Genomic DNA, 72,089 nt, shown 5'->3' with positions numbered 1-72,089 from the left:
CGTGAGACTTACAGAGTGACATTGTAGTAAATTCACTTATATTTAGTTATGCAAAGGATGGTCAGATGATTTCTGCTCGGATGTAATATGCACTGTATACTTAGCATATACTTGCAGACATTTCTTTCAGAAATAAAAGTCATATACAGCTGTTCATGAGAGAGACATTTTTCTCTCACCAAAAATATGCTATCACCCCACCACCCCACAAAAAAGAAATGCACTGACAAGGACAAAGTCCATGCTTAGTCAAATTCAACAAAAGAACTAATTGCAACTGCCTACAGATGGAAAGGCAGTATAAGTACAGTGTATAAATGAGTACCCGAGTATAATCCCCTGAAACTTGACTAAGAAATTTTAATCAGTGTTTGAGGTTTGGCTGCATATATGTACGCATTCACCAAAGGTTTTACATCATGACAATGTGCAATGCTCCACTGTATTTCATTTTAAGAATGGTTATATGATGTCTGTTCAGGACTGGAAATGCCATGTTTGTCCAAAATATAGTTGTACTGAATTGCAGTTATATCAGAAGTAAAGATCATACACATTTCTGCATTAAAATACTATAAAAAATCCCTGTAATGAATAGGCCAGAATGGCACATCAAACTTTACTATACAGCTTAATGTAATTTCTAAATAAGAATTTCCAGTGTAAGAACAATTTGTATAACAGTGATGACTCTTACCAGGGTACTAAGGGAATAAACGTGGTTTGGTAGATGCCCTTGTAGTGTTTCAGTTTCTGTTCATTATTTGTTGTTTTTAAGATGTTGAGTTGTAGAGCAACCACATTTAACCAGATTCCTAGAGTGTTAAGAGGCAATTCAGATAATATACAACACAGCATGGAGGAATTCAATAACAATGCCGACTTGGTAATGATTGTAATAATGGACATGCAGGTGTTTTGTTCGATTTTCTAAGCGAGTTCCATGAATTAAGAGAAGCATGTTATGATGATCTTTTTTCTTCCTTTGTGCCTTCTAAGAATGTTAACTTGTCACATGAACAAAATGTGCTATTTACAGAATTAGAGAAAAACTTAAATAAACTAAAATGCATTTTAATATAGCACCTTTAAGAAAATCTCTTGAACTTTATTTAACACCATGGTGATTGCATTCATTTAAATCTCCTTCAACCCCTTTTGGCCTGGTTATCCTGAATAGAAGAGGACATCACTTAGGTGAATAGTGATAGCTCAACAGTGTGCTTCTGAATCAATTCTTAATTTGATTCAGTGACACTCTATTAAGCAGGCTAAGACAGCGGTAAAAATAAGGACAGCTCATCCACAGCTTAAAGATAATCTATGTGTGGTTGAGTTTTCAAATACCATGCAATTGCTAAATTCTAAAATAAAGGATTTGAAGAAGAAACTGACAGAATAAAAGAAAAAAAAATCAGATTATGATTGGAAGGATTATTTGGATAATCACACCTTTTGTGGAAGATGGATATAGGAGCCAGTTGAAAGGGGAACAATATGCCAGGCAATTGATGACAGACTGGTTTCATCATCAATTACATTTTCCTCTTTCTGGGGCTCCTTATATAAGCTTAAGTCCACTACTAGTGTGCCGGTCTTAAACAACAATGAAGGAAATTATAATGGACAGAGACAGTGAGATTCTGGAAGAGGGCATGATAATTTTAATTTCATTGCAAAAGAAAAAGACGTGGTCAACAATGTAGGGATGACTACTACCAGCAAAATGCACTAAACCAGAGATAAGAGAGTTACATTCTCTGATGCTGACTTTGTTAAACTTCCCTTGGATTCAGATTTTTCTGACATTGATTATTCTAATAAAGCTAGAAATAATGTGGTGAACATTTCAGGTGTTGCTCCATAAGAATTGGAACTCTCAGTTTTAAATTTGGGACTTAAGTTTGTTCCAACTACTTTGCTTCAATATTATATCCTTAGAATGAATAATTTTAAATTATGTAGAAAATTGCATTTGTTATATTTTTTGCTAATAATGTTTGTAATATGGATGTCACTTTCAATGTTTTAGATTTTTCATTAGGTTCTTATGACAAGGATTCTTTTTATTCATGTTATGATGCTTCATTTGAGACTAATGCTTATAGTCCTTTTGATTTAAAAAAATAAAGTTTGCACTAATTTTATCTTTCCTTTCATAAATGATATATTAAAGTTTTTTTCTTATTCTCTAAATAGTGATGTTAAGTTAATTGTTGATGAAATTGATAAAATAGGGTGAAAGTTAATCTTAGTATCAATGGCTAGCCCTTAAAAGATTGTGTGCTAATAAGGATTTAATAGTAAAGAAGCTGATACGAAGAAAAAGGCGGTGGTGCTGAATGTTAAATAATATTATAAGATGTGTATGCATCATCTTAATAATATTACAACATATCAGTCTGAAGCATTAGCCAAATATAATTTAATGTTAGATGATTTTTCAGGACTTTTGGATAAAAGTGTGAAATTGGGTTATTTTAAACAAAGAGATATGGAAATAAAGTTGTTTAATAGATAGTCTAGGCTACTGTTATTTTACTGCTTGCACAAAGGTTTAAATAACACACCTGGTAGATACATGGTTTCTCGTGTTGGTACTGTATTTGAGATAGGTCAGATGATTATGCTCATTTGTATGATACTGTTATTAAAATGCCCTATTATATTAGGGATACTACAGATTGTCTGCAAAAAATTGGTGAAATTATGTGAGAAATTGATATGTACTATCTGACAGTATACCAGTATTGAACATACATTTGGTATACAGGCAGTCTTGTATGTTTAGAAAGATTCATCAAAGATGCATTTTCTTTGTTATTTAACACAAATTTTAAGTATTTTTTTTTTATAAAGTAAATCAAGCAGAAGACCGTACAACCAAAACTTAAAAAGAATAAACGGTCCAGGCAGCAGCAGGAAACAGCTGAATAAAATAGTTTAATATAAAAGTTGACACACAAGTGCTTTCACCCTGACACAATGCTGTGTCAGGGTGAAAGCGCTTGTGTGTCAACTTTTATATTAAACTATTTTATTCAGCCATTTCTTGCTGCTGCTGGACCGTTTTTTTTTTTTTTTATGTTTGATATGTTTTGTTTCGCCAGCTTAAAGAGACTGCAACAGAAATCGCTTTTTGCTCTTGCATATGCTTCTTTATTTATGGAGATTTTTAAAAATGAATATATTCATTCAAATGATTCTTTTTAACAGGTTATTTTTGTTATATTGATTTAACAATTATTTGTAAAGGCAATGTGTCAGATACTAAGGCATTTGTGGAAAATTTGGGGGAATAATAGATTTGGTTTAGTTTTCAAATCTTTATTTTAAATGTCAACAATAGATTATCTAGATGTTACCCTTTCTGACATTCCTGGCCAGCCGCTGTCTTCTAAGATACTTCATAAATCTGTTTCTTCTCTGAATTATTTATATGATTCTAGTTTTCATATGGAACACTTTATGTCTTCTTTGCCAAAAATAAATTTCTTAAGGTAGAATGTATTTGCTCTTATAGGAAAAACTTTATGATAGAAAGTTCTAAAAGTGTTAAAATGTTTTTATGAAATGATTATTCTAGTAGTGAGGTTTATAAGGCTTATTGGCAGGTTTCTACTATGGCACATTCTGAGTTGCTGTGAGGAGCTGATTGTACCAATCTTGGGTTCCTCAATGGAGAACCCTAATGCTGATAAGAGACAAGTTTATTTTTTCTCTTAGTTTAATTTATTACCAAATTGTTCATAGTGTTAAAAAGAACTGAAATATTTTGTTGAATGATTGCATTATGAACAAGTTATTATTTAAGGTCCCATAAGTTTCATTCACTAAAGGTAGAAATATTGGCACTTTTTGTGTCATGGTTATTTTAGACTTCCAAGGATGTCCATGGATGTTAGAATGGAGTACAGAGGCACTGTCCCTTGTGGCAACTGTACTATTTGCCCTTTTGTATAAAGTGATTTTGATAAGATAAATTTTAAAAGCTAGACATTATGGAATGTTTTACTTCTGCCAAAGAGGCTGTTATCTGTGCTATTAGATTCCATGTAATCTGTTTTGTATAGGTGAGATAAAGAGGTCTTTTTCAGTAAGAATAAAGGAACATATTAGAAATATTAAAAAATGCAGAAAAAAGTAATCCTTTACAGATGCATTTTATTAAAGACAAATGGGATGATAGTAAAGGTTTGATATCTTGTATTTTGGAGCTAGTTGAGTGGAACACTAGGTGGTGGGGTAGTTTAAAGCATCATTTACATCATAAGGAGAGCATTTTTATTTTAATAATAATTTAATAGTGATATTTTAATTTCTAATGGATTGAATAGTGGCTATAATTAGGAAATATTTTAAATGGTTAATTTTTTTTTTAATTTTACATTGTTATGACATAATTTCCTGTTGTATTTGTATTTAAACTGTGTTTGTATTTTTTAACCTCCATGGAAGGCTCTTGCCGAGGAGCTAGGGGAATAAACTTGGTTTTATGGATGCCCTTCTAGTTTTTCATTTTTTTTTCATTGTTTGTTGTTTTTTTTCTTAATTTCAGTCAGTGTTTGAAATGTGCTACATATATATATATATATATATATATATATATATATATATATATGCATTCAAATGGAGACCACCAAAGGCTTTACATGATATACAATTTGCAATGTACAAAGCTCTGCAGTATTTCTTTTTTTAAAGAATGGGTGTATGATGTTTGTTCAGGTCTTGAAATGCCATGTATGCCCAGAACATGGTTGTACAGAACTGCAGTTACATCAAAAGTAAAAAACATGTACATTTCTGTATAAAACTACTATAAAAATCCTTACAATGAAAAGGCCAAAATGATACATCAAACTTTAATATACAGCTTCATGCAACATCTTGAAGAATTTCTCATGTAAGAACAATATGTATCTTCATATTGCAGTCGAAGTTCTTGAAACTTTTACTAGGAAATGTCAAGAAATGATTGAGATAGTGCCTTAAATTTGTACTCACTGAATGCAGGCCTTAAAAGCTTATAGTGAGAAAAGAGCCAGCCTTACGCATAGGAGAACTAAGTAGATGTCTAGGACATGATAGTTGTAGCAGTGCTCTTTCCCTATTAATTAATTTATTTTTTTGAGGAATGTTTCTTTATTCTAAAAAATAAAATGAATTAAGTACCCCTGCTGAAAGAAAAAGCACCCATGGCAAAGCAGGCACTCCAGGGTGCAGTGATCCAGTTGACTTGACAATTGGGTCAACTCATATCACCTTAAGCTTAAACATTGCAAGACCATGGGAGTAGAATCCACACAAAATTCAAATGTTGGAGCAAAGCAGCCTAATGGTGTTTTTTTTTTTTTTGCCTGGTTTTAGTGACTGAATCTAATGGTAAGCTATTTACCAGAGAAAAATACAAGTGACAGAGATCAAAACTATGAGACAAAATCAGGGACAATCTGCAGAATTCTGAGCAGAAATGAGAAGAATGGCACAGTGCTGGTGAGACAATTGTTATTACTGTTTTTACAATAATGCTGGCAGTGACCAACCAGATGTTCCTTACAATAGCTGTGATTCGTGTGGAAAGCTGAGATGAGAGAAATGGTTCTGTGGGATATGTGTTACTACTATTTTTTCTCTGGCTTTGTGATTTCTGTGGAGCAACTTGGATTGCAATACTTTAATGTGTGGCAATTTGCTTGTGTGAGTTGTGGATGTGAAATAATATTGCATAGCCATCAGACATCATGGTTATAACTGCTGGTTGGAATTGGCTAGATAAAAGTAACTGACCCTCGTGTCTTCTGCTCAGTTTAAATGGTCATTATCTAGCACTGCAAGGTTAATGTGCATTTGTGAGAGGTAAGATGGAATACTTATCTGGACACCTAGAGTAGATATACTTGCTGTAGCTGTCTTCCGTGGAGGAAAATGACTATCTACCTGCTGCTGTCTGTTTATTATTTTGGGTTTGCAGGACTAATGTTATGTGAAGCAGCCAGCAGTATTTTAATGTGCAGCAACTGTTTGGAACAAAGGTGAAATACATTACAAGGTCATCATATTTTACAATCAGACATCTGAATTGACCATAGAGGTGGTGATAACTGCTTGGTGGGGGCTGACTGGATGAAAGCAACTGAATTTATTTTCACTTGCTCAGTTTAACAGTCACCTCTCAAAAAGAAATAAGGGATAAATGCATCACTAAATACTCATACCTTCAAAACATCTGGAGGCTGGTGGACCACACACACACACACACAGACACACACACACACACACACACACACACACACACACACACACACACACACACACACACACACACACACACACACACACACACACGCACGCACGCACATACACACACCAAGGCTGTATAAATGGATTTTGACATGGGCTTAGTTATAGCTTCTGCCATGGGTCCCACCTAGTCTAAAACCAGCCCTGCTCATAGATGTACACAGAAGGTCACTGTACTTATGTCGGGGGCTGGGGATAACATCTTTATTTCTTTAACTTTCCTCCAAAACCTCAGAGGTCACTATATATTGTGTTGGTCCAGGGACAGTGTAGTCATTATTTCTTTAACTTTCCTCACAAACGTCATAGAGGTGCAAGGAGGGTCACTATAGCGTGTACAGTCTCTAGAAGTACCAAGTTGGAAACATTATTGTAATCATTTTTTTTCATTTCCCTCACAATCAAACATCTGATGCATATGTAATTAGTTGTCTTTTGGGGAGAGTAAATATGCATGCTGTGTATCTATGTCTGGCAGCAAATATGTTAGGTTCTATTTGCTTTTTTTTTTAATTTTGTTCCACTCTAACATCAGAAGGCTATAGCTGTTGTTTGGAGATAGGGGTGAGGAGGCAAGCTGTATATAAATGTGACAGCAGGTTGAAATATGACTGTGGGCATTTGTGTCTTCATTTTAATCTCAATTTAACATCAGAGGGGGATTTACAGAAAGTAACTACCTATTTTGAGGGAGATAGGGAGGATATTCTATTCCCATTTATGATATATGTATCTTCACAAGCATTTATCTTCCCACTTTATTGTGAACTTGTATTTCATCAGCATTGAACTTTCAAACTTGGATACAACTTATTTCTTCAATGAAATTAAAAGTAAAATTGACTTTCTTTCTTTTCCATACACATGCTTTTTATTCAGGCCATTGTTGGATCAAAATGTTGGGAAAAAACTCTAAAATGTACCCCAGAGCATCTGTAACCCTATGTCTTCTGGGTGTCTAGCAGCCTCCTGACCCCCAGCTTAATTTATTTATTATTGGGCAGTCTTATTCAGTTAGGGCATGTTAAATGGATGCTGGATAAAGCAAAGTTAAAAACTAAGACTATTTGTATTTCCTTAATACTTTCATTCAGGCCATCATTGGATTAAAAGGTTGTTTAAAAAAACTCTAAAATGCATCTCAGAGCATCTAGAAGCTTTTTGGCTTCAGTGGGGTCTAGCGGGCCCCAGACTCCCTGGCCTTAATACAGTTATTTCCACTGCACTTATTACACGGTAGTCTTGGTCAGTTATGATGTGCTGAAATGACACAGAAAAAAACATAGTTGAAGGGAAAGACAAAAGTTCTTTCTTTGACCGTGGTTTCTGTTCCAGCAATCACTGGATGAAAAAAATTGTTAAAAAACCCTAAAATGCACCTCAGAAAATCTAGGACCCCATGGCTTCTGGGGGGCCTTGCTGCTGCCAGGCACCTAGCTTAATGCACTTGTTTCCTCCTCAATTATTAGTGTATAGCCCTGCTTAGATAGAGTCTGTTGAATGAACTGAATAACTGAAGAAAAAAACAAAGTGTAAAACAAACTGCAAGCTGCACCCCCCTACAAATAAAATATTTCTTTTCCAGAAAGGTACCATGGCCTCAAATTTGGATTTGTTGATTTTTATCCCAAGCACTTCATACACACACACACACACACACACACACACACACACACACACACACACACACACATATTAAATGTATGTCTCCATGAAAATTGCATTTTTGTTAGTTGAAAATATACCACAACCAAAAATCCCTGCACTGAGCCAACTTTATTGTAGACCTGCAGTGACAATCTAACAACAGTTTTTACCTCAGTATCCAAATATGAATCACCAAAAATAGACCATAAGCCATACACTCCCTCACCTCTTGCTCATTTACCTTTCTGAATTGTTCTTATTTACTGTATCTAGCAGAATATAATATTCTAAATAAATGAAATCAGATTCCTTTTAACAAAGTTTACTAATATGAAACAGAAGAATCAAAGTAAGGTTTGCTGAGACAGGAGTTTGATCTTTCAGTGTTAAATAATGGAATGGTATGAGATGCTTCCATATATGTTTATGTTTCTTGTAGCTCTTGACTGCTACTCTATGGAAAAAGAGAGTCATATAAAAATCCAAATGGTTCTTTTGTTCTGTAATCACCTGCTGTTCTTTGCCCTAAAGTCACACAGACACCTGGAAGTGCCTGTTTTTGTGTTTAAATGAGGCTTTTTGTACATGTTTAAATGAGGCGTTTTTTTTGTTTTTTTTGTTTTTTTTTACAAACTGCACAAACTATCTGGCATTTTGTGCTAAATGCAAAATATGAAGACTTGCATGAGTTCATTGAAGTTAGGAACCATTTGGTTCAACAAATCTGAAAGAAAATACAAACTAGTTTGTTACTGCTTCTATATTTGCAGTGCTCCACTGCCTCATATAAACGTTATGTCTATTAACAGATTACATTGCACAGCTCTAGCAAAAGATGCAGGAACCATCTGTTACAGCAGGAATACAAAGAATATTTGGAGATTTATTTGAACAAATTTATGTAAAATTTAATAGGTTTACATAAAACAACATTCATTACACAAGACTACTACACTCAGCCTAAAAATACAATAACCGTTTTACAAGAACCGTGTCACCGTATGGGATAACACTTGTACTAACAAAGATTCAGGTTTACTTTTAGACAACAGCACCATCTACTGACCCATATTTTGTAATTCTGGTTCTTTCATTCCAGGAAGAAGAAATTTCTGCTACCAATAATGTTTGTCATAATACCATTGCCTTTCACTCTGCTGTCTTGCTGTTTTTGCAATGCAGTCACTTTAAAATGATACATATGTTAACTAAAATACAAGTAGGATAATGCCATACTGTTATATTATTTGGTTTAGAAGATAATAACTGCAAAGAAATGCTTTCCCTTGCTTTCAGTTTTTAAATAGTAAAAGTTGTTTCTGCTAAAAATATATAGAAGATATTGTGCAGCTGCATCATCTAAAGTGAACAGCTTTGATTAGTGATTGAAAGTAGTTGCATTTTATTTTTTTGCATATTGTTACACGTTTCTTTAATGTTATATAGCCTCTTAATCCTGCTATGTTCCCCCTCGAAAAAAATTACACTTTACTCAGCTGTTCTTACTATAACTTACTTTGCTGTTCTGTGTGCTCTTATCTGTTCTGTTGCTCTTACTATGCACTTATTACTGCTTGTCAGTAGCCTCCTAATTTACTGCCTTATGTACTTGTCTTTAGTCATTTGTTAATTTAATTGCAAAAAAAAAAAACATTCTAAGCTTGTTTCCTGCCTTTCCTATAACTAGTTTAGACCAGATGCAGATTTGCTGTATCCAGAACTGTTTTTAAGCTTCTGAGACCCCTAAACCTTTCTGTGTTGGAGAGAAGCCTTCTAGCTTATCAGTGAGAGGGTTAAGCACTAGGTAGTCTATCTACCACAAGAGTGGTTTCTGGCCTAGAAATTGTAGTTTATTGGCCATTTGGGCAGTTTTTCCATCTCTTTCAACTTTCTGATTTAAAAGCCCACGTTTGCACCTGTTTCCTGCCTTTCCTGTAACTAGTCAAGTCCAGATACAGATTTGCTGTATCCAGGACTGTTTGTAAACTTCTAAGCCCCAAGCCTTTTTGTGTTGGAGGGAAGCCTTCTAGCTTATCAGTGGGAGTAGTAACCACTAGGTAGCCTGTCAGTGTTTTCTGGTCCAGAAATTGTAGTTAATTGGCCATTTGGGTAGTTTTTTCCATCTCTTTCAACTTTCTGATTTAAAAGCCCAAATTTGCACTTGTTTCCCACCTTTCCTACAGCTAGTCTAGTCCAGCTACAGATTTTCTGTATCCAGAACTGTTTATAAGCTTCTGAGCCCCCAAGCCTTTCTGTGTTGGAGGGAAGCCTTCTAGCTTGTCAGTGGGAGTGGTAAGCACTAGGTAGCCATCTATCACAAGAGGAGTGGTCTCTGGCCCAGAAATTGTAGTTTATTGGCCGTTTGAGCAGTTTTCCATCTCTTTCAACTTTCTGGTCTAAAAGCCCGCGTTTGCGCTTTTCCCGCCTTTCCTGTAATTAGTGTAGTCCAGTCCAGATACAGACTTCCTGTATCCAGGACTGTTTGTAAGCTTCTGAGTGGTGCTAAAGTCTGCTCTTCAATTTTTTTCCTTAGATCTGGTAGTTCTCTCCTCTCCTGCGCTTTTACTAGGTTATTAGTCTAGCACTTTACCAGACTTCTTATAGCAATTATTGTAGCACACAAAAGTGCTATCAGCACTAAATGTTCTACAAAGAATAGTTCCAGTACCTATTATTAATGCCCACCTCTCCAGGCATGTCTAAATATCAGTTCCCTGTGCTTTTTCCTATTAGCCTGGTAAACTTGGGCATCCTGAGTCAATGTAGCAACTGCCTCATGTACACCAACAACCCTCTCCTCTTACCTCTCAACACTCAGACTTGCGAGAGATGCATTTGTATATCCAAATTGGAAACCACGCACTCTCCAGCCAAGACCAGCTGGTCAAGAGGAGAAGGTCAACATTTTCACCACACCACATGGAACACATAGCCCTCCAGAACACACACCAGCACTGCCTTCACATAAAAACACAAACCACACACCCACTTTCATGGAGACTCTCAATAAAAATCTACCCAAACATCAGAGACCTCCATGGCAGAAATGCACTCGATCACCACAACACAACACTAATTACAAGACACATAACTCTCCTAAACAGTGTGCCACTCAACCAAAGCCCCTAAGGGAAAACAGCATGTTCAACACACTAGTCATAGGTGACTTGATAGTGAGGCACACTGATGTCCCACTCACTAGGCTGAATAAGGAGAAAGTAACAGTCAGCTGCCTATCAGGTGCCAGGATCCGCCACATAACGCACGCAATCAGGTTCCTCAACAACAGGTACAAATATGACTCATTGTACATGTGGGTGTGAATGACCTGAGATGTACCACCCTGGACTACATGTAAAGAGACAAGGAGGAGCTCTTGGATTATGTAACCCAGGTGGGTATGACCCTGGCCCTGAGCAGCCTCCTACCATCAACCAGAATGATACCACAGTACAAGCAGAAAATGATTGATTTCAACAATTGGCTAAGTTTCTGGTGTCACTCTAAGAGGATCCAGTATCTGTCTGCCTGGGATGACATGACTGACAGACCTCAACGCTTTGCCAGAGATGGCATGCATCGCACACCTGTTCTTCTGTTTACTGGCCACAGCTCTTGCCACCCCTATAGTGCCTTTTTTAGGTGATGTTCCAAAGACCAAATTACCACCATAACAGCTACAAACAAATGCAATCTGAGGGGCATGCTGCTCAACACTAAATGTCTAAATCTCAAAATGCATTCGCTCAAAGCACTCCTTAAAATGGAGAACATCAACATCTGTGCTGTAACAGAGTCCTGGTTCAAGGCAGCAGAAAGCACCTCTAGACTACCAGGCTATAACTGTTTCCGCACCTTTAGGCCCCAGAACTTGGACTGAAGCTCCAAAGGCGGTGGTGTTTCCATATTCATAAAGGATGCGTACACCTACAGACTGGTAGCCCAACATAATGCATCAGAGATACTTCAGGTGCAGCTAACACTGGGTAAGACAGAGATTCAGGTCGTAGGCCGCTATACATCCCCAACCATGTTGCAAGACTCACACGCCACGTTCCTAAGCACCCTGGAGAATATTAGGGTACAACCTAACACTCTCATACTAGGTGACCTCAACTACCCCTCCATTAACTGGGAAAACTACTCATGTACCAATACACTTGCCCAACACTTTCTGGAATTCATTAATTCCAATGCCCTGGACCAGCTTGTTCTTACCCCCACTAGAGGTAGCAACATCCTTGACCTAGTCATTACTAACAATGGCGATTGTTGCTCTACACCAATAGTCAGCTCCTCCCTGGTTAGATCCGACCACAAACTAATCACCTTTGAAATCCAGATCCATCCCACTCCACCCCCACCCCACAAAGATAACCACCATGAAAAACTTCTCCAAAGCTAACTTTGGGTTCCTAAAAACAGAAGTGGCTAACTTCACGGCACCCTTGCAAATTGGGAATAGTTGCATGACTGCCGAATCATACACCAATGCACTGTATGAACACTTACACAAATACATGGATCTTGCCATACTCAATCGAACCAAGACACTTTCCTCCAAAAAAGGAAGCCAATCTGGTGGTCCTCTGCCATAAACAAACTATACAACAGAAGGAGGAAACTAATGAGGAATAAGGTGAAATCCCAAGACTGGAAAAACTCCCTTATCAGCCTCAACAAAAAGTTGAGATGCCTCATCAAATCCTCTAATGCTAGCTATGAAAACAGAATTGCAGCAGACAGTAAAGACAACAACAAGGCCTTCTATAGTTATGTAAAGAATCTCCACAGCAATACCCAGATTTGCTCTGAGCTACTGCACAATGGTACCTCCTATACCGAGCCAACAGATATTGCCAATATACTGGCCGACAGATTCACTGCCAACTTTACTCCCCCCCCAAAGGATCAATCACAATACCAGTAGATTGCCAGGTACCCAGTATTACTGTTGCACAGGTTAAAACAGCACTGTCCAAGGCCAAGAATACAGCTTCTATGGGATTTGACAATATCCCTGGCTGTGTTCTACATGAACTACAGAGTGAACTGGCACCTCACCTGTGTGCCCTGTTCAATCACAGCCTCACCTCAGGCTTTGTCCCTACCGAATGGTGCACTCCTACAGTCATGCCTCTCCACAAAGGAGGTGCGACTACAGACCCTGAAAACTATTGCCCCATTAGCCTTATGAGTGTGATATGCAAAGCTATGGAATGCATCATCATGGACCTAATAAACAGGGATATAGGGAATCTCCAAACTCTGGATCCCACACAGTTTGTTTTTTTCTGAAGGGTAGATCATGCCTGCTCAACTCAGTCGACTTCTTTGAGTCGGTCACCAGAGCTGTGGATGAAGGCAAGGTGGTTCATACAGCCTACCTTGATCTGGCCAAGGCCTTTGAGACCATTCCACACTCAGGAATCATAGAAAAACTCACTAAGCTAGGCATAAACCCCTATATCACTAGGTGGGTTGTAAATTGGCTCACAGATAGAACCCACAGTGTGAAAGTAGCTGACTCCAAGTCAGAGTGCCGACTAGTCACGAGTGGAGTCCCACAGGGTTCGGTCATGGGACCTCTCCTGTTTGGTATCTACTTCTCCGAAGTCCAGGCCAACACGAAGGGACTCTGGCTGACAAAGTTCACAGGTGATTGCAAGTTGGGAGCTGTTATTAACTCCCCAAGTGATGTTGACATCCTACAGAATGGCCTCACTGAGACCAACGACTGGTGTTAAAACCATGGCCTTAAGCTCAATGCCAAAAAAATGTGTCGTTATCCCCTTTGGAAAAAACACGTTTCCCATGAATTACCACATTGATGGTAGTCCACTGAACACAGAAGGCATTATAAGAGATCTGGGAACACAGGCTGACAGCAACCTCTCTTTTGATCACCACATTGTCACTGCGGTCAGAAAGTCCTTCTATGTGGCACATCTCATTGCTAAGGGTTTTGCATCCAGGAAGAAAGAGGTCATTGTCTCCCTTTACTCTTCCCTCATTAGACCAATCATCGAGTACAATGCGTCATTTGGCATGTACCTCACTAGACACCTGCAACAACTGGAGAGGCTGCAAAAGTACCTCACAAAGAGGATCCTAGGCCTTAAATGCTTGTCCTATATGGACAGACTCAAAAAACTCCAACTATTCTCTGCCTCATATCACCTACTTAGGGGCGATCTCTGCTTGATTTACAAACCCATGTCTGACCCACTTCTGTTAGAAATGCTGTATCTAAAGAAATCCCAATCCCTCTGCACCACACTCTCCAGAGACCTCAACCTCATTACCACAAGCAACAGAACGTACTGGAGGAACAGGTTCATAACCCAGAGACTGCTCATGCTATGGAATAGACTTCCCAAACATATCAAGCAGAGTACCTCACTGACCCTCTTCAAGAGAAATCTTGATGAGTGGATGGGAAATAGAAAATTCACCCCGGAGATAACTCCAGTGGCTCTACTCGACAGAGGCACTGGGAACTAAGGTTGGGTGGCATGATGCCAGGGTAATCCTATGGCTAGGCTTGTAAAGACCCCAGGGCCATTAGCCTAGTACACACCTATAACCTATTAAGAATGAAAAACATTTCATACACTGATGGCAAGAAGTTTTCACACCTGTCATTCCAAATTGTAACATAAATTGTAGACAGAAGACTTTCAAAGTTATAGCCTAACAAACATAGTATAAAGGTGCAAGAAAAAATTACATACATACACATGTGCATGCACATACACACACACACACACACACATATAAATATACATACATAAATACAGTATATATATATATTTGGACTTGGGTAATTTGAGATGTAGTCAGAAATCCAAGCCTGTATGCTACAGGGACAGAGGTTTATGAGCATTCTCCTTACATTAATGTATGAGATGATTACTATTGCTGTGACTCTGTTATGTTTAATGGAAAAAGCAGTATGAAACTAGAAGTACAATTTAGAGTAAGTTTGAAAATGGCTAGGCATATTGTTATAAATGGAACTGCTTATTTTTCCTGCTTTTCTCTGGTCTTCAGCCTGACAGAGCTGTCCTGTTCCAGTAGGATACTGAAAAAGGTGAAAGCTCACTTACACCTTTTTGAAGGTTTCTTTTTAATGAGGTGCCATGTCAGAAATATGGACAGATAACAAATGTACATTCTTAGTTGTAAATGTATATAACTACTGCATGTTTTTCTTCTAAAGTAATTTCCATCCTTATGTTGGTTATCAAAGTCATTCATTTAATATTTTATTGTGTGGCACAAATGTTAGCTTAACAGAAAACATACCAATCTCGTCTGCTTCCTGCTACATTATCAGGAATCTGGGCACCTGAATAGTGACATCACAGCTGAATATTCAGAAAGCTACTGGGTGGCTGTGCCTAACTACAATGCTCACACACCTAGATCAGATGTGAGCACAACAGCATGTTGGAAGTACTTCATATCATAAACTGCGGTTGAAGTAGCTGTTGCTGAATTGATGTAATCTGATAGGAAAATGCATTTCAATCCATTTTACATCACATCAGGGAAACAATCGATATTAAATGTAAAGGAACAAAAAGTATTTTATATCCAACATATATTCTTTCTTATAAAATACAGCAGCTTTAAGAAGTACACTAACTAAAACAACCATGAACTGAACGTGTACACATTTTGATTTGTTTTTTCAGCTACACAAAGTATGTATGTTGGAAACTGTATGCAATATTCCAAAGCAGGCAAGGTATCACATCAAGGAATAATGTGCTGTCTTTTTGGACTGCATGTTAGAGATTGCCGTCCCTATCAGGGATTGATATCAGAGTGCAGGCAAAGAGAAAGAAATGGGCGAGGGCTCTAAATGAAAGACCAGCACTGGTACAGTTTTTAATAGAATCTAGAACAGAAGCTGCCATTAAAAAAGGAATAATTATTACAGCATATAAAATATTGCATGATAACTATAAGAATCAATCAGAGGAAGTCAGAAAGGATTGGGAAGAAACACTGGAAAAGCAATTCACAAAGAAACAATGGAAGGATATATGTATGTCTCCCAAATATGCAACAAAATCTAGAAGACTTAGGATTTTTGCTTGGAAATGTTTACATAGATATTTTTATACCCCAAGTAGACTCCACAGAATTTTTACTCCGGCAGATAGCAAATGTTGGAGGTGTGAAGAGGAAGAAAGAGGTAACTGGGAACATATTTTCTGGGAGTGTGATGAGTTGGCAACTTTAAGGATTCCCTGCGGGATGCACTGTTGGAGATGCTGGGTAGGCAGATTGGACTGACGAGGTAGATGATTTTTCTGAGCTATGATACAGAATCAGAATTGCCTAGACATAGTAAGGACTTGCTGTGTCTAATAATGGCAGCTGTCAAGAAAGCAATTACTAGAAAATGGAAATCAGCATCTAAACCAACCCTACTGGAAGTAGTGAATATAGTAACACCGATAAAACAACTGGAATTGAAATCTTTAGAAAAAGGTAGGAGCAAACTACATAAGTTAAAAATTGGAATTGTAGGAACAATACTTACAGGGGGGGAATGAGGTTTAGAAGAAGGCAGGACTTAAATGAGCTGTGTAATGCTTGACTGAAAATGATCAGGTAGATAGTAAGTGATGTATAATGTTTGCAACTGAGAATGTGTCAGTATGATTTGTCATGTAAAATACTTGCAACTAGAATTGTGTCTGTGTGGTTTGTTTTCATATATTGAAATGTATGATTACCTATGTAGTAAGTGATAGTTTACTAAAGCTGGAATTGAATAATTTATGCAATGTTGCTTAGGTTATATGATATATAGCATTATATGTGAAGTATAATATCTATTATGTTAATATAGTTTGATTAGTTTTATATGAATGGAAATTTGCCTGTGTCACAAGTGATAAGTCAATAAACGTGTTTGAAACAAACAAACGAATAAATGTGCTGCCTTGAGACAAACTAATATTCTGTGTAGCATGCAGACTCTATGCTGTCTGGCCTAACAAATTCTAAACAGTGTAACCAGCAACAGTTGGCCTTTAAAACAATTTCTATTCCAAGATGGCTGCCGACTAGATTAGTCCCTACTCTTTGAGCTCCTCACAGCTATTTAACTTTTGGTCTTTTTTACAACTTTGTACCAATCTTTTTCCTCAGTTTTTTTACAAAAAGATTTTATAAATCTTTTTCTACGCATTTGGATTATTTTTTTCTCTGGACTTCTTATCCTGGGATTTATTTTACCTCAGAACAATTTTGTTCTCTCAGCTGCTTGGGCACCTGCTGCTTCAGTCTATTCCTGGATCATGATATCTTGTCAGTTGCACTTCATCTCTGGGCATGGCTACAAAATCTAACTCCATGGAGACTCAGCCTACAAAGGCCAAATTTTCTTCAATGCTCTCTCCTGAAAAAGATTCCAGTTCAAAAAGATTAAGGACATCTAAACAATCTACTGAAACTTCCAAAGTAAGTAATAAAGACTTAAATTATTCAAATTTTCATTTAGACGAACTAAAAGTAGCATTAAAGCCTATCCAAAGTGCTATCCAAAATTTCTCAGAACAATTTGCTGACTTTAGTAAAACTTTAAAGCAAATAAATGATAGAATGGATATGATTGAAAATAGAAATTCAGCTTTAGAGATAAAAACTGATTCATTGGAAAGTGACCTTAAGTCTAAAGATAAGATTATTTCTGATATACAAGCTAAACTGTTGGATTTGGAAGCCAGGAGTCGAAGAAATAACATCATTATTCGTGGTTTGCCAGAATCTTATGACAATAAAAACTTGTTATCTGTGGCTAAGAACATATTTGAAACATTGTTAAACTGTGAAACATCCTCAAAATCTATAATTGTAGAGAGAGCACATAGAGCATTATGTGCAAGACAAGATTCTCCCTCACCAAGGATTATTTATACTAAGTTATTAAACTTTCAAGATACTTTCCAGATCCTGGAAGCAGCTAAAAGTAAAAAACAGTTTATATGGAAGTCTCATAAACTGTCATTCTCTCAAGATCTCCCTTCTCAAATAAAACTAAATAGAGAAAAACTTGCCCCCTATTGTGCTGACTTGATAAAAAGAGGGATAAGATTTCATATGTCTTATCCAAATACCTTGTCTTTTACAGTCAATGACAAAAGGTTTGTGTGCTCTGATCCCAGAGATGCTAAAGATATTTTTTTTAAACTTTTAAAAAGCTTCCTGACTCTGTATCATAATATGTTACTTTTTAATGGATTTCAAAAGTGATATTTTTCTGTCAATATTTATACTTTAGGATGTACATGTCTGTTATTGCCTAATCTTATTTTTTTTCTAATAGTTGTGTTGAATATATTCTTTATTTAGTTCTGGCAAAATTTAAATCTTATTGTGATATTATATGCTTTCCAGATTTCTAGTATTACTATCTGATTTTTAACAGGCATATAGCTATCTTTTTCGCGTTTTGCGAATGTAGTGTGTTAGTATTTTCTAGTTTTTAGATTACAGTCCCCTGTGCCAGTTGTATGGTTTATGGAGGGAGAAATTTCACCTCTCAAGACTATCCGAAGAGAAAATCTTCTGCTTGTAGCACCAGCTGCATCTTTACCTGGTCACGCACCTCTTACAGACTCTCGGAGACTGATGGTGACGTCATCACTCGCTGAGGAGGTCCGCTAGCTTCACATTCACAGTGGCGCTTCTCTTCAACACATATTAGACTTCAGGAGTGATTTTATAGCTTTTTATTCATTTACAGTGTGTCTGAGACTAAGCGATGGTCATTTTCAGTATTAAATAAGTTATCTTTCCACAGTAGCACCAGCGATTCTTCACATGACTTTCTCGCTTTAATGCGAGTATTTGACTTTGACTACTAAGGCGGAATTTGCTCTTATTTCAACAGAATAGGTTAGTCTCATTCATTCTAAATAACAAGAATGGGCAAATAAGAAAATACATTTTTCTTATGATAATGTTTCTTCCCGTATTTTGAACTATAACATAATGTTAAAATATTTATTTACTTACACTGTTTTCTTGTTCTTTTAAGAACTTCACGCAATTTACTATAAGCAATATGAGGGGATTATAATGTATGTTACGTTTGGCAAGCTAACACACAGATAAACTGTTGTAAAGTTTAGATAGGGTTATCTCTAAATATTATTAGGTATAGTATACATGTTTATGTTTAAGCTGCTTGACTTTTTCGGAATTTAGCTTACTTGTTTTGTTCTATTTGGATATTCTAAAGAGCGAGTGTACGAGTTCTGTGTGTTTTACATCCTGTTGCTATACTGCTTCTTTATACTCGAAAAGTGCATTATAACCTTACAACTAACAGAGCTACTGATACAAGCATTTTAAAAATTATTTTCTCAAATCATAAAATCTGCATACCATGAGTGCCCGGGCGGTGTGTGTGTGTGTATACCTCTCAACTGTCCCTGATTTTCAGGGACGTCCCTGATCTTGACTCAAATTTTAGCTTTGTCCCTCTTAATCCCTCCTAAAACTAGTGACTTTTGGAGGAAAGGTGGTGAATTACACTTAATGAATAATGACAATAATTAAGAGTTACAGACTTCTTTTACTTCAGAAAATGTGTATTAATTCATATGCTCGGAGTCTGTCAATGTTTCAAGTTAATAGCACTAATATTTTAAGTGTCCCTGGTTGTCCCTGATTTTTTCGTGACTTATCCCTGATTCAGTTGAAATTTGTCCCCGATTGGTTGAGAGGTAATACTTAAAGTGCTGTGTACCCATTTCTGACATCAAAACACTTCATTACAGAAACATAACAATACAGGTAAAGATCTAAAAACAAATGTTCATAGAAAGCGCTTAATCTACCAATTCACAAGTATATTGTGGGTCTTGTATAATAACAATTTACCCCCCCCCTCTGCACACACACACACACACACACACACACACACACACTTACATTTATTCTCCGCGTAGTTTGAAAGAACCATGGTAGGACAAACAACGAAGCCCCTACCTTACCATTGCTTATTGAAGCTGGTAAGTCATGTAGTACAGAGGTATGCCAGGCTTCCCCAGAAGGAAACAATCAAATTATTTTGGGTATACTGCCATTTACCAAGCATCTCAATCTGCAAGTTAGTTTTTAATAAGGCTGCTTGGAGTGCTGTGTTCCTAAATGACAGAAGAGTCTTGCCAGACTGGCATCTTTTTCACACTCTCCATTAAATTTTCCCACCCATTGCTCACCCTCTGCTTTCTTCCCTCCTCCTCCTTGTTGTCCTTAGCTCAACCTATCGTGTGCCCAGCTTTTCTTACCCACCCTGTTTTCAACGAATCCTTCAGTTACGTGAATTAGTCAAGATAACATCGCCGTTTAGTACAATTATAGCTTTGTTCACCTTTGCTAACGTACACACTTTCATAATGCCAGGTTTCTGTTTAGTGTTCCCTTGTGCCAAAAAATAACTTCAACCACCAACAAAGTGTATTGTACACAGAGCTGATGAATGACACAGCATGTTGTACCGGTATCTCCCAGACAAAGGCAAAGGTGTGTTAATATGCAACTTATCAGCAACCAAACAATATGGCTCAGGCAAATCAGATTAATATTCTATAATGTTGGCTTAATAAACAGGCTGGCGGCTGCCTAGACCTTTTATGAGTCCAAGTCAGATTATTCAGGGAGAAAAAGTGCACTCTGTTTAGGTTCAGGCTTTCTGTTTTGTATATCAGGGTTATGGAATAAAGCTGATACCGACCGGGGAAAAGTCAGTGGATTTCACACACACACACACACACACACACACACACACACACACACACACACACTCATAAGTGCTCACACACACACAAACACAGACACTCATATGCGCATGCACCCACACACACACACACACACACACACACACACACACACACACACACACACATGCGCACTCACCTGCCACACACACACACACACACACACAGACATAATTACAGCTGAAATCAGTGGAAGTTGCCAGTCCTTCTTCAGAAAAAAGTGACTTACACCAGTTAGGTTTTACTAGGTTTTGTGTGCAGTGGGTTGACAGCGAAGTAACTTTTCTCAAATGACACCCCCCAACACACACCGTGATCTGTTGTATCTTCAAATCGCTTATTTTTCTCAATTTCTGTTTGACTCTCCCTCAGCTCTGAGCATTCATATGTGTAGAGGAGTGCAACTCACTCATAGTATTGTTATTTTCCCGACTTATATTGTCACCTGCCTAGTATATTTGCACATTTTGAACACAAAGCTCTTTTCGTATCCAGCATGCTGCCTGCCATTGCCTAGGGTTTAGACTGAAAAGGTTCAGTTGGTTCAATCTGTACTGTTAAATAAAATATGCCCAGATGGCTTTTCATGGTGGGGAGGGTTTGAGGGGTAGAGTATAAAGGTATGACAGTTTATACTTGACGTTGATTAACTGCATTACACAACAATCTGATTTAGAAGCAGCGCTAGATTCACATTGACTTGACTGTCAAATGTTCTGTGATTTGCATAAATACATTTCCATCCCAAAAGGCTTAAATTTGAACAGGTAAACAAACCTTGAGCAGGACTAGATTTTTTTACATCATTTTTAATAAACACATTTCTCGCAAAGCTACTGACTGTGAGAGTCGCGAAATTGTTGATACAGCCTTAGAAAATGTGAACATTGTTTGGGTGAACCATGACCCCCCTCCTTTATTTCTAGGTTTGCTTTCTGTCAAAGGACTCCAGAATAACGTTATGCACATCTGTGACATTACGTGATTAACGTTTCTCCTACTTTTTGTGACAGATGTAAGGTTATTAAAGCCCACTCAATGTTGGATGGATAAGATTTGTCTGAGGGGTGCCACTGTGCTAGTCGAGTGACAGGACAACTGGGCAGGACTGATGTGTACAGACTGTGACCGCTAGTTTTTGAAACTAAGAAGATTAGAGCCTCACTTGTTGTTCGTGTCGCTCTTGTTACAAAAGTATAGAGTACGTAGTAGGGATCAACTTTTACCATCAATTACAAACTTCACTGTTCTCAGTGTTAACGTCATGAAATGGATAAGTCTACCCAGGGTTACACACACACACTTCAGTGGTACCATTCGCTCAATAAAACATCCATCTCCCCGAACATTTAGAGTCACAAACAGTCTATGTTCAATGCCATTCCAAATGAAGCTTTACAATAAAATGTGGATTACTCCATATTGAAAGGGTTTGTCACAGATTTCGTTATTAAGAACACTTTCAGAAATGACTATTGTAAATTATGCTGAATCATATTACATCATCAAAAGCACTTTTTGTAAGCATAGGGTAACATATTTAACCATACTGCAAGCTTCCTAGTTGAAGCTGTTAATAAATGTGCCACATTTGGAGTGTTTGTTTCACATTAGGAGAGGTAGGGTTCCACTCTTATGGCATGGAAGATCTCATATTAGCTACATTTTAGAAAAGGATGTCCTGTGTAGCAAGTACAGGCAGATGCTAGCTATGCTACTCTTGCAAACAGCTAAGCACCGTCCTGTTGCAGAAAATGCTGCGCTTTCAGACCCTGAAAAGAGAGATTCCTGGCTACAGCATATCTCAGTAGTAATAGCAAATTACTAACTGCAGCAGCTGTCAGTGACACAGAGGAACTTAAACTGAAGAAAAGGAGTCAGGCAATTAAAAACTTCATCTGCCCTTTCTGTATATGTCAACTATTTAGTCCCTAATTGTGTCTGGCTGAGCAGAAATTATCTACAACTCTGTTGCAGATCCCTCCAACACCACCACAAACGTTTATTTCCCTCAGTTTTAACTTTCCTTCCATTGCATACGCGAGACTCCCGTGAAATAGCAAAACAACCCACCATCTGTGTACATACAGTCATACAGCCACTGAAACGCAGGAGCAGCCCATTCTCCGGCAGACTTTGATTCTCATTCTGAAGGCACCCATCCAAGAACCGCCTTATGCTAAAGGTACCTTAGTAACCATCTGAAAATAACACGGTGCCAGCCACTACTGCTGTAACCGATAGCTGGGTAAACTAATAGTAATTACAGAGGTATAAAAATGCGCAGCTAACACATCGCAGGTGCCTACAAAACTAGTACCTTGATCAACAATGCTCTTATCACTATTCTGTCGAAGTAGCCTGCTGCAAAACTCTTTGCAAAGTCTTTACAAGTGGGGGTGGGGGGGGGCGCCATGAGGTTAGCTAAACTAATTTGCTCACAATCTAGTTCACATAAAAACACAATGCAAGTTTTATAAAAAATAGTCACTAGCACTACATTTCTCAGGCGGGTGGGGTGCCATGAGGTTAGTTAAACTAATTTGCTCACAATCTAGTTCGCATAAAAACACAATGCAAGTTTTATAAAAAATAGTCACCAGCACTACATTTCTCAGGTGAATTACACATTAAGCGCAGCTAAATCAACAACTAAACACCAGCTGAAATGCTTCACTATTAAAAACTAAAAGCACGTGCCACCCGTACAAACACTAACGCTACTAATGTACACTTTAAAAATAGAAATAAATATCAGGGAGCATGGACAGTAAAATTAACTTTTCTTACAGTAAATAATACACTTACCTTACCTAGGAATTAGCTTGCTGGTGAAGATGCAAGCTGTAGAAACTGATAGGAAGTCCTTCGCACGAAATGGAACCGACAGGATTCACCTTGACCGAAAAGATGTTCCACACATCAGCTAATGCTTTTTATTAGGGCAATAGTGGGCTTGGCAAGGCATAGATGACATCACAATGTGGGAGGATCACAGGGGCTACAATACAGCATTTAAATTAGGCAGTGTTGACGTCAATTTGGGGGAGGAACTGTCCCTGGATTTACAAGAAGAGCTATGGCAGATGTGACATCACTATTTAAGAGACGGATAGACTGTTTTCATTTTGGTTTGAAATAGGGAAGTGAAATAGTACGGAAAGTTAGGAAGCCTAAGCTCTGAAGCACTTTTGACGATTTTATTGTAAAGCTGCAGTTTTTTTTTTTTGGCTGTAGAACAGAATGGGGACTTAAGCAGACAGCAGGTAGAGCTTTTTAATTTGATATCCCGTTGTTTTCCTTTAAGGTATTGTCCAGTAGTTTTTTATTTGTATTCATCTTTTAACACTAGATGGCGCCAAAGTCTATTCAATATACAGTAAACTACTGAGAGCTGCTGCTATATAACAGCTATTTTGACAGTTAACATTCATTTATATGGGGTTGTTTATAGACTTTAAGTCTCTTGGGGGATAGACTTTGCTGTATTTGGACCATGTTTAAATGCTTATACTATAATTTTAGATATTTTTTGTCATAGTTATTCTCTATTTGATTATTGAGAAGTTTGTTGTGTTTTACTGTGCGATTACTTGATAATGCATAATCTTATCTTGTTTTGCAATATTTATAGCTATTTTCTTTATATATAATTAAAACATCATTTTATATATGATACAGTTATTACTAGTTTCTCATAGGATTATTTATATATATAGTAATGTTATTATATTTGTCTCTTAATATTTATATACGTTATTTTACATATGTTTGTTTTCATCATAATATTTGTTATGCTGTGTTGTTTTTGTTAATCATAAATCGTTTTTCTTTCTTTTTTTTTTTTTTTTTTTGAAATATTTGAGGAAATTCATTTTATTCTTATATATTTTTACTTAATAATAGGAGCTTGTAGTTTAATATATTAAGTAGGGATTGAGTATGTTGGACATCTTGAAATTAGTTAGTCTTGTATATAGGTTTAGTAGTATAATACTGGTTTTAATTTTTGTTAGGCTTTCATTGAGTATTTTTTATGTTAATCTGATGCTATTAATATCTAAAATTACAACTTCTACTTTATTCGCATCTGATCTTCCTTTATCAATAGGTGATTGGTGGGTAGGCACTAGGGTTAGGATGAAGGATATAAATAAATTTTATATTATTCTTGATATTATTTTTCTTCTACAAGGGATATTTTTTTGTTTTGATTGTATATTCAAATACTGTCCAGACTAAATCTGTTTTTTTTTTACCTCTCGGATGTACTGGTTTAAGTGCTGTTGGGATTTTACTCTGTGTTTTTTTTTACAGCATCAATACTGGTTGTCTGCTTTGAATATGCCAGTTAATATAATATTGGATTCTTGGAATGTTAGAGGTATTCAAAGCAAAGCAAAAAAGTCATTATTGTTTCATTTGATTTTTAAGTCACAGGCCAATATTTGTTTTATTCAAGAGTCCCATATTCCTCGACTTGATTGGAATAAAGAGAGGAATAAAAAATGGATCAAGAGGATTGTAGCTTCAGGGGACTCATCTAATTCCAGAGGAGTAGCCATAATCATTAAACAAAAATTCATGGGGAACATTATTGATGAGAAATTTGATATTGAGGGTAGATGGTGTTTGTTTACCGCTTCTATTCATGGTCTTGACAAACCTCTTTTAGTTTTAAACATATATGGCCCATGTAATCTACAGCATTTGTTCATTCTAAAAATCTATAATATTCTCACATCATATAAAGACCACTATATTATAGTAGGTGGTGATTGGAACGCAGTAATAAATCCAGAAATTGATCGTTCTCGTTCCACTGCTTCTTATAACTATCAATCTACTCTGGCTCTTAATGATTTGATGATGGAGTATAGTTTAATTGATCCACTACATACTGTTAAAATCTCAAATAGGAATGATATTTATACTTATTACTCTAAGTGTTATCGTTCATGGTCCAGATTGGATTTTTTTCTAATCTCTGATTCTATCTCAAAATATATTTTAGATTTTAATATTGAACCTAGATTTTTTTCGGACCATTCAAGAATCTTATTAAAATTAAACATAAATACTAATATTAAAAATAAAATCAATTTAAATAAATGGTCTTTAAATAATAATTTACTACTAAATGAAGAAATTTGTAAACAATGTTCTGAAATCTTACAGGAAATGGAAGGTAACCTAGGGTCATCAGATATCCCTTATGACATACAATGGGCTGCATGTAAAGCGAGATTAAGAGGATTATTTATCAGTAAAGCGGCCTATTTCAAAAAACATTACTTTAAGAAAGACGAGTTCTTAAAATCTAGAATTCTATCTCTGGAAAATCAACTTAGATTGAACCATGATTCTAATATAGAAAAGCAAATTCTTGAATGCCAGAAAGATTTAATTTTGCTTCATCAAAATAATCTCTCTTTAGCTGAACAAAAGTTACTTGCTTCATATTCAGAATGGGCCCAGGTTCCTTCTAAACTACTAGCTAGAATTATTAAAATTAATTTTGACAGACCAAAAATCTCATCTTTGTCTTATAAGAATAGATTGTATAACACAGATGAAGAGATTATTCAGCTCTTTACTTCTCTTTATACTGATTTATATTCAAATTCTTCTAATTTTGTTAATGATAATTACATAAAAACCTTTTTAAATTCTCTACATTTCCCTAAATTAAATGATAACCAACAAAGATTGCTTTCTGCTCCTATATCTTTACAAGAAATCTCGGATTCAATTGATAATCTTAAATCTGGTAAATCTCCTGGTCCAGAAGGTTTCACTCCAGAATTTTTCAAAACTTTTAAATTGGTAATTCTTCCCTTTCTTCTCAAAGTATATAATCATATAAGAGTTAATGATATCTCAGATATTCATTGGAATACATCTAAAACTATCTTAATTCTAAAAAATAATAAAGAAAAATCAGACCCAGTTAATTATAGACCCATTTCTTTAATAAATGTAGATATTAAGATTTTATCATCTATTTTGGCTAATAGATTGAAACGGATTTTACCCTCAATTATTTCTCAAGATCAATCTGGTTTTATGTCCCACAGACATGCTTGGGATAATACACTGTCCTTAGAGTCTATCATTCATCTTATTAAAAAAGATACAAACCCAATATATGCTCTGATCATTGATGCATCAAATGCTTTTGACAGAGTCTGTTGGAACTTTCTCTTTCAAACTATGTCTTGTTTCAATATTCCTTTATTCTTTATAAACTTTTTAAAAGTATTGTACAAAGATATGTTTACTAGACTTTACATTAATGGTCACTTTTCTTCTCCTATAAAGATTACCAGAGGAACAAGGCAAGGTTGTCCACTGTCTCCCTTTCTTTTTAACATTTATTTAGAACCTTTGTTGCTGTATATTATTCAGAATACTTTTCATAATGTCCCTAGAATTCTTAACACGAAAATTTATTTCTCAGCCTTTGCTGATGACCTAGTAATTTACTTTCAAACTCCACTATCTGACTATAGAAAAATAACAAATTCTATTGATTACTTCTCTTCTGTTTCGAACTATCTTTTAAATTCCTCTAAAACTTATATATTTCCTCTAAATCATTTAGTACATAAACCATTTCTGTTTTCAGATCATCGATTTCAGTTTACTTTTAGTATAAAATATTTAGGTATCAATTTAGAACACAATAATAAATCTTCTTTTCAAAATAACATAAATAAAGTTTGGAACTCAATATTATCTGATATAAACAGATGGGAACATCTAAATCTTTCACTTTTATCAAAGGCTGTCGTAATTAAAATGAACATTTTACCTAAATTCCTTTACCATTTCTCTTCGTCTGACCAGATAATTCCGAAATCTTTCTTTGAGTCTGTAAATAAAGTTTTGGCTAAATTTTTATGGTTCCCCAAATCGGTTAGAATTTCCTATTCCAGATTATCAATTTCTAAGGATAAAGGTGGTTTGGGTCTTCCTAATCTATATCTCTATTATTTGATTGTTTCATCTAATAAACTTTTCACCATATCTAATTTCAAGAATATTTCTCATATAAATCATTCATTATGGATAAAAATATGGTATAATTACATCATTTTAAAAAATATAAACCCAGAAGCTATTCCTTTTATCTCTTTGGACATCATATCTACTAAAAATCTGTCTATCTTCATTAAACAAAAGATTAAAGCTTTTCAAACTTTACTTAAACTATGCAATCTAGATAAGATTTCTCATTTTATCCAACCAATTCATCTAAACCCAAATATAATGATAGATAACAAACCTTTTAACTTAACAAAATATCCTCTAATAAAAAATTTAAAAGTTGGTGATATTTTGAAACATCTTGACTTATCTTTACCTGATTGGCGTAAGATTTTGAAAGTTAATTGGAATTATTCGCCAATTCTTCCAATTAAGAGTAATAATTAAAAATAAGTTTTTATGTATAGATCCTATAGAACATCAAATGAATAATCTCAACACGATTATCAGAATATTATCTTCATCAGATAAAATGCTTTCAAATTCCTATAAGTTGATAAAGAGCTTAATGATGGATCACAATTGTCTTTTGTCTAATGTCTGGTTAAATTATAATTCCCGGTTGTCTGAGTATCAGAAACTCTTGGCCATCAGATATACAAAGGAATTTATCCCTTTCAAAAAATTATTATACACACAATTAATGATTGATAATGATGCCTATTATACCCCGTATAAATTAAATAAATTCAACCCAAACAAATCCTCATCATGCTCATGTTGTTATCACCCCCAAGCAGATCTCCTCCACATTTTGTGGTATTGTCATTTTTCTCATAGATTATGGACCTCTTTGAAAGTCAGACTACAGAGAATGGGGTACCATAAGTCTACATTGTCCTGGGAATTTGCTATTCTTCATATTCCATTAATTCATCTTTCAAAATCAGATACTCATGTTATCATCTTTATTTGCTCCTTACTAAAACTTTACATAACACAAAATTGGCTTGATCGTACCAAACTAAATTGGGTTACTTTTCAGAAAATGGCTTATTCATATATTGATGCTCAAAGGAACATAGTTAGAAGTCCTAAAAAAAGCATTAAAAAAGTTAGTGTTAGAAAAATTTTAAATATTATCAATAGTTAATGCCTTTAATTCTTCTATTGTTTTATGCTGGTATTTTTTTTTTCTTCTCTCCTTCTCTTCTTTTAACTTCTGTTTTAATTTTCTCATATTATTCCCTTTATTGTATTTATAAATGCACAATACTCTTTCTTTTCACTTCAGGTTTTTTTTTTCTTTCTTCTTTCCTTTCTCTTTTCAGGATGCCTAACTTGTATATAGTGTATATATTTAGTAATGTTTTGTTATCATTATTATATGTGAATTCTCCTGAAAGATTGTTTTTTTAGAGTTGCAATATGTTTATTCAAACCTATTTTTCATGTACAAAACTCCTAAATGTCTTGTTTTATATACCTAATAAAAAATTTTTTGAGGAAAAAAAAAAACAATTTCTATTTGAATAGCATGTTTGCTTGATACCTGATCTAAATTTCAATGTCCCTCCGACCTTTAAAACTATATACCATTCTAGCAAAGACAGAACATTTGCCAAAATTACATATATGTATGCATATATGCATGTATATATGCATGTATATAATCTATACATGTATTTTATATATCTATATGGTTTACCTTTAAAACCGCATATTGCAGAAGGGTGAACAGAACATTTCTGAAAGGCAGTCTATAAGGTTTGCAAATGACGAAGGGAAAAAGGTTTGAATGTGCAATGAGCGAATGCACAGTGAGATTCGCTCATTGCACATTCGACATTCTGGGGTGGATTTCACTATAGTGGGGATTGGGAAATGGTTCCTTTCCCCACTGTAGTGCAATCTCAGAGTTAGAATAATAAAGTAGGGGGGGGTGAAGCAGTTTTTTTTTTTTTTTTTTTTCGACATTCATGTCTGAAAAACAGCAAATCTGCTGTTTGATTTGCTGTTTTTCGAACATGTAGGTCTGTCAACATTTTCAGTTTCGTGGTTTCGAGTCGCTCATATGAGCACTCAAACCATTGTGATTCGTGGTTTTAAAGGTAAACCTATATATATATATATATATATAGATATATATATATATATATATACATACATATATATAGGTCTACTTTGAAACATCTAAAACCCATAACATCTAATTTCATAACATTGAGACCAGAACATCTAAAACCTGTAACATCGAATTTCATAACATCTAACACTACAAATCACAAGAAAGAAAATAAACCCCCCTCCACATATAACAAAACCAAACTACCAAACACACTTTTTATTACGTTTATGCAGGGGGGCAAGCCCCCCACATCCCCCATAAATTAAATATACCAACTCCAACATCGCACTGCAGTGAGAAAAATTTTATTTCCTAACCCCACTGTATCAAGCCCCCCTCCAAAAATGTAGTAAAAAGTGTGTTTGGTAGTTTGGTGTCATTATATGTCATTACATCTGGAGGGAATGTTATTTTCATGTGATGTGTACTGTTAGATGTTATGAAATTCAATGTTATGGGTTTTAGAAATTTTGGTCTCAATGTTATGAAATTAGATGTTATGGGTTTTAGATGTTTTGAAGGGGCTATATATATATATATCTATATATCTATATATATATATATATATATATATATATATATATATATATATATATATATATATATATATATATATAGTTTATGGCTCTAACTCACTAAGTTGACACACTACAATGTTGGCAGCAAGAAAGTCGAGCACAAAAGGTCAACATCAGAAATACTGACACTGAACTACGTTTGCACGAGTAAAATCCTTGCACATGCAACCATCAAAAGACAATATAACATCACTTTTTTCCAGGGGGGACAATCCCCCCTGCATTCCCAATACCCCATGCTAATTAAATATACTAACTCTGAGATCATACAATCCCTAAGAAAAGGAATATTCCCCCCCACAGGGATTGTCAATCTCGCAAATTGTCAACCTTTAGGAAATGTCACCATTTAGTGGTCGACATTCTTGCTGTTGATATTCTAGTGTGTCGACCTATTGAGGGTTGAAATGTCAAAAAATCAACATAACAGATGGCAAGTGATGGACCACAAATGGTCAAACACTAACCGATTGAAAACACACAAAACGAATAAAGTGAAACCCCACACACACACCCGCTGCTAATTTTATATACCGAGTTCACACTATAGTGTGGAAAGGGTAAAATCCCCAATCCCCACTGCACTGCAATTGCACTAAGAAAAAAAAGCTGGTATGTGCATTTAGCTGATTTTTGATCACACAAACCAGCTTTTTTTTCTGTTTGACAAATGTTACATTCAAACAAATAAATGTAACCTCTATAGATAGATTGACAGGTTAATGATCTTTATATACCTATAGATCTAGATATATGTATATAAAAACCTGTGTGTATATATGTATGTGTGTATGTGAGTGTGTGTGTGTGTGTGTGTGTGTGTGTGTGTGTGTGTGTGTGTGTGTGTGTGTGTGTGTGTGTGTGTGTGTGTGTGTGTGTGTGTGTCTGTCTGTCTGCATGCATGCACAGGAAAGCTGTATGTATATATGCATGTATGAATACATAGATGTATGTCTGTGTGTCTACAGAGAGAGAGAGAGAGAGAGAGAGGAATACAGTTTATGTAATTACTAAATATATTCCCACAAAGCCATTCCCATAAAACTATTTTGGTCCAGTATATGGACAACATCATGAGATACAGATAGACAGATAGATAGATAGATAGATAGATAGATAGATAGATAGATAGATAGATAGATAGATAGATATTTACATTTGGAAACACTGCTAAATACAAGATTGGGCAGCCACTGAACTTTTTCATTTTCTGACAGCCTCATGTAATGCTATTTAATACTAAGCATATGCTGTGCTTGTTTCATTTTAGATGGCACACTTTAAACTAGGAGAATTCTATGGCTAAAGCAATGTTATCAGAGGTCTGGGCCAATCTGATTTACAGAGGAAAGGGAATCCTCAGTAGGCTCGTTGTAGGTAGTATACCACCAACAAAGAGGCGCCTGTCTTCTGCTTCTGGCCCATTTCACACACAGAGTTTACACACTGACCTCTGTGATATTCAGGTTGAAGTATTTACAGTATTCTGAAAAACACTATAGGCCTATTCTGAAGCTACTCAACTAGAAAGCCCATGTTGAATTTAAAACAATAGTTTCTTTTTCCACAGAGCATACACTGAATGTTTGGAAGGAAAATAAATCTCTGGCTGCAAATTTTATTTTCAAATGTATATGATCAACAAATTCTAAAGCTGAAATGGCAGTAAAACTATTTGTGAACTGGCCGTTAGGTAATTATTTTTTTCTGTACAGGAATATTATGAATAACTGCGGTGGTGGTGCTGCTGTAGCGTTGTCACCTCACAGTAAGACGTCCTGGTTTATTCTCAGCTAGAGCGTCTTCTGTGTGGAGACATGCGTGAATGGGCGTACCTTCGTTGAAGGTTGTGCATCAGGGCCAGCAACTCGGCACGTAAAAATCTACTGCCAATCATTAGCGGACCGGAGTTTTGCTGTGGTGACCCCTAACCGGGAAAAGCTGAAAGACACAACAACAACAGGAATATTATGAATTATTTTAGATTTAATGGTGTTGGTGTTAGAGGGTGAAAAGAGTGAAGCATAAACAGCATAGTGTAAAACTGACTGACACATCCTAGCTGGAAAGATGACAGAGGCCACAGGAAACTCAACAAAAAAAAAAAAAACTTTGGAGCTCATTTCTAGTTATATGCACGGACTCACCCTACATCCCAAATGTTTCTTGTTTGTCTTTCGGCTTTTTCCCAGTAAGGGGTCGCCAAAGCGGAACTCCGGTCCGCTAATGATTGGCAGTAGATTTTTACGAAACGCCGAGGTACCAGCTCAGCACCCTACATCCCAAATGTCTCTAATTGTTCAAAATCATCATATTCATCCCAAAAATATTTAATAATGCAAAGAAATGTTAGAAACTGGGCAGATGACTAAAATAAAGAGACTTACGCAGACATTTTCAGGTATCATAGCAGGCCTCTTACACATTAAAAAGTAGCAACATATAAGTTCACTGATGGTACTATTTCTGTCATGAAAATCATCAGCAGTCTAGAAATATGTGCTGGCCTAGGTTCAACAATCACTGAGAGACTAAGGAACCCACTTACCACTCATATTGATGATGGTACTTCATGGCTCATAAGGAAGAGTTAACAAAGAGAAACAGAAGATAAAAATTTGATGGGGAGAGATACAGGGAATGATGGCCTATGTTTTGTAACTATTCACTGTGTTTTAACAATTAAACAAGTAAAAACAGAGCGGGTTTAGTCTGCTACAATACAGTAGTTTCCTTCTAATAACCAGATCCTGAAAGCATAACAGTAGATAGAATAAATGAAAATGCTGAAATCTTAAAATATTTATTTGTTATGGCATGATATCATATATGCACTACCTTCCTTTTAAAGTATATAGAAACAGGTATCTTTATTCTTTGGACACCATGTCCTCGGCCAGTGAAGTGGATGTTGAATAGAGAGTACAAAAAGGTTTAGGAGGAATATTAAACTATGTATTTGATGTTTCTCGTATTTTTTTTTTTTTTAGATGTAAACAGAATCAACTTGTTTTGTGATCTGGCATTCTAAAGCAAATTTCTGATAACATTCTCAACTGACATGTTGCATAAGAGCACAGCTACTGAAACGTGACATACTGGTTAGTGTTTAATACAACAAGGAAAACCAAGCTGCTAATCTTCAAGATTTGTGCAAATTATAATTTTGACTGTGGGAGTTACAAGATAAAAAGGTATTACTGCATGAGATACACGTACATTACAATTATGTCCTTCAGAGTCAAATTCTCATGATGAAAATCATAGCATAAGTACTTCAAGACGACTAACACACACTAGGCTGGTATTCATGGTTGCGTGCAATGCACCTGTGCAGTGCTAAGTCCAAGGAGGTTTGCCATGCGAAGAAGTCAAAACCTAATTACAAATGTAACAGACAAGGAATAGCACCAGTCTACTGAGTGTAAAGCCAGATAACAAACCAGTTGAATGGCATTAATAGGTAATGCAGCATTACAGCAGGATAGGATGATCAGCACCCCCATATCATATGCAACCAACATTCAGGATATCAGAACTAAATCATTCCACTATAATTAAGTTATTTCATGTGGCACAGTGCAATGCTGTCTTCACCATCTGTAGACCACAGCACAGAACCACATGTAAGGCAGCTTAGCACAGTACAGTTGTATACATGAACAGCAATGTGGGTGCAAGCAAAGGGAAAAATACTAGGGTAAGCAATAAGGAACAGATGTTGTGTGGTAGGATGGGTATTTTATCTATTTTATTTTATATTATTTTATGTATTCATTTGTGAGATAGATCCCATTTTCATAATGAAAAGAGAAGACTAAAAATGAAAGACAAAGAGGAATGGCTCAGGTAGAATAGTGGGAAAATGGCATGTAGCAGGTGCAGATAGACAAACAGAGAGCAAAGGCACAGACTGACAAACGTGATGAACACACAAAGGGTGAGGTGGACAGTGAATGGACATAGTAATACAGAGGGTAGAAAACAGGTAACGGGGAAGGCTTGACAACAAACAAAGGATGAATAATGACAAAAACAGAAAGGTAACACCAGGATGGGTTATGGTGTGCTGCTGGCATGGATGACTGTCACACTGGCTCAGAGGGCAACAACTCCAGGCCTCACAGAACTGGGTGGCTGATGTCACAGACTGCTTGCTCCTCCTGTGGCCTGCCAGCCAGGAACTTCCAGGCAAGTAACTGATTAGCTGCTGCAGATTTCACTCATGCTGCTTATATAGGCATCCAGCTGCCAGTGCACCTCATCAGCCACCAGTCTTGGTAGCTGCTTCCTAGCCACCACAGGTGATGTCTCCTTTCCAGCTTCAGAACAGTCTTCATCTCCATCCAAAGAAGCTGAAACAGATGCACCATTCTCTGAGGTATGGTGATATCAGAGTATGTATATGTAAGTTCGGGCTATGGTGAGGGCTTGCTCTCCACATGGAAAAGTGAAAGGGGCGTGTCACCCTTCCTCCCCCCTGCAAAAAGAAGTTTTAAGGAGAACTGCTGTTTTCAAGATTCACTCTTGTTAGAGTTTGTGAATTGTGATTATAAGGTTGAAATTAATTCTGCTACAAATATATGAAAGATAAAGAATAAAATAGTTGCTTTAATGTAGGAATATAGCTTAACAATTTAAAAATGGCATTCATATTGTATGACAGCTCTGGCTGAAATAAGTGAAAAACAAAGAAGATCTATTAATGAACATAACATATTACCTGAGCAGTTTGTTTCCTTTCAGACTTCTGACAATGGACATGTTTTTTATAGTATGTGTTTTCCTCAAGATACATGTTTGTCACAGTATTAAGAAAAGCTTAACGTAATTCCTCATACATAAATGGACATGGCTTTTTATAGAATCATCAGAAAAAAGCATAGAAAAGCAATTTTGGAAAGCAAGTATTATATGCTTTTATCGTGTTTGCAGATCAGTTTACAAATATCCATTAACAGACAGGAACATCATTCTCAAATGTTTAAAAACGTCCATTCAGTTAAAGCAAGACATTTATCAGTACTACAGTAAAGTAGAGCATATCTCTGCCATCTTAGCATAGTCAAAAGGTAAACAAAACTGTTCTAGTGTATAAAAATTAAATAAAAATAGTTACGCGAAACAGTTCTAGTGCATAAAATTAAATAAAAACAGTTGAGTAAATATTTAAAGTCACAAGACTGACATGCTTAAAGATTTAAAGTCACGAGACTGACATGCATGTATTTTCTTTTCATCGAAAATACATCTGTTACAATACACAAGAATAACAGGCAGACAACAGCAAATATAAATAATGTAAATATAAACATATGTTAGTTAAGCTAATATCTACTTTGTTTTTTATAATTTTTTTTTATAATTGTAAAGTAACACCACACCAAACAGTTAAAGTTCTGAATTTTAAAAATAAATAAAATCACAGATGGTATTAGTCAAACAGTTTTTGTAAAATTAATGGCAGGGCAGTTAAATAAAAAAATACTGAAATCCATGTAAGCTAATTGTAAAATAATGTCTATTTATGTAGTATAAATGCATAGTTATGCAAATCACAAATACTTATTATATTTCTAAATGTTTTACAACTACATTCTAATTTCAAACTGTAAGTGTATTAACAGATAGTTTAAAGAACAATGCTAAAAAAGTTAACTATAGTTTATAGAGTATAAAATGTGAACTCAGACCTTCCCAGACTGGATAAATAGTTACAGGAAATGTTGTAAAAACAAGATCAAAAACAAGACTGATTGCCAGACAAGTGGCTTATATTTTTCTAAACTATTATTGTTATTAAAATATAATTGTTAAATGTTTACATGTAACACTATTTGGTATTTGTAATAAAATGTCACAATTGTGCAAACATGTTCTTAATAATCAGTTTGCAAGTAAAAAGTTACATCAAGTTCAGCCAGCAAATGGGCCATAATATACATACAGTTCAAATCAATTATGCAAAAAGGTATAAATACCTACTAGTGGTAATAAGCAGCAAAAGCTTTATAAAAATGATCAAATCAGACAAAGGTCCATTGTTTGTTCACCTAATAAAGCAAATAAATAATACTGCAATGCTGCAGGGGGAGGGGCACTTTCTCAGTTTTACACTGACTGTATAAGCAGTACTGCACAAGGGTCTGAAATAGAGCTATAGGAAGAAATAATATTTCATTCCTTCTTGACAATACTCTTTTAGGGGGAAGAAAAAAACAGGTATTAGTGCATAAGAAACACTGGTAAACAGATTAAATCTGAAAGTCCAAGATATTTTATGCTAGTTATTATTGCATTGTTTAGTATTAAATTGTATTTACAATCTGTTAAACTGTAAAGCTATACACAAGATGATTTAAAATTGCTTTATTACAGCTATATAAGAGAGAGTAAAGATATGTAAAAAACTGAACAAGACTGGTCACTATTTTAATATGTTTTTGGCAAAACAATGTTGGTATAAAAAAGCATGAATGTTTCTAATTGCTGAGTATGTAGTTTAAAATAACAGGACGTATGCCTTTGATGCCAATTCCACTAGATATTTCTAAAGAGACATAAACATTTTCCAAGATTTTGCTTAATATTAATGTTATTAAATTTGTAAGATTAGACTAAATGTACTTTACAGTCTTTGTATTTACAAATGCAGAAGAATTCAGTACAAATGATAGTCTTTGTATGTACAAATGCAGAAGAATTCAGTACAAATGAAATTAATGTCTAGTAATGAATATGTGTGAAAAACCATGTTTAAAAAAAATGGGTCCAGGATACCTACTAAATTGAAATGCATAAATAGCAAACAGTCTGTGTAAATACATACTGTACAGGATACATTGTAATAAACACAAAAAGTGGTCTTTGTGCTCAAACTGTCACTGATAACCAAAGGAAAGGCACAAGAAATCAGCAAGTAAAAGTTTAATGACACTCCACACGTAAAATCACCGCACAAGCAGAACCAAACAGAAAAAAAATGGGGTGGGTGTTTGTTTAATAGCATCAATATGTCTTAAAAAATCCCATGAGTCTTTCAAGATGTTGGGGTACTCCGTAATCAGTGGCTTCAGTTGAATGTCTATGTATTTGGCTAAAGGGGCTGTCAAAGAGCCCTCCGCTGACACAATAGGTCTAAAGGGTGGATCCACCCCATTTTTTTTTTTTTTTTCTGTTTGGTTCTGCTTGTGCGGTGATTTTACGAAAGAGTTAGAGGTCCAGCTTCAAAGGAAGGGACTGTATCCGGCTCTGGTAATAGAATGAACAGTAGGGGAGAGACTAGTCAGGGTTCCAGGACTAGTTTAGATGGTTTTCCAAATCTCTCTATATCCGGAAACACAGCGGCAGCTACTAGCGGCGACGCTAGGTTACAACCAAAACAACCTGTTATTCTACCACCAGCCGCTACAACTGTTACAAATAAAGGTACTGACATTAACTTTAAAGACCTGCTTGAGTTTAAATTTGATTTTAAAGAGCCGACTAGGCTGCAGGTTAACAGTAAACATGATTCTTATGCCAAGATGGTCACTAAAATTAACAGTTTATTTTTTAAATACAAATCTATGGAAATGGATAACATTTATTTGAAACATTGCATACATTCTAGTATAGTCCCAAAGGGGCTTCGTGTGTGCAAATATCCTAATAATGTAATGGAAGGTTCACAGTTTCACAAAGATTTGATTATGGCATTTGATAGATGTGGTTTGGATATCATGCGAGCTATTATTTCTAACAATGAAGTTGAAATGGAGAAGTTGTATGTGGCAATAGATGAAATAAATCAAAAAATTGTAAATGATTTACTGTTTGGTATTGAAATAGAGAGGTTTAAATACCATGACATGTTGAAAGATGTGGAGTCTAGATGTATGAAAGTTTATGATAGAAAAGTAAGAAAAATTGATAGAGATATGTTTGAATACAGTAACAACATACAATATCCTTTACCAAAAACAGTGGGGGTTAACAAAAATTTTTATGGAGGTGGAGGACATAATGACGTTTTTGTTAACAATGATTTGTGCAATGACCAAGGTGAATTTTATAAAGGAAGCGACCCTTTAGAATTTCCTTCTCCCAGGAGATCAGAGAGGTTGAAGAAGAAGGAAGCTATAAATTACAACAATCGGAACTTTTATCAGAAGGGAAGGAACAGACAGTGGAAACAATAAGCAGATGATATAACTACTAATGATTGTATTTATAGTTGCAGAGGTTTTAAAATATTCAACTACACTAATCTTCCTATTACAAAAACACATTTTAAATTGTTTTCCAAGGGATTTACTTTTATCCCCAGGGTCAAAGCAAACATGGTCAACTTATTGGTGGATGTGAAAATGTTTGTTAGACAAAAGAATTTTGAGCTACTTTTTAATGGGGCAGGAAAAAGAGAAGGTTTCAGTACTCTAAAGAAAAAGAGTACGTTTAACCCACCTTTGCACCCACAGCTCAGAAATTTTGAAACTCTTAGAGAAATGCCTTAGAGATGAGCTCAAATACAACAAAAGTGCATTCAAACCTTACACGGGATGAATTTAACGTACTAGAATCCTGTAAAACTAACAAAAATCTTAGAATTATGAAGCCAGACAAAGGGGGAGGTGTAGTTCTCATGGACCAAATAGACTATGAAGTTAAAATGTTCGAAATGCTGAATGACGAAAACACATATGAAAGTGTGTCCTTGAATGAGTTTAATACAGCTACAAGGAAAGTTTCAATATGTCTGAATGATTTATTTCTGGAGGGGCTTATTGACTTAGAAACCTATAATTACTTACATGTTGAAAAACCAAAAATTCCCTCCATTCTTGGTATACCTAAGGTCTACAAGAACCACTTGGATCCACCCCTTACACCTATTGTGTCAGCAGAGGGCTCTTTGACAGCCCCTTTAGCCAAATACATAGACGTTCACCTGAAGCCACTGACTACAGAGTACCCCAACATCTTGAAAGACTCATGGGATTTTTTAAAACATATTGATGCTATTAAACAAACACCCACCCCATTTTTTTCTGTTTGGTTCTGCTTGTGCGGTGATTTTACATGTGGAGTGTCATTAAACTTTTACTTGCTGATTTCTTTTGCCTTTCCTTTGGTTATACATTGTAATAAGTTCAAAAGTAATTTGTCAAGTTGTGATATTATCATTGGTTTTAAGTTGGAGTCTTATTATTGATTTTTAGACCATCATTTTATCAGTACTAGTATTGGTTACCCCAGTTAGAGGAAAATTATATTAAAATATTGTATTCATACAGCTAATGGACTAATATGTAAACAGCATTTTTCAGAGTATATTTCAATGTCAATTAAAGTTTATGGGCAGTTCAGAAATATAACCACAATGTTATGGTTAAAATGACATTGAAACTGTATATTTTCAGCAGTGTATAAATGCTTGCAGTAGCACATGGTTCTTGTCTCTTATAGTTAATTCAACAGTTGTAAAAAGTTAATGGAACAGTTCTAAGCATAAATTAAATTCTGTGATTGCAAAAAAATAATAAATAAATTGTTCAAGTTAAAAAATAAAATTAAAGCAGACACAGCTCATAACTAATAAAATATTTCCACAGAATGGTCTGCAAAAGAAAAAGTTGTCAGATACATTCAGTTTTGATAGTAATACTTTTATATCATTGTATTAACTATGTAAAATTGCATTTTGACTTGTATCAAAAAAAGACTAAATATTTTGTTTCCTAATGTGTTTCCTATAAAAAAAGAGGGAATTGTTAGAGTTTGTGAATTGTGAATATAAGGCTGAAATTAATTCTGATACAAATATATGAAAGATAAAGAATAAAATAAAAAGTTTGCTTTAATGTAGGAATATAGCTTAGCAACTTAAAAATGTCATTCATATTGTATGACATAGCTCCGGCTGAAATAAGTGAAAAACAAAGAAGATCTATTAATGAACACAATATATTTCTTGAGCAGTTTGTTTTCTTTCAGACTTCTGACAATGGACATGTTTTTATAGTATGTGTTTTCCTCAAGATACATGTTTGTCACACTATTAAGAAAAGCTTGACGTAATTCCTCATAGATAAATGGACATGGCTTTTTATAGAATCATCAGAAAAAAGCCTAGAAAAGCAATTTTGGAAAGCAAGTATTATATGCTTTTATCATGTTTGCAGAACAGTTTACAAATATCCAATAACAGACAGGAACAGCAGCAGAACAGCTTGTACAGATGTTTCCTTTCAGATTTCTGTTAATGGCATCCTCACATCAGCAAAAGTGCTTACAAGTAAATCACAAAAGGACAATAGAAAAGTCTACCAAGGGGAAAAAACTAAATCTATGTGCAAGACTAGAACTATATATAACTGCATTAATTCAGACATGTTAGAGGTATTTTGGTTGAAACACACTTGTTTTGAGGTATCGTATGGAGAAAGGAAAGTCATCATTCTATACTGTTTGTAAAGAAAAACATTGTAAATATATGCTACAAACTGACAGAAAGAGTATGTGTCATTTGTTATAAAAATAAGTTATCTGTAACTATACTTATAGTGAAATAGCTGCAAAATATATTTCTTTATCAGTGTGCAATTTGAAAGGCTTGGTCCTTTAAACAGACTACAGATGGAGTCATGCAAAGCTCTGTGTCTCTGATTCAGCAGTAAACAGCCAGCAATACTGTGTGTCTTAAGAAGTCTTTAAGTCTAGTCCAGCAAATTCCAGCACAGCATAGAAGCAGCGTACAAATTAAAATACATTTTTCAACTCTTCTCTGGGTTTTCTGCCTTTTTTCGTATTTTCGGCACTCAGCATTTCGAGTGTCAGCATTTCAATAGGGAGCTATTATTAATGGATAGGACAGGAGGAGATGAGATAAAAATGGTGATGTGTAACCCATCTTCAAAGAAGTCTCCAAGAACAATTTTGGAAATTTGGAAGCTAGGAGGGAAGAAAGTGATAAAGAACTAGAAGGTCTATCCAAAAGATGGTAAAGACTCATAAGATTCAGTTTCATGTATACCCATTTCAATTCTAAACCATGATTATAAACTGTTTATGTCTATAATAGCTAAAAGAATGGCAAAGGTGATGCCAAAATTGATAGATAGGGATCAATGTGGTTTTATGAATTGGAGGCAAACATTTGATAACATTAAAGGACAACTCCACCTTCTACAGTTTAACTCAACTCTTAGGCTGCATTTCTCCCTACAATATGCTTCTAGTACTGTGTGGGTAACAGAAATCTGCTTGTACTACATAAAACGTTCATTTCTTTGCCTTGGAAGCAAAGGAAGGGAAAGACTACCCACTTTTTTAAGCTTAACTTCTCACATAATTTAAAGAGGAATTTGTTACACCTGCATGACATACCACAGACACAGAGGAATCTGTAATCAGGTACTATTGACAATCTTATATGGGTAATTAGTCCTGCTGATGTCAGGTGATCAGCAGCTGCTGAAAACAGACAGAGGTGTGAAACTGTTTTCCACTGTTTTTATTGCAGAGAGGAATAGAACTTACACTGATTCGCAGCTGATTCCAATGTAGCCATGCCCTTAAAAGCAAAACATAGCAATTAAGATCAGTCAATGGGTCAAAGGCAGTTGTCACTTCTTTTGACAAATTTATATAAGCAGCATCACTGTACTGAAATGCTAAGCTTTAAGCTTTAAATGTTTGTTTATACTATTTTATATTTTAAGATGACAGACACTGTCTCATGATTTGCAGAATGAGTCAGCTTCTATCAGTATGGTTTCAGACTTAAATAACACAAATTCTTGTTTATAGTCTTCAGAAATTAGTGTAAATGATACAGCACATGTATTTCAAACACAGATAATCAGAATGTAATAAATTCTAGTTTATTGTTTTCAGAAGCCGGCGCACATATTTCACTTGGGGGGATAAGAGAGATCAGAGTGCAGATTTTGATCAGTTTCATAAAGTAAACACCAGCACAGATGATATACAGAGGTCAGGACAAAGTAAAGAATAAGAATGTTTCCCATTGGCCATTTTTTTTCAATTATAAAGGAATTCCCAATACTATTCTAGCATGTCCAAAGGTCAGTTGTCAATCTCCTCTCCGGTCCAGCTGGTGAATCTGGGAATCTTGAGGCAATGTTACAACTGTCTCATGTACACAGACAATCCTCTCCTCCTCCCAACAAATTCCAACACATGTGAGAGATGCAACCATATAGCCAAACTGGAGGCTAAGCTCTCTCAACTCAGTACTGGCAAAACCTGCCAGGAGGAGAAGGAAACCACACTCACTACAATTCCAGTCTCACATAGACCTACCACGACAGCAAACCAAATACATAAACACACAAAAACATACTCGGAGGGCCTAAATAAAAATCTGCCTAAGCAGCAGAGACCTCCAAAGCAGACACCCAAGCAACCGCTACCCCAAAACAAAACACGTGCAACACATAGCTCACAAAGCCAGTGTGCTGAACAGTCACATCCCTTAAGGCTAAACAACACACCTGATGCACTTGTAATAGGTGACTCTATCGTCAGGCACACTGATGTCCTGCTCACCAGGCTTAACAAGGAGTAGGTCACGGTGAGCTGCCTGTTGGGCGCTAGGTTCCTCCACATAACACAAGCACTCAGGTCACTCCAAGGCAAGTACAAATATGACTCAGTCATTGTCCATGCTGGTGTGAATGACCTGAGATGTACCTCCCTGGACTACATGAAAAGAGACATAGAGGAGCTCTCTGAGCATGTGGCACAGGCCGGTATGAGCCTGACCTTGAATAGCATCTTACCCTCACCAAGAATGATGCCACAATATGAAGACAAGATGATCAATTTCAACAATTGGCTTAAGTATTGGTGTCATTCAAAGGGGATCCAATGCCTGTCAGCCTGGGATGACATGCTCAACAGGCCACAATGCTTCGCTAGGGACGGCTTGCACCTGTCACCCCTGGGCTTTCGGATATTGGCAAAGGCTCTTGCTACCCCCATAGTGCCTTTTTTAGGCAAGGCTCAAAAGACAAACCCACATCCATAGGTATCAGAAGGGATAAGAAACTAAGAGTAATGCTACTCAATGCCAGAAGTCTAAACCTCAAGATGCATGCACTCAAAACTCTCCTTAGCATGGAGAACATCGATAACTGTGCAGTAACAGAAACCTGGTTCAAGGCTCCTGAGAGCACCCCAGCACTCCCAGGTTATACCGCATACCATGCTTTTCGGTCCCAAAACTTGGACCGAACCAGAAAAGGAGGGGGAGTATCAATATTCGTCAAAGATACCCACACCTCCAGGTTGGTGGCACAGCACAAAGCATCAGAGACTATCCATGTGCAACTAACAGTGGGTAAAACTGCCTTCCAGTTTATAGCCTGCTACAGACCACCCTCCCAATCCCAGGAACCCCACTTGGCCTTCCTGAGAACACTGGAAAATATGAAGGTCTCTCCAAACATCATTATATTGGGTGACTTCAACTACCCAAACATAGACTGGGAGCATTACTCTAGCTCCAACACCCTAGCTCAAAGGTTCCTAGAATTTATAAACTCAAATGCTATGGAACAACTTGTTTCCACTCCCAGAAGAGGGGAAAACATACTGGACCTGATCATCACCAACATGGGGACTCTATGCCCCAGACCAGAAGTGTATCCCTCAGTGGTAAGATCAGACCATAAACTAATCTCACTGGATATTTACATCCCGACCCCACCCCCTGCCCAGAAAACCACAGTGAAAAACTTCTCTAAAGCAAATTTCACACTCCTCAAAACCGAGGTGGAATCCTTCAAAGCTCCCGGGCCTGTGGAAAATAGGGCCCAGACCGCAGAATCCTTTATAAATGCATTCTATGAACACCTTCAGGAATGCATGGATCATGCAATCCCAAATAAAACCAAGACCCAATCCTCCAAAGGCAGACGTCCTGTCTGTTGGACCCCAGCCATAAACAAACTATACAATAGAAGGAGGAAGCTACTACATGATAGAGCAAAATCCCAAAAAGGGAAGGCATCTCTGATCAGTGTTAGCAAAAAACTACGGGCACTCATAAAATCATCTAAGGCCAGCTTTGAGAGAAAAATTGCACAGGACACTAAGGATAATCACAAGGCTTTCTTTAGTTATGTTAGGAACCTGGGTGGGAATTCCCAGATATGCTCAGAATTAGTCCAAAATGACAAAAAATACACCGAACCCACAGACATTGCCAACATCCTAGCTGACAGGTTCAGTGCAAACTTCTCCCCCCCTCCCCACCAAAAGGGCAAATATCTATCCCAGCAGAGTGCTGCCCCCCTGACATCTCAGATGCTCAGGTAAGAGCCGCCCTCTCCAAAGCAAAAAACACGGCATCAATGGGACCAGATGGTGTCCCGGGCTGTGTCCTACATAAACTCCAAGAAGAGCTAAACCCAAACATAAAACTACTGTTCAATCTCAGCTTTACCACAGGATATGTACCCAAAGAGTGGCGTACAGCAACAGCGGTCCCTCTCCACAAAGGTGGTGCCTCAACGGATCCTGGAAACTATCGCCCCATAAGTCTGACTAGCTTGGTCTGCAAAGCTAAGGAAAGGATCATCATGGACCTCATAAAAAAAGATATTGGGGACCTACAGACACGGGATCCTACCCAGTTCGGCTTTGTTAAGGGCAGATCCTGCCTCTTAAACCTGGTTGATTTCTTTGAAACAGTCACCAAGGCCATTGACGAGGGGAAGGTGGTCCACACAGCCTACCTGGACCTCTCAAAAGCCTTTGATACAATACCCCACTCGGGCATTATAGATAAGCTCACCAGCTTAAATATAAACCCCTATGTCACTAGATGGGTTGCAAACTGGCTCAAGGACAGAACCCACATGGTTAGAATTGCTGGAGCCATGTCAGACTCCAAACCAGTTACAAGTGGCGTCCCACAAGGCTCAGTCCTGGGACCTCTCCTGTTCAGTATATATTTCTCAGAGGTACAGGCCAACACGGAAGGACTGTGGCTGACCAAGTTCGCAGATGACTGCAAACTGGGCGCTATAATCGACTCTCCAGCCAACACAAGCATCCTCCAAAAGGGCCTCATAGAAACAGACAACTGGTGCCAGAGCCATGGCCTCAAGCTAAACGCCAAAAAGTGTATAGTCATCCCCTTTGACAAAAACAAGTGCCCACAAATTACCACATAGGTGGTAATCCATTAAGTACAGAAGAAGTAATTAGGGATCTGGGGACCCAAGATGATAGCAATCTCTCATTTGACAACCACGTGGCCAAAGTGGTTAGAAAAACATTTTATATAGCCCACCTAATCATGAAGGGATCCACATCTAGATCAGGGGAGGTCATCGTGCCTTTTTACTCATCCCTCATCAGGCCCATAATTGAGTACAATGCCCCTTTTGGGATGTACCTTTCCAGACACCTGCAGTAACTGGAAAGACCCCAAAAGTACCTCACCAAGAGGAACAAAGGGCTCAAACAGATGCCATATGCTGCCCGGTTAAAGAAACTCCAGCTCTACTCAGTGGCATACCGCCTGCTCAGAGGCGATCTGTGCCTGATGTATAAAGCCATGTCCAACCCGGAATTAATGGACATGCTACACCCCAGAAAATCCAAATCCCATCGAGCTACGCGCTCGAGAGACTTGAACCTCAGCACTGAAATAAATAGGACATGCTGGAGGGGCAGATTCATAACCCAGAGGCTCCCTTCACTCTGGAATAAAATCCCAGTCCAGGTTAGGCAGAGTCCCTCATTGACTCTCTTCAAGAGGAATCTTGATGAGTGGATGGGGGATCATAGGTTTACCCCGGGTATCACTTCTGTGTCACTGTTAGACAGAGGCACAGTATACTAACCTCGAAAAAGGGCATAGCAAAATTAATTTAAAATGGGTGGCAAAAGCCAAACACACACTGGCTAGGCTTATAAATGCCCTAGGGCAGATAGCCTAGTATGAACCTATGAACCTATAAACCTATAAATGTATACCTTAGCTCAAGTTAATGCTATTACTAGTGTTTCAGGGCAAAATAAAGACAAAACACATACCATAGCTCAAGTCAGGGTTGTTGTTAGTTCTATAAAAAAGGATTTTCAGCTTATCTATAAAAGGTGTGGCAGTCCAGCACCAAACCAGATTATTTATCTGTCATTGTTTAAGGTTGAAAGAAATGACAATATTTCATTGTTTACAGAAAGTAAATTATGGAATAATGTACTGATTAATACACACGCATCCATTTCAGTTACAAATAGACCTCTACTAGAAGACACAAGTGCAGTTTTGTCTGGGTTTAAAAGGTTAAAGATTACACCAGTGAACAGTTCTAAGTGTAACTGGTCCATACTAGGTATGGACATGTCATCAGAGTTACATCTTGTTTTAGACATCAGTAACAAGATTTTATGGAAAAATAAGAATGCTATAGTAGTGCACGCAGATGACACTTGTAAGAATATGCATGCAGTAGAGTGTGCAAATGTACAGAATTTAAAGAAATGGTTATGACAGGAACATGCAGATTTATGGGTTAAAGATAAAATACCACATTTTCAGAAACATTATCTTTTTTCTCAGCGAGACATACTGGGAGTGCTCAGTAAGAAAAAAAAGTAACAGTACGCATTTGCCATTCCAGAAGCACATGTCATGTAGGGTGTACCAGAAATGACAGTCAAGTTAACTCACTGAATAAAGCATTTACAGTTATAGATCTGGCAAATGATTTTTTTGTCTTATTGCTTTGTTTAGCAGACATTGTTAAGACCTCTGAATTATGGTAGTAAAGTATTGCAGTACATAAATAATATCTTGATACAGACAAAGACAAAAAGCATTCACAGATATTAAACAATGTTTTGCTAGTTTACAGAATTCAAAATTTAAAGTCAATGCTATATTTTAGAAGTGACAGTACAGGCAAACGTTCAGATCACATGTAAGAAAAGACTGCATCATAAATAGTATGTGTCATTAAAGCCACAGGTTCAACTCTAGTGATAAATGTGTATACTATATGAAGAAACTTTACATACTTGTATAAAGGACAAAGTTCCAGAATCAGATCAGTTCAACTTTAGCAATACATGTGTATATGTAAATGGTTCAAGATTGTATATATTTCATGCAGAAATTGCAGTTTACCAAACATACCAGAGGCACATACTTACTTAACTAAGTTATCAGATTACAGGCCAACCCAGCAAGCTGAATTAAAGACAGTAATGTATGCCATAAAACAGTATGGTAAAGATCAGCTTAATATTCTTAGTGACAGTTTATGCTTCTTACTATTTATCCAAGAAAATTGTAGACATTAATGATAAATCCATGCAGCATTCAGTAGTACTGGAAGAATTAATTGACAACAGCTAAGGAAATGTCTATGTTATGACCTGAGGGTCACAGAGTAAATATAGAAAGTTCAACAGTTAAGAAGGTGCAGAAATGCAAAAAAAAAAAAGTTAAAATGTTAATACAGTGTCAGATTACTACTTTAGTTTCATTGGAGATTATAGCAGGGAAAAATAATGCCACTGAGCTTTCTGTTTGATTTTATAATAAAGTTATAGCCTTTCCATTTCACTGCAGTACATTAGTAGTTCAGTTACAGATTTGCAAGAATGTATTTATTAGTAACATTGGTTTAGTTCACTATAATACATTATCAGTTTGCTTACAGATTTACAAGAGTGTATTAACAACATATGTTTATTACATGTAGCAAAAATGTAAATAGAGTCAGGGAACAAGCAATGCTATCGGTTTATAATTGTTAAAGCTGCAAATATTATTTTAAGGACTTGATACTGTTTTTTTTTTTGTGCTTTACAGATATTGATCCTGGCTGATTTTCTAGTTTTATTTTAAATACAGTCAATAAATATATTACATCAGCCATGCAGGCATGCAAAAGAAATGGAAAAAGAGAGCTTTATAAGGCCTAAGTGTATCCAGCATTCCAACAATCAAATGACTTTAGGGAGGCCATTACAATACCTCAGCAGTGACTGGGACAATGCAAAGTAAGGCCTAAACTTGGCAAGAACTGTGGTGCACAACTCAAGTACAGCAAATGTCATCAATGTTCATTTAAATGAGTCTCAATTATCAAAATTCTTTAAAGTTAAAATGTATATACAGCAAATGTGCATTTATGCAGATTAGAGTTAAACAGTCATATAACAGTACTAGTTTTCATTTTAAATGTGTTTCAGTTACCTAAATTATTTAAAGTTGAAATGTATACACAACATATGTGCATTATGCAGATTAAACAATTGTATAACAGTACTAGTTTGCAGTTTGAATATGTTTCAGTTAACTGAAATTTTAAAGTTAAAATAGCAGATTTGCATTTATGCAGATTAGAGTTAAATGAACAACATTAGTTTTCAGTTTATGCTTTAATCTGTGGTCAGATAATGCTGACAGAAAAATGGTACTCCTTTGCTAATAGTTTAGTCTCCAGAATATACCATTACCAGATTTCAGTTTATGTTTTTATCTGTGTTCAGATAACACTTGCAGAAAAGGTATTCCTTTAGTATCAGTTTAGTTAGTTTCCAGAATATGACATTTATACACAGCTATTTTAAATGTTCAGTATAAATATGTATCACTATAATGTAAATTTCAGTCAAGGTTCAGAATGATGTAAATTTCAGTCAAAGTTCATCAGAATATGATATTCATACTCATTTATGCTGTTCAGTATAGTACATTTCAGTCAGATTTCAGAATATAACATTAATACTCAATTATACACTTCTAATAACATTATGTAAATTTTTGTCAAGTTTCAGAATATGACATTCATACTCAGTTATGCATTCAGTATACTGCATTTCAGTCAAATTTCAGAATATAACATTCATACTCCATAATACATTTCTAACAGCACTACTACATTATACTTCATGTTATTCAGTCGTTACTGTTAAATGACAGAATTATTTGTAGCAGGCTTATTAAGATAAGTTATCTAAATAATAAGTAGTAATAGTTATTTAATACACTCACCGCATAACAGGCCAGGCTTACTTTGTTGATTAATTTATAAAATACAGAAAATACACATTACATAATAATTATTGTATCTGAAATACAAAAAGCATAGGTTTTAGTAAAAGTTATTCTATTATTACAGTACATAAATATTTACAGGATATTTAAGACAAAGGCAGGCATTTATTACAGCAGATGGAAACTAAAGAGGTAAATTGACTAGATTATTAGTAACAAATCTAGCTGCAACATTGCAGACACAAGTTAATACAGTATATGGTAATTATACTCAAGATACATATATTCTAGATGTAAAAAAAGAAGTTATGTACTTACCATAACGTTCCATGTGAGTTGTTCATCTCGCCTTCATTCTTACAGATGGTTTTGGAGCCGATCCTCCGCTCCAAGTCAGCCTACTACAAAGCTCGAGGTCTTCAGATAGCTCGAAGCCAAGTCCCTATCCCATGATGCACCTAGAGTTACCTCAGATCTTGTTTGCTGCATATAATAATACCATATGTCAGTCTATCACTCCATAAGAGAAAGCTATAGAAGGATTGAGCAGCCAGGAAGAATCCAGCATCTCAGTCTTCGAAAAGCCCAGGAGGGGGTAGGAGGGTGGGAAGTAAGAATGAAGGTGAGATGAACAACTCACATGGAATGTTATGGTAAGTACATAACTTCTTTATGTGAAGTTGTTCTATCTCGCTGTTTATTCTTACAGATGGGTAGTGTCCCAAGCACCATCTATCTCGGGTGGCTCATGGGAGTATGTTTTTCAGGACAGTGGATCCAAAGGAGGTCCTGTCCCTGGAGGCCCTGTCAACTTTCTAATGAGTGATAAAGGTATGAGGTCTTGACCAAGTGGCTGCTGCACAAATATTATCAATAGGAAGTCTGGCAGAAAAGGTAGAAGATGTAGATACTGCTCTGGTGGAGGGAGCCTTAATTTTATGTTGTAAGGGCAAATTAGCAGCTGAATAAGCAAATGTGATACAATCAGATAACCACTTAGACAGAGTTGTTTTGGCCACTGGCATACCTTTCCTGGAGTCTGAAAAGGAGATGAAAATCTGTTCAGATTTCCTAAAATCTTTTTTCTATCCAAATAAAATCTGAGCTGCCTGTGAACATCAAGTTTGTGCAGCATATATTCTAAATTGTTGGAGTGATTGAGGAAGAAAACTGGCAAATCAATAATTTGATTAAGATTAGCTTCAGTGCAAGCTTTAGACAAAAAAGAGGGGTTAGTTTGAAGTGAAACTCTGTCAGCATGGAGAATCAAAGGAGGCTTAATGGACAAGGCCTGAAGCTCTGACACTCTGCGGGCAGAAGTGATAGCTACTAAAAAGATAGTCTTCCATGACAAAAATTTGAGGTCAAATGAGGAGGCTGGTTTGAATGGAGGAAGGATAATGTGAGAAAGTATAAAATTTAGATTCCATGGGGTATAGGGAGATTTTACAGGTGGTCTGAGATGAAAAATCCCTTTAAGAAAGGCTTTGGATAGTTTGCGTGACACAATGTTCAGTCCTACAAATCCAAGGTGAAAATTAGAAATGGCAGCAAGTTGAACATGAGCTGTTGCTGCTGCAGCTCCTTTGTTAAAAATCATAGTCAGAAACTCTAAAATGGAGGCCATAGGGACTTGATAGGGATCAATGTTGTTTTGAGAGGCCCATATAGAAATTTTTTTCCACTTGCTAAGGTATAGCTTCCTCGTAGGGGATTTATGAGAGGATAAGAGAATTTGCTTCATCTCATTAGAAAGGTTATGGATCCTGGCTATGATGGGAATTGGAGCAGCCAAGCTGTCAACTTCAGGGACTGCAGAGAGGGATGAAGTTCTCCTGATGAGTGTGTCAGAAGATCTGGAACTGGGTCCAAAATCCAAGGGTCCTCCAAAAGATGAAGTCGAAGGAAAGGGAACCAAATCTGATGAGGCCAATGAGGGGCTATTAGAATGATGGTCTTTGCCAGGGCTTTTGCTTTCTGTAGTACTTTGGGTATCAATGGGATTGGTGAGAATGCATAGAGGAGACCCGGAGGCCAATTAGGAAAGAGTGCGTCCCTTGGGGCTTCTCCCAGAAGGGGAATCAGGGCAAAATAGCTTCTACATTTCGTGTTCATGTGACTGACAAAAAGGTCACAGCAAGGCTGGCACCACCTGCAGAATATCCTGCCTGCTATTTCCTTCTTGCGGGACCACTCATGGGGCAACAAAATTGCTCTGCTCAGCTTGTCTGCTATCATGTTGGATTTCCCGGTATGTGCATCGCTAACAGAAAGCACTGGGTGGATATAGCCCACTGCCATACTCTTAGGGCCTCCCGACAAAGGAGATATGACCTGGTTCCTCTTTGTTTGTTCAAGTACCAGACCACTGACATGTTGTCTGTCTGAATCACAATTGTACCCAGAGGGAGAGAGTCCTGGAAGTACTGCAATGCTAAAAGTACTGCTCTCATCTCTAGGACATTGATATGCAGGTGTGTCGCTTGATTGGTTCATGTGCCTTGGGCTGTTCTTCCCTGAAAATGCCCCCACCCTATCAGGGAAGCGTCCATGGTCACTGTGGCTGCTGGTGGGGTTAGAACAAAGGGGCAATCTATCATGACATGAAGTAAGGTCAACCACCACTGAAGATCCTTTTTTTCAAGAGTCCATGATCATTATAAGGTGAGACATTGGGAGCTCTTGGTAAGACCATTGGGTCAACAACAGCCATTGCAGAATCTGCATGTGCATGCAACCCAGTGGTATGGCCAGAATTGCAGCTGCCATCATGCCTAACAATTTTAGTACTTCTGATGCTGGAGCCTTGTTTTTGGATATCAGATTGTGGACCTGCTGATGGAGTAGTAAGACTCTTTCTACTGGATGTCTCAGCGTGGTGGTGGTGTCCAATTATACTCTGATAAAAATGGTATATTGCAATGGTGACAAGGCAAACATCCCTGAGTTTATTGTAATGCCCAGCTGGCTGCAGAGTGACAAAGTGGTGTCTCTGGCTTGAATGAGTTGATGCCTGGTGGTGGCAGTGAGGAGCCAATCGTCTAGGTACGGAAACACCTGGAATCCTAAACATCTCAGGTGAGCAGTAACCACTGCCAAACATTTGTTGAACACTCTGGGGGCTGTAGTGAGACCAAAGGGCAGGGCTCAAAACTGGTAATTATTGGCTCCCAGATGGAAGTACAGATGATCCATGGATGGTCTGGCCATTTTTATGTGATAGTACGCATCCTGTAGATCTATCAAGCACATCCAATTGTCTTTCCCTAAAAAGAGAAGTATCAACTGAAGCATAACCATCCAAAACTTCTCTTTCTTGACAGATTTGTTTAGTCTGCTGAGGTCCAATATAGGTCTCCAGTCCCCTGTCTTTTTTGGAACTAAAAAGAATCTACAGTAAGTTCCGGATCCTGTCTGGTCTGCTGGGACTGGTTGGATGACTCTTTTTCTTAGCAATGTTTGGACCTCTACTGTTGCCTGTTCCCTGTAACTGGGTGGAACATCCAGGATTTTTCTTGTCAGTGGAGGGGCTGTGGTGAAAGGAATGAAATATCCTCTGGAAATGATACTTTGTACCCAGATGTCATTTGTTATTTTGAGCCAGGCGTCTGGATACAAAGATAACTGACCCCCAACTGCCTTCAGAGTAGGACGGTTAGGCCTCCTTTCAGGAGCACTGGTAGGGCTTCCCAAAGAAGTGATCTCTGTCACCCTGGTTTTGTGCACCCCCTCTGCCACAAGGGCAGCATCTTCCATTATTGCCCCCTCCTCTGCCCCTGAAAGGGGGGTTCACCACGTGTGTCTTGAAAGGCTCCTTGGGCTTTTTGGAACCACATCTTTCCTCCCCTTTGACCTTTGGGGTAGGGTCTGGTAGGGGTGGAAAAATGGACTCTGACGGCAGACAGAGTCTTTCCTTCCAGCTCACACCTGGTCAAAGTTTCCTTAACTTTGGGCTCGAAAAGGGATGAGCCATCAAAAGGGGTATCTACAAAGGATGACTTGAAGGGCTCCACGAAGGAACACAAGCGCATCCAGGAGTGTCTCCTAAGAGAAATTCCTGTACCCACTGCCCTGCTCATTCCATCCACTGCATATGAAATGAGGCGCATGGATGAGTTGACTATGGAGTTGAGGGTAGCAAGCTGGGAGGCAACTTTATCTGAAGCTCCTGCAGCTACTGTACTGTGAAGAGTATCTCCCAGCTCTTTAAGGAGATCTCTTTGCAGTCTCATAAAATGGGTTAGATAGTTGAGAGAACACAGTGCAAAAGTCGCTGAACTGTAAGTGCACTTCCCATATCTATGCATGATCCTAGAATCTCTGTTAGAAGGATAGATAGAAGAGGAAGTTTCTGAAATTTTCTTTTTGGTAGCTGCTGCCATCACCATGGCTTCAACTGGCACACCCTTGGCCAGAATTTGTCTAGGGGAGCAGAGATAAATTTATTAGGCCTCCTAGGGACAGGCTCCATGGTGTCCGGAGACTCCCACACCCTTCATGAGACTAGCTGCATAAGCTCATCAAAGGGCAGAGACACCCAAGAGGTGGAGGGCTGAGACCCGAAAGACTTCATGAGAACCAACTCATCTTCAGTAGGGTTGGTGGACTGCCTAAGGATTTCTAGTATCTCAGCAAATGTGATATCCTCAGAGGGGGACCTTGGGGACCCTTCTGATTCATCCAAGTCAGTATCAGATGTCAGGGACTCCTGTGGGGAATCTAGATGCTTCCTCTTACAAACTCTCTCACTGGGAACCTCATCAGTGGGAGCTTCTGGTGAGGTCTCGGAAGAGCATGGGCCACCAAATGGGGCTTCCTGAGGCTATGGGTGTCTATGGTTGGCAAGGATCTGTGAAGCAGAAGCAAACACAGGGGCTTTAGGGGAGGAAGAAGCTGGACCTGAGGTCGAAGATGTCTTAGAAGACATAACTCTCCTCATGACTTCAAAGGCACCTCTGCTGCAATGCAAAGGGACCGATGGGTCTGAGGAAACCATCAATACCCCCGGCACTGGGACAGTGGGCTCCAAGCCAGAGGTAGGAGCCGAGCTCATCCAAGCCGAAGCCCCAAGAGGCATAGTCAGAACCGACAAGTCGGTCCGACTATCCTCCCCGGACCCGACCAGAGAGTGTCAGCTCCTAGATTCCTCGATCGGTGCCGAGGATGTCAGAGTAAATGGAGCCGAAGACACTGGAGCAGGCATCAGCTCCGAAGGCTCCACAATCAACAAGTCTGACTCCTCTGGCTCTGAAGGACCGATATGGCTTGGAGGAGGAAGAGTAGTAGCTGGCAAAGGGGTCTTCGGCTCCAAAGCCGCTAGGGTCGGGGCCAATAAAAATTTAGCAATGCCAGTGACTGTAAAAGATTCTGCACCACACAATCCACATCCAAATTGGAAAGGCTAATGGAAGACTGAGATGAATGGATCAAAGGTGGTACCGACTGTAAAAGTGGAGATTTTTGTACTTCGGATACCGGTTCCAAAACTGGGGACCAGCTCTGAAAAGATAAGACAGTTGCTCCGACGTCTCTGGAGCCAATGTCGAAGACTTTTTCGATTTTTTTGATTCAGTAGAAGTCTTGGAAGACTTTGAGGACTTACTGGATCCATCTTGGTTGCTCAAAGCCTCCTAGAAAGAAGGTTTCAGTAAACCCTTGTCAATCAGTTTCCTATTTCTCTCCTGGAGAACCCTAGAGGAAAAGGAATGGCATATGGAGCAACTTTCTTGGAGATGTAATGCTCCTAAACAGTAAATGTAATTTACATGACTGTTGGTGACAGACATTTTCTGCCCACGATTAGGGCATTTTTTAAAGCCTGACTTAGGGTGTTTGTCCTTATCATCAGCCATTTCTAACAAGCACAAAGTTATTAGGGTGTTGTAAAAAATAGACACGTCCAACAACAATCAAGAATAACAACAAGCCTTCCTAAAAATACAGGCTAAATGTAAATGGCACAAGCCCTTCAAAACTATGAGCTAAAAGGTCACACACAAACTATTTATTTAAGCAGAAGGTAGATAAAAATATCAAAGTTATGACAGAAAGTCACTATCTAAATGCAAATAATACTATATACTACTGTTTAACACACTAAATATAAACTTTAGCTCTAATTATTTTAAAGCTGTGACAAAAAGGTCACTATCTAAGCACACACACTTAAATCTAAACTAATGCTAAGGAAAACTGTGACAGAAAGGTCACTATTTAAACAATATTTAAACACTATAATCTAAACTAGGCCTATGAAAAAAACAAGGCCAAATAGTAATCTATGAAAGAGGCACACCAAGGGAAGGGAAACTACACAGTAAAGCTGTAAGAGCTTATCTAAGTATCTAAAAACTAATATTTTAGAAGAATTATCAATAAATTAAAAAATATTTGAAAAATAAGGTTTTTACTGGCCAGAGCTAGCGAGAACCTCTGATCTGTTGCAGTGGCAAACTAGATCTGAGGTAACTCTAGGTGCATCATGGGATAGAGACTTGGCGTCGAGCTATCTGAAGACCTCAAGCTTTGTAGTAGGCCGACTCGGAGCCGAGGATTGGCTCCGAACCTATCTGTAAGAATGAACGGCAAGATAGAACAACTTCACATCAAGAGTCTACCAGTCATAACACATTAAAAAATTGTCCATTTAGAATGAAATCATAAAGTTAAGATGCATCAGTCCAAACAAACCATAAATGCTCAAGTGGTCAAAATTAAAATTGCAAGTTTATTTCCAGATAAATTTATTTTATATTAGTTCTAGTGATCATATTAATAGATTTATAAAATAATTACAGAAGTAACTACAAAAAGAATAGTGTGTTCAGGTATGTCAGGAGGAGTTGTTAGAGCTGATATCATTTAAATGTACAAAAATACAGCATTCTCTGCATAAGTCTAGAAATGCAGTCATATTAAAACAAGCTTCACGGTTTACATATAGATTTAATAAATGCACTTTCAATCAGTGAAAATAAGCTTCAGCCAAGAATACTGATAAAAGCAAAATGTGCTGTACATTTGATTACAGACACATCTTGTTTGTATGTTACACAACTTGGGAACCAAGAATAAAGAGGTGTGTAGAACAGGGTTTTGGTATTATTAGGAAATACTTCAGATACAGTTAGTTGTTTGTTTTGAACTGATATGCAGAAAGTCATGGCAGTGCAGTCTTGAGAGAGCAGTACAGACACTAGGCTATGAGAGCAGAAGTCAGGTCAAATATCCAGCATTCCAGAATATTAATTATACTATTCAGGAGGAAAAGGGCAATTTTAGTTTATGAATATGAATGCAGAGGACTGTTTCAGTTTATCAGTTTATCAGCACTGTTATTGGAAACATTATTTGGATATTGTTGACATCTATCTTCACTGTACATAATAAAGCAAACTTAACCGAACGTATGTGCAGAGTTTATTCTGAAAAGTACAAGAAGATTTGGCCCATAAAGGAGAGACTGGCACCTGTTCAGTACAGTTATGGGTAATTAACAGATAAAGATATTCATTTTAATCTCATTCCAGTTTCTTCTAGTTGTTTCCAGCTCACTCCAGTATTATACAGTCTTATCAATTGTATCAATCTATATAAATAAATAAATGAATAAAAATAAAAAATCTTTCCACTGCTGGCACTGGGGAATAAACACTGCTGGTACTGGGGAATAAAATTACTTTCAAATCCTTTCCTTTTCAGTAGTAGCTATCAATTACACATGAAACTGTAAGGATCCCTCAGAGCAGTTTTGACACCTGAGGGAAAAGTGTGGGGAGAAGGGATGGTCAGTTCATCTTGGGCTGCAAAAAGATAACAGTCCTGTTACAAAAGGTATACAAGATGACAGTGACTGACACTAATCCCATTATATGTCAGTGGCATGGGAATGCACCCTCACTTCATTATGTCTAGCATGACTCATATAAAGCTGAACTGAAATGGTTTATGAGAAAGAGAAAGGCTTGAAGAAAAACAAGATCATGTTGATATGTCAAGTTCCATTGGCAGCCATTTTGCAGAAAACATTAAAATTCTATAAAACGCAGTCAGGGTGATTTTGAGATGTTAAAATAGCACAGAAAACAAGGATGGAGTGAACAAATAGATTGTTTTAGTTCTAATGTGGAATTTTCCTTTAATAGAACAATGATGATCCAGAGGAAGCAGAATGGAAGAAAATATCACTGTTGTTGGTGGTTCTTGATGCAGAGAAAGCCATTCAACAGAGTAAGATGGGGTTTTATGAGTATGGCAATTGAAGCATTTGCATTCTCTGACACAATAATAAGGTTCATTAGGAGGCTATATGAAGGATTGGAGGTGATATTAAAGTATAGTGTCCCTCCCTGATAAGTTCTGTTTAATCAGAGCAACTAGGTGGGGTTGTCCTCTTTACTCGTTGTTATTTGTATTACATTTAGCACCATTGGCAAAGAAAATAAAGGCTTCAGAAATTCAAGGGTATAATTGGTATGGTAATCAAGAAAAGTTGGCTTTGTTTGAAGCTGATATTATATTATATATTATTTATATTATATTATATATTATTTTTCTCATAAAACCAGAAAAGGACATATTGTTGTGGAACATTCTGAGACAGTGTCAAGTCTTTTCATGATACAAAACTAAAGAAGATAAAAACCAAGGCAATAGCTGTAAACTATGTACCCACACACAAAACTGTTTCAGCAATACCCAAATTTATGGAGACATGATAAACTGAGGAGTATGGGTTAAAAAGGATTCTGTTGTAGCAGCCAAGGATATGTGGGAAAAGACTAAACACAAGATAATACAAACACTGAGAAACTGGAAGCTCTGTTTTATGGATATGGATAGCAAGATACAAGCAGTGAAAATGTTTTTAGTCCCTTTAGTTTTATACACAGGTCAGGCATATGTTTATCAACCAAAGGAGAAGTTGTGGAGTGTAATTCATAAAGAGTTGAAGGATTTTATCTGGGAGGGGAAGAGGGCAAGAGTCAAGTGTGACAAGATGATCCTTCCAATAGAACAAGGTGGCTTTGGATTACCTGAATTGAAGCTACACAGTTAAGGCTCCTAAACACAAATAGAAAGATATAATTCAAAGTGCAAAGGGATGATGATGAAACAAGGAAATGCTCAGGAAATAAGGAGAGACTGGGAGTTTGGATTCAAATCTTTAAGGAGAATAACAATATCCATAGAGAATATTATATTCATAAAATAGCAGAATGTATTCTAAGAACTAAGCCAACATGGTGAATGTTGAAAGAAGATACTGCCGATAGGGTTGACTACATTTAGTGGTACACAGAATAGGCAAGAGAGGGCTGGAACTTACTTGAGAAAACTGGCAAAGTAAGCATGATATTATGAGCAAACAGAGAAGGAAAAGTAATAGAATGGGAAGAAGCCAAGAATGCATTATTACTGCAAGCTAGAGACTGCCTTCCCTATCAAGGATTGTTATCAGAGTATAGGCAAAGAGAAAGAAATAGGGTATCCTAAGTGAAAAAACAACACTGGCAGAGTTTTTAGAAGAATCTAAACCAGAAGCTGCTGTATAAAAAGAAACAATTAGTACAGAATATAAAATATTGCATGATAACTATAGGAATAAGAGGAGGTTAGAAAGGATAGGGAAGAGAGACTGGATAAGCAATTTACAAAGAAACAATGGGAGGATATATGTATGCCTCCCAAGTATGCAACAAAGTCTAGAAGATTTAAGATTTTTGCTTGGAAGTGTTTGGATTGGTATTTTTATACACCAAGCAGCTTCAAAGAATTTTTCCTGAGGTAAATTGCAAACACTGGAGGTATGATGCAAAAGAAAGAGGTAATTTTACTTTATTTACCTTAATTAACCTTAATTTACTTTATTTTACCTTAATTAACCCATATTTTTGGGTAGTGTAATAAGTTGGTAGACTTTAAAAATTCTCTGCAGACTAGTCTGTCAGAAATACTGGGTGAGCAAATTGGTGTAACTAAGGAAATGATTTTTTCAGCTATGGTATAGAATCAGAATTATCTAGACATAGTAAGGATTTGCTCAGTTTAATTCTGGTGGCTGCCAAAAAGGTAATTACTAGAAATGGAAGTGGGATCTTTAGAAATGGTAGGACCAAATTACACAGAAAAATGGGAATCGGAAAAATACATACAAAATAATGTTTTGGAGAGGAATGAGGTTTAAGGAAAGGCAGGAATTGAATGATCAATGTAATGTTTGATTGACAATGACTGTATAGAAGATTATATGTGATGTATAATGTTTGCAGCTGAAAATATGTCAATATGGTTTGTTTTCATTTATATAAATGTATGATTGTCTATATCATAAGTGATAATTCAATAAAGATGTTTTTTGTTTATAAAAACGCACTATGAATATTTAACAATTCCTTTGTTGCATTGACAACATAGTTTAATACTATTCCATTACTGTCCCACCTGGTTCCACATTAACTATGACACCTTTTACTCAGACACAAGTAGGTCCTATAAGTATTGGTATATGCTGTAAATAACTCTCATAAGTACTGCCCCCTGAATCCACAGCAACCCTTCCTTATTTTTTCTGACTCTAACTCCTCCATTTCCACAATACCCAAACCTCCTTTTCTCCCCAGAATTAACCAACCAAAAACACATTAGTCATAACACCTGCAATTCATACTGTTTGTGCCATGTTAACTGAATATCTCACTGTTGTAAATACAAGCTCCATATTTTAAGTCCTAATATATTTACTGCACTATACATATTGTTCTCTTTGATTATATGTATACTTTGTCATTGTTTGTATTATAATTTTAATAAACATTGTACGCCTTTTGCCCCAGGTCATGCCTGGAAAGGGTCCTTAGAGCTGTTTATTTATTTTTTTGTTTTACTTAGTTTACATTTAATAAACAGATAACTACACTGGTTGGAAGACCCTTATCAAGAATGACATAGGCCAAGCAGGTGAGACAGACTCATTTAAAATGCATGCATGACATTACACATTATAACAGACACAGTATACATCACATGTATAGTATTAAAAATCATGACAGGCTCAACACATTACATACATAGTAGTAAACATCATAACAAACTGAATACATCATTCTAGTAAATTAATTATGTAACAGAGTTAAAATATCTAATCAGCAGCAATAAAGTATAAAGACTATGGAAAAATATGAAATACTGCATTGTGGTAGTGTGTAGTGTAAAAATATTATAAGAAATAATAAGCAATGAGTAGATGGTAGGTGTAATGTATGACAAATGTGAAGACTTGAAAAAGCTAACAGCAAATGGGAAGTTGTAAAAATGTAAAAATATAAATAAACATAAAATAAATATATGACTCATTGGAATGATATAAAGCATCCTTGCCGTCTTGTGCAATACCACTCTGACACATAGGAACAGGACTTACTGGAATAAGTATGATTCTGCTGTGGATGAGGACAATTACACAGTTAAAAAAGGAGACCTTGGCTGTTAATGCAGCATTTGCACCGCTGCAATGCCTGTGTTGCCTCTCATGGTAATGGAAAGACTGTGGCTAGGTTGTGTATCTTACACATATGCAAGGGTGTCCACATATGGGTAATCCATGACAGATATGTCACAGACAGACATAACACCACAGCATTACCTCATGGAAGGTGAGTAGATGCTGAGGCAACCAGATGCCCACGCATGTTGCATGCAGAACCACAAGACGGCCATATGGCATAGTTATTTATGCTTCTGGGGGTATGCAGTGGCTGCAGAACATTGCATGGTACAACATGGCATGTATAGGGTGGGTGGACACAGTAGTTCTAGGATACTGCATGGTATACCATGGTATATATAGGCTGGGAGGATGCAGTGGCCATAGGATGTTGCATAGGATACTGTGGTATATAAACACTGTAGGAATGTAATGCCTATAACATAGTCTATGGGATACCATGGCACATACAGAATAGAGGAATGCAGTGGGCATAGGATATTGCATGGAAGAGCATGGCATATATAATGTTAGGCATGCAGTGGTCATAGGATATTGTATGGGATACAGTGGCATACACAGGGTGTGTGGCGGACACTGTGCTATACACCTGCATGATACAGTACCATATATGGGGAGCAAACCTGGTAACTGCAGGTGATACCTAGGTGGATATAGTAGGAAAAGGCCATGAAGTAGCACATACATTATATAGCTAAGCCACTACAGTCACTTGTTTTGTCTGCAGGTGTACAGGTACAGGTATAGTTACCCAGGAAGGCAATGCCTGTAGAAGTTTACAAGCAAGAAGAATGCTGTGCTGTTGCAGGCCCTCTGCATGCATGGCATATGGCTACTGATAAAAGTAGTGCAACTAACATATGAGGGACCATATCTGGTAAGGGAATGTCCAGGATGTGAATGTTATGGCAAGCCACAACAGTTTCCTAAGAGTATAAATGAATGTTACTGATATGCTGTCTCATGCAAAGCAGAAGGTTCAGGATATCACAGGGGATAGGACCACCACAGGGGGTGGCCCATCAACACTGAAGTGCCTGACTAAAGTTGAAGAGTTTTTGGTGTTGCTCAGTGGGCAGGTAGACTGTTCCCTCATATGAAGTGGTAGGTTGGATGTGTGTGCAAGCCTGACACCTAGTACCCATGTGTCTGCAGGTTATGCTCCCGATTAGTATTGCTTATACTACTTTAGTATGATGCATGTGTATTTATCGTACAACTGTGGTATGATAAATACACATGCACACCGTGGAATGGATATGACTGTTGCCAACCTCCACTTCTGTTCTGTAAGAATCTCTGATCTACAAAGGCAACATCCTGCCAAACAAGGTATGTGTTACAACATATTATAGAACAAGTATCCCAACATGCATGTCACATAGACATACAATAAAAAGGTTGTGTGTCCGCACTGTTGCAATACATTACATGTATTCAATGCTCCACTAATGGAGGGTCCAGTACAGTTGGGCAACAGAGAACTGATGTCAACATGGCTGCTTCGGCTGCTGCTAATGATGATGATGATGGTGATATGCTGACAGCATGACCTAATGAAATAGTGTCACTATCTCTGACATTCTAGAAAAAGGAAACATCTGCATTCATAGGTACAGAGGGATCTGTGAAGTCATTAATGAGCACATGGTCTCACTGAAGTCTGACCTACCACCTGTAGGTAAGAGTACCACATGGATTCCTGCACCCCCCACCAGATGCAGATCTTGATATGGTCACCACCTGTGATGTGGGCATAACCACCACAGGTGAGTAATGAAGGGAGATTTGACTTCTATACTTTCCCTGATATACAGCAGATGTGCAGATTGGTGATCAAGGTGGAAACAGCTGCTTCTCACACAGCACTGTGGGGTTCGTAAGGGTGCTCTGATCGGTTTCATGTCAGGAAATATGCCCTAACTGCACAGTCACCTTGGAATATCAGCATAATGAAGGAATAATGCTACTGACTTCACTAAAGTCAAATGTTGCCTTCATATGTTCATCAGTGCAACATATTTTGACTGCCCTCCAGTTCAGGTCTGCTGGCCATCGTAGGGGCTCTACACAGGTGTACATGCAAAGGTTGTCTTACATCCACACCCACCCACATGACTAACAGTAGGCCAGGCTGATTCAGTGTGTTGATAGCCTTTAGCAGGGCCATCATTTCTTTGAGGTTCTTGTGTTTGTATCTCAGATGAGGCTCTAACATACCTTGGTCTTTGATACCTTGACAAACTTCCCGCCATGCAGAATTTGAGGTGTCTGTTGTAACTGACAGAGTAGGAATTGGGGAAGAAAGAGTGAGACCTGGATTCTGTTGGACTTAATTGGCCCAGCAGAGGAGTTCCTTTTTCACGAATTCTAGGATTACAACAAGGAAAGATAGGAGGTGGTTGAGGACACTTCTCAGTTTCTCTGCATGGGACTCTTTCTGACAGTTGCCCCACATGATCCCATAGTTCAACCTCATCACTGCCACAAAACAGTTACAGCCCTGACAGGGGTTGCTGGCATGTTGCACACTGCCAATGTTCACATAGTGACACTGCCTCCACAATACTCAATGACATGATCCCTGACATGCCACCATATCCTAGAGTACTTCAGTTACCATGATCCTACACCACAATGCAGTGCTGCAGTCAGCTGTTACTATGTCCCCACAACCCATGCAAGTGATGATGATTGTGCCCTGCCTACCCCAAATCTTTTGCAGGTTTGTTAATGTCTTATGCACAGTGTGGCTAGAATATACACTGCCATGGATAGCCTGAGTGCTACAGAAAACATTCAGTGTTGCCTGTTCAAGGCCCATAGCTGTGGACTAAGAGGTGCCGGCTTTGCCAGTATTGGGCCTGACTCTGTCTCAGCTGTTGCTCTGGTCCTCTATTGTCCTCCTGTATCTTTTTCCTATCCTGCTACTGCTACTGTTTCAGATGTGGACAGCCCTGGCATGCTGCTGTCTGCTTGCTCTATCTGTTAAAGCAGAACCATGTTGTATAGCATGGAACACACTACAATTGCTCTATCCCCCCAGTCTGTATTGCAATGAGTCACTGGAGAGGTCTATACATAGACTTGACCCATTAGTAGCCCAAAGACTCTTTTCATGATGCATGGTATATGTTATGTGACATTTCTGCCATTGCCTGCGCATTATGAATGGAGGTTCTCATCCTGGGCTCAAGGGTATGCAAATCATTGTCTGCAATACACAAGATGCAGCATTATATGAGGCATGCATATTAGCCATATACACAGACCATTCTGTCTGTGTGTATTTACCAATAAGGTGACCATGCAGGAGACTCCCTCACAGGAAGCATATTTTCTTTATCCTTTTGCCTACGAGCCTACTGACCATCAATCCTTCCCAATGGCACACTGGTCATAGTTCTCTGGCCATGGGAACTTACTGTCCTTTTAGATCCACCCAGAGGGAGTTTGTTCTGGAAACCACTATCACCTGCACTAGCATCAGAGGCAGTTTGTGCTTTCACTTACATCCTGGCCAGGAGAGCATTTATGCATATTTATTTTAACCCTACCCTTGGTGGTGAAGCACCAACCTGCTCCCATCATTTCTAGGCATGCGAGATTCTTTGCATGCAAAGACAGGAGCTACAATCCCTAGTTTGGACATCCACAGAGCAAGCTGTTCTTGATTGACTGCTACTTTTTGGTGCTATGTGTGACTTTACCCACACTACATCAGAGTGGCAGAAACGGTCAGCTGAGATCCATACACTCTCCTTCAGGATACACACCACCCATTCTCTCTTGCCTTCCCATCAGTCACCCAAGCTGCAAATCAAACCTGGGTTGCCTTGGTCATAGACAGGGTTTTATCCTTGTATGCCAATGGGATGCTCCCCTCACAAGAAATACTAGTATAATTTGTATATGTTTCACATATGTGAATCATGTATATGATCAGTGACACATAGACACATTACAGACAATGTCCTGGTCATTACAGAACATCTGGCAGTTCAAGAAGTAGTAGCCCTTTCTATTTATTTAGTTCTGCTCCTCTGGATCAGGTAGGGTTTTCATAGTACCACAGGTGCAATATATGGCACTCAGGACCTCATAGAAATGTGCTGTTTTATATGATACACATGTGGTGTTGGTACTGTCCTCTGGTGTCATTGGGAACCAGATATGCTCTTCCCAAGTAGCAGCATGATGTCAAAGAACTGGTCAAGTACTCATAAGGTGGATGCCTGCGATATATGTAACATATCCCTCCAGTTTGCTAAAAGTTTCTTGTGAAGGAATAGGCATACCATCCACACACTTTAATTCTGCTCTTGACAGACGTAGGTTAACTTGGTTCCATAGTGTCTTTGTCAGCTGCTACAGTCTATGATATACAAATAGCACTGCAGAGCTTCAATTCCGACTAGTAATGCAATACCAGCATTTCTGAATGCTAATAATGCACTGAAGACATGTACGCAACGAGACATGGAGTGCTGCAGTGCTTCAGTTCTGACCACAAATCCAAATTAATTTTGCTAATACACTGATCAGGATCTGCTGAGTGTGTCCCCCATACCTGTCAACTGTACAGATTTTTGCAGAATGTCCAGATTTTGGCCTCATATTTTTGGTCCATTTTACATAAAATTGTGTTTTTCTGGCAAATTAGTGGTAAATTGTTAAAGTTTGAAGTTCAAAAATAATGTCAGACATATGAGTTTCAGACTTCATGTCCCTCAGAAAATACAATGCTAATGCAAACATATTATTATATCAACTTTCTAAGTTTTTTAGAGCAATATTTAAAAACTGTCTCTATTTCTGGGCCTTTGTCCCACTTTTATTTATTGTTTGGTCCAGATTTCATGCTCTAAGAGGTTGAGAGGTATGGTGTCCCCTAACACTTTGCACCAGGGGTGGCTGCCCCCTTCACCCCATCCGATCTACTCCTCTGACTGTGGTATTGTTTGTTATGACTAACAGTGTGCCAGGTTGATTCACTGTGTTGATAGTCGTTAGCAAGGCCATCACTTCTTTGAGGTTTGTGTGTTTATGTCTCAAATGAGGCTCTGACATGCCTTGAACTTTAATACCTTGGTAAACTGCCCCCACCCCCATGAAAAATTTGAGGCGTCTTTTGTAAATGACTGACTGAGAATAGAGGGAGAAAGAGTGAGACCTGGATACTATTAGACTTGATTGGCCCAGCAGTAGATTCCCTTTTTCATGAATTCTAGGACTCCAATAGGGAAGGATAGGAGATGCTGGTGTTGGATCTGGACAGAATTAAGAAAGCTTTCAATTTTCCTCACGTGGAATCTGGCTAAAGGAATCCTGAGGATGACTGAAGCCATATACCCTAGAATTCTGAGGTGAGCTGGAATTAGGAACTGATGATGGTGGACGGAAACTTTCTTTGGAGGGAGGAAAGCTACCATCAGGAAGGTGTCTAGAAGGCATCCTAAAAAGACTAACTGATGAGAAGGAACAAGGGAAGACTTTTCCAGATTAAACCTCTAATCATAGGCTGCGGAAGACATTCATGGAGAAGTGAAGGGATATCATAGTGCTTTGGGGGTAATAGCCAGAATAAGGCAATCATTCAAGTAGGGGTCATTGTGAATTCCCTGAAGTATACAGAAGGCAATGACTGGATGCAAATATTTTGTGAATACATTTGGAGCAATAGAAAGACCAAATTACAAAGATGTGAAATGAAGGTCCAACTCCAAAGCAAAGAATTTTAAATCGTATCAGTTGTCTTAGCGAAACTGAATATGAAGATAAGCATCTTTAAGGTCCAGAATGGCTAAATAAGCACATGGGGGTAAGAAGAGGAAATAGAGTCTGCAAGTTTAACTTTTTGAACTTTCAAATTAGGAGACTGTATTTAAAACTGAAAGGTCTAGAATTGATCTCCAGATGCCTTTCTTCTTGGGTACTTAAAAGTTCCTTAAATAAAAGCCTTTGAACTATTGGAAAGGGAAAAAAGGCTCTATTACTCCTTGTGATAACACATCTGACAGCATCCCGGGAAACAAGTGAGTTTAATTCTTTGAGGATAGAGGGATCCCTGACTGAAGAGGGAGGGACATCCATAGAAGCTCATAGCTGTGTTGAATTGTTTTCATTTCCAAGTATCTGATGTTATCTGTATCCAGACATGTAAAGAGTGAAAAAGATTGCCTGTCAGTTTAGAATGATGACAGGGATGGAGAGGGTACTATGGGACTGAGGTTCAAAAGCAGTCAGGCATTTTTCTTATGGTAGGAGCATCCTTGAGATCTATTTCCTTTCTTTTTTTGACCATCCCTACCATTTTTTTCTTAAACTGCTACTTTGTGGATTTCTCTTGAGAAGGTTTAAATGGTTTCCTGTAAGAAAGGTTCAGGGTTGGAAGAATAATTTCTTTGGTACCAAGGGGTATCGGATAGAAAGAGTTGTTTCACCACCTACATTCATTTTCCTCTTTTCTCTAACTTCTTAAGTACCTCAGCTGAGGAATTTCCAAAAAAATTATCTTTCTCCAGAGGAGGAAAATCTGGCCCTTATCATCCTCAGGAAATTCTGCAGTTTGAACCAGGCATTCCTGTGCATCACTGTCATCATGGCTGCAATTCTGCATACAACATCCACTGCATCATACGCACATTATATTGAGTGTTTTATAACCTGAGAGGCAGAAATTACCATATTTAACAAACTGTTTTTTTTTTTGTGTGTGTCAAAATCAGGAAGGCTAGCAATAGATTGCTGCATCTCAGCAAAAATGGAAAGTAAATTTTTGTCATGTGTGACTGGCAGTTAATTGCTCTTAAATCTAAGATAGAAGAAATATACACATTCTTCCCATACCTGTCAATGTCCCTGTTGCCTTTTAAATTAGGAACAGTGTTGCATGAAACAAAAGGCTTTGAACTACTGTCCCTGTCCAGAGAAAAATGGGTTTTCTGAAGAGAAATTTATGAAAATCTGACATCTTTTAAAGTCTGAGTGGTTTTCTTGCTGCAAGGGGTAGGTAAATCAGGAGAAGAAGAAGCAACATTAAAAGCATCTTTCAAAGCACCCAGAACTGCAGAAACAACTAAGGGAATTGGGGGATCCATACTGAGCAAGTTATAGTATCCTTTTTTGTCTTAGAACCTTCCCTCACACTTAAAGAACTTTTTCATCCTAGAGATGGTGTCACAGAAGGAAATGTTTTCATTAGGAGAATCTGAGGACAGGGTGCCCCCAGATTCAGATTTGGAGAATAGGAGAAGAAAGCTGTAAAGCATAGTTAATTTGTTCTTCTTCAGATTCAGAGACTAACAACTACTCATAGAAAGAAGGTAATATCTTCCTTGTTGACTGGGTAGACACTGAATGGTGGACTGAAAAGTAGTATCAGTCTTCCTGGGATTCTGTTTGGGAGGAATATGCAGAAAAAGGGAATAAATGCTTAGTCTTCTGAAATTTGTTCTTAAGGGGTCTGCAGTCTGATTGTTTTAGAGGAAGAATCATATATCCAGACCTCTATCAACAAGCTGGTGATGTCCTACCCTACTAGGACTTGGTGAACTCCTTCCTCTTCCAACAAGCTGGTGATGTCGTACCCTACTAGGACTGTGTGAACTCCTTCCTCTTCCAACAAGCTGGTGATGTCCTACCCTACTAGGACTTGGTGAACTCCTTCCTCTTCCAACAAGCTGGTGATGTCCTACCCTACCAGGACTTGGTGAACTCCTTCCTCTTCCAACAAGCTGGTGATGTCCTACCCTACTAGGACTTGGTGAACTCCTTCCTCTTCCAACAAGCTGGTGATGTCCTACCCTACTAGGACTTGGTGAACTCCTTCCTCTTCCAACAAGCTGGTGATGTCCTACCCTACCAGGACTTGGTGAACTCCTTCCTCTTCCAACAAGCTGGTGATGTCCTACCCTACTAGGACTTGGTGAACTCCTTCCTCTTCCAACAAGCTGGTGATGTCCTACCCTACTAGGACTTGGTGAACTCCTTCCTCTTCCAACAAGCTGGTGATGTCCTACCCTACTAGGACTTGGTGAACTCCTTCCTCTTCCAACAAGCTGGTGATGTCCTACCCTACTAGGACTTGGTGAACTCCTTCCTCTTCCAACAAGCTGGTGATGTCCTACCCTACTAGGACTTGGTGAACTCCTTCCTCTTCTTCAGTAAAAATGAAGTGAGGTTCTCCCTTCTCAGCTAAGGATGCCTGAACTCCAATCTGACTGGATGTATGCTACTCCTGGGCCTTAGCAGTGCCTCATCAAACCTTGCCAGAGGGACCAGGTAAATCAGACTGATGGTCCAAGGGCTGCAAAACTACTTCAGTGGCACTATCTGTTTCAATCTGCTGAAAAAAGTGGATGAATAAGTCTCTTCAGAAACCTTGTTGGACAGTTTTCTCTTTCTCTTTTTCTTGACTTGAGGTGAAAGATCCGTGGAAGAAGAGTCGGAAACCATAGTCACTCATGCCAAAAGCTTAAGTTGGCAGTTTTCAAGAAAAGGTCTTTGGGAATTGAGCCTATTTCTAATAGTATTAGGTTTAAAGGATAAACATCTATCACAAACCTGACAGTGTGGGTTCTGCTAAACAGAAAACACAGGCTGTGAAGCCATCCTTAAAAGGTATCTGCCTTCCACATTCACATTTTCCTTTCCTGACATGCACATGCTAAAAGCTGAGAGAACATTTCACAGAAAAAGAAAGGCCCCACCTGACCAATAAACCTTAAGAGAAAGAGCAACCCCTGATAGTGAAGCTGCTAAGAAGACAATATGTCTGACTAAGTGTACCAATGGCAAGAAAGTTCTGAATTTTGGCACCCATAACAGCATGCTCACTTGCTTGAGAGAACATACAGTGTGTGAAGAAGGTGCCCAAAGCTTTGCAAAACTGACCAGTCATCTGATATCCTTGACAGGATACATCTCATATAGTTAAATGCTACTGCAGCAGTGATCTAATGGTGAACATCTTGAGACTTTCTGCTATTATCAAATAATATGGTAAAAGCTGGATAAGCATTTCTAAAAATAAAGCAATGTTATCAAGAGATGGAATGTGAAAGGTAAATTAATTAAAATATGAAATAGATGAGTAGATCGATGGAGTAGACAGTTAAAACTTATCATTGCTCATATATTGGTTTGGTACTGGTCCTAGAAATTATGAGAGCTGGTCTGGATAAAAGGAAAGATGGAAGATGATGGTCATTCCATTGTGATGTATTAAATGTTGGAAAAATTATGATGCTTTTTATACTTTCTGAGCTGGGAAAAGGTGCTAAGTGTGATTAAAAAAAGGAGTAAACATAAAGCACCTATATCTCCTGCTGTGATGCTTCTAGGAGACAGTGGGGTGGAATGCGATTGAGCAGGGGCACATAGACTGGAATGTAAACAGAAAACAAGGAGTGTTTTTTCTAAAGGTGGATGGAGGATGTAAGATGGTCTAAAACCAGCCATCATTGGAGAGTCCACATTCTGCTTCCCATTAGTCATCTTGGGATTAGTGCTTCTGTTTTGCTTCCTGTGAGAGAAGACATATGAAAACATTATTTCTTGGAGATCTCTGATCACCAGAAAGCCTGACAACTGCTTCATAGATGCCAGCTTGGAATTTATGCTTCCGTTTTGCTCATGGTGAGATAAGGAGCCGAGGGCACTGATTCCTGACCCTCCCTAATTGGGCAGTCAGTGTCTGTGTGGGACCTTCCTGATTTGCCTGGTTGCTGTTAAAGACATCTACCAGGAAAAGGCTATAAAAAGCCTACATACTCCTGCATGATCTGGGAAAAGACTGCTGATGATCAGAGAGCCTGTGGCATGCTTCTCATCTTGGGATCTTGGGATAATCTTGTGCTACTCTTTTCCTTCCGCTGACATAAGAAGTGACGGGGCATTGCATTCCAGGAGAGTGACGCTATGGTGAGACCAGCACTAGTAGTAATCAAGTAGTAGCCAAGGAGGTGAATCACAACTATTCATCATTCTTGACAAACCTAATTCTTTCTTTTCTTCTTTTCAGTAAGTACTGCTTGATTAGCTAGTCTAACTCCATTTCAGAATATTTCCCCTAAATATTTTATCTATAAATTGTAAGCATCTTCTCTAGTAGTTTTCCCTCAAGTGTTTGGCAGTGTCCTGTATAGGTTCATAGGTTCACTCCTGCAATTTCACCAATACCTAGTTGCACACAGGGCAATTAGTTAGAAGCACTGCACCCAGAGCTGCAAACCAGATACTCCAGACTAGTCTATATTATCACGGCAACCGTCTAATCAATAAAAAGGGGCCTGTTGCCATGGATGTCAACTTTCCCACTACCTCCTTTACCAGCTTGGTGGATATGTGTATCCTGAGGCAATGTATGTAAACATTGCCTCATGTTTACGGACAATCAGCTAATTCTCAAACAAATAAGAAATGTGAGAGATGTATTTACACAATGTCACTAGAGGCAAAGCTCTCATATAAAAAGCATTCCTAATAAAAATTAGGTTGTCAGGGGTATACATGTTGCACCCATCACACACAGTACAAATCAGACACAAAGATCCACATATACTGAGGCACTTAAATGTAACCTTCCTAAACCCAAAGACCTCTTAGATAGAGCACAGATTACAAATATCATCAGCAGCCGCAATGCAACTCTTTTAAAAAACACTCTCATCAGCACATACAGCCATATCTCATGGAGTCTCTACTTCTAAGCACATAAGGCAAGCCACCACACAACACAACATTCTGGTCATCAGAGTCTCCATTGTGAGACACACTGATGTCCCTCTCATCAGGCTGAGTAAGAAGAAAATCATAGTTGCTTATTAGGGGTCAGGATCCACCATATCAGGTCTCAGGTCATTGGACCAGAAGTAAGAGTATGGATTAATCATAGTCCATATGGATGCAAATAACCTGAGACATACCACCCTAGACTGTATAAAGAGAATCACAGAGCTCTCGGATTATGTGTCCGAAGATGGTATGAGCTAAGTATTGAACAGCATTCTACCTTCTCCAAGGATGATCCCACAATATGAACAGAAGATGACTGACATTAATAATTAGTTAAGTTTCTGGTGTCATTCCAAGGGGT

Source organism: Protopterus annectens, chromosome 6.part1 (assembly GCF_019279795.1).
Source record: "Protopterus annectens isolate FY-2018-M chromosome 6.part1, PAN1.0, whole genome shotgun sequence".
In the NCBI taxonomy this organism is placed as follows: domain Eukaryota; kingdom Metazoa; phylum Chordata; order Ceratodontiformes; family Protopteridae; genus Protopterus; species Protopterus annectens.
This window is presented reverse-complemented; position numbering follows the sequence as displayed.